The sequence below is a fragment of the Malus sylvestris genome, chromosome 2 (assembly GCF_916048215.2).
Source record: "Malus sylvestris chromosome 2, drMalSylv7.2, whole genome shotgun sequence".
NCBI lineage: Eukaryota > Viridiplantae > Streptophyta > Magnoliopsida > Rosales > Rosaceae > Malus > Malus sylvestris.
In genome coordinates this window covers 15,631,853-15,703,941 of record NC_062261.1, presented here as the reverse complement: position 1 = coordinate 15,703,941, position 72,089 = coordinate 15,631,853, and the positions used below count along the sequence as shown (strand labels likewise).

General features: G+C 38.8%; 3 protein-coding genes, 1 long non-coding RNA gene and 2 pseudogenes across 4 annotated transcripts; 4 read left to right on the top strand and 2 right to left on the bottom strand.

Annotated features, from left to right (window-relative positions):
• Positions 1 to 20,039: 20,039 nt before the first annotated feature.
• LOC126590201 (uncharacterized) lies at positions 20,040 to 20,614 on the top strand. The gene is made up of 3 exons (XR_007612078.1): positions 20,040 to 20,256; positions 20,374 to 20,448; positions 20,540 to 20,614. It is a non-coding gene; the product is annotated as an uncharacterized LOC126590201 (long non-coding RNA).
• Positions 20,615 to 26,474: 5,860 nt separating this feature from the next.
• LOC126614122 (small nucleolar RNA R71) lies at positions 26,475 to 26,581 on the top strand (annotated as a pseudogene).
• Positions 26,582 to 37,164: 10,583 nt separating this feature from the next.
• On the top strand, positions 37,165 to 40,285 carry LOC126590184 (uncharacterized). The gene is made up of 7 exons (XM_050255713.1): positions 37,165 to 37,434; positions 37,585 to 37,725; positions 38,355 to 38,453; positions 38,831 to 38,907; positions 39,071 to 39,179; positions 39,287 to 39,615; positions 39,890 to 40,285. The coding sequence occupies exons 1-7, from the start codon at positions 37,365 to 37,367 to the stop codon at positions 39,980 to 39,982; spliced, it is 918 nt and encodes a 305-aa protein (XP_050111670.1). The 5' UTR covers positions 37,165 to 37,364; the 3' UTR covers positions 39,983 to 40,285.
• Positions 40,286 to 40,870: 585 nt separating this feature from the next.
• Positions 40,871 to 51,699, bottom strand: LOC126590193 (uncharacterized). The gene is made up of 3 exons (XM_050255720.1): positions 51,355 to 51,699; positions 49,573 to 50,705; positions 40,871 to 41,193 (listed from the first exon to the last, which is right to left on the bottom strand). The coding sequence occupies exons 1-2, from the start codon at positions 51,571 to 51,573 to the stop codon at positions 50,433 to 50,435; spliced, it is 492 nt and encodes a 163-aa protein (XP_050111677.1). The 5' UTR covers positions 51,574 to 51,699; the 3' UTR covers positions 40,871 to 41,193; positions 49,573 to 50,432.
• On the bottom strand, positions 41,071 to 49,577 carry LOC126601590 (uncharacterized; annotated as a pseudogene).
• A 17,647-nt stretch (positions 51,700 to 69,346) lies between the features above and the next one.
• Positions 69,347 to 70,889, top strand: LOC126613824 (LOB domain-containing protein 37-like). Its single transcript, XM_050281427.1, has 2 exons — positions 69,347 to 69,893; positions 69,981 to 70,889. The coding sequence occupies exons 1-2, from the start codon at positions 69,710 to 69,712 to the stop codon at positions 70,547 to 70,549; spliced, it is 753 nt and encodes a 250-aa protein (XP_050137384.1). The 5' UTR covers positions 69,347 to 69,709; the 3' UTR covers positions 70,550 to 70,889.
• The last annotated feature ends 1,200 nt before the right edge of the window (positions 70,890 to 72,089 follow it).

The following is a 72,089-nucleotide window of genomic DNA, read 5'->3' as shown; positions in this document are numbered from 1 at the left end:
AACTTTATACCTAAATCACCTCTCTAGTAATGACTTCAGGTTTATCCAACCTGATTAAGAGCATTGGCATGCTCATCGTTATATGAATGGTACTAAATTACCATTTAAGAGACCTTATATTTTCCCTATTTTGGAATAACGTCATTGAGTCTTAAGGATATTCGAGATGACAATAATCATGAATGAAACCACTGATGGAAAATAGAGTATAATATTTTTGCATCAGCTCTAAAAATGAGCCTGAAGCTTTGTTTTGGGGCCAATGGGTTGCCTCCCAACTGGGAACATGCTACATGTGGCCGGCCTGGAGCTTGGTGATTAAGTAGTTTACTTGCCTTGGCACGACTTTTTGGGACACGTAGGTCAAACAATGATGCCACAACGCATCTTCTTACCTGAAGTACTGATCTTGTGCCTACAAGCTCACTTTGCCAAGCCTACTCGTTGGGGAAATTGGTTTTCTAAATCATCCCTAGCAAAGATATGGAACGACCTTTTTTCACAGTGGATTCAAGGGAATATATGTGGACTAATCCAACCAAAATGTGGACCATATAAATACTTATGGTTTTAGTTGATGAATCGACAAATTGGTCACATATTTATCCACACACATTGCTACTAACCCTCATGGCTGATTTTAAGGGTTCACCATCCCAATTATCCCTTAAAGTCTAGAAGACTAGATAATGCCAAAGAGTTTATATCGATGGTTTTCAATAAGTATTGCATTTCTTTGGGTTTATAATTGAACATTAAATTTCCATGTTCACCTTAAAATATCCTCGTATAGCAATCATAAAGCGCAATTTAATTGATTGCTCGAACCTTGGTGAACGCACCAAGTTTTCAGTTTTTGCCTTGGACTATGTAATCTTGTACGCAGCTATGTTGGTCCTCCTTGAGGCCCATTGCCACCCAACCTTTTTGACGTTACAGTTGGTTACTGGGTTCGAACCTGACGTTTTGTATTTACGTATTTGGGTGTGCATTCCATGTGCGAAGTTGTGTGATGTGAATCTTTGTTGATCATGATTCTCCATCACACTAGCTCTCATTAGAGCCTTTACATGCAATCTTTTTACCGCTTATTTGCGTATTGTCACTTCAATGAGATAGTCTTTCCGCCGTTAGGGGGAGGTAAGAACGTTAATGTTCCTATAGAACAATGTGAATTTGTGTAGACGTGGCTCACTATGTCTCATATCAATTCCCATATCGCATAAATCTGATAAGCCAGTGTGATGTATTCTAGCTTTCAAAATGTTACTCCAGACACATTTGTTAAAGTGTCGAGATCATATATCAGCTGCAAATATGTCTACAAGGATAAACATACTTAACGAACATCGAGTTAACATCCTCGAAAGATGTGCCACCCCTAAATGATGATTTGGCCACCCATGTTGAATGGTTTGGTATACCGGCGGATAGTCAATCAATATGTTCTTGGCCTGAAGCACGACAAATCACTTGGTTCATAGGATTCACTTCCCTAGAAGAAGAAGATCACGACACACAATAAATCCATACTCGATCGCTATCTCAAATCATTTCCATCTCATAAGATTAATCTGGATTAGTCCCGAGACTTGAAATTATTGGTCCAGTATACTAGTTTGGATGAGATAATGGAATTGGAATGATATTTTCATCGGTGATGTTTTCGCTTATATGGTAGCTACCGAAATAAATGAAAAGAGACGATATCGAACCATGTTCCGTTGATTAGTGACAACGTAGAATTGATTGGACGACCAAAAACAATCAAATTAAAATTCCTTACCAAAGTGTGTTTGGATCTGTCATTCATACACTGCCCAAGGTAACCTTGTTGTGTTACAAGTGGGAAATGAAGCATAATGAGATGAATGAAATAATGCAAAGTAATGCATGCCAAATGGCGCAAGATTTCTCTTAAACGCCCTGTGCTTGACTGCAGCATTATGAAATGTGGTTAGTGTTTCTCCATGGGAATATTGATACAGAGATTTACATGTAACTTCCTGAAAAATTACAAATACTGATTCCAAACCACGGAACATTCTCTCAACTCTTTTAAGGCGTTCACTTATGGATTGAAGCAATCCAGCAGATGTGGTATACCCGTCTAAGTGATTATTTGATTAGTTAGGGATATGAATTATGCCCTTGCGTGTTAAACTATGAAGTTATTTCGAATTGCTAAAGTTGCAGTTTATGTCGTTGATATACATCTCACTAAGACTCTGAAAGAGCTTGAGAAAACTACGTCGCACCTGAAGACGAAATTTGAGATGATGAATCTTGGGAAAACTCATTTATACCTTAACCTAAAGTTCAAGTGTTGTTTTGACGGTACTTTGGTCTACTAGTTAAACTATACCCCGAATGTGTTACCTTTGAGTATACTTATGATCTTCTATACGCTATATGCAAATGACACCTTTGAAGAGGTTATGGAATCAGAAGTTCCATAACTAAGTTCAACTTTGCCCTTTGTTGTACTTAGCTCATTGCATTAGAAATGACATCTCATTCACTATTGATCTATTTGTAAAGATGCAGCACTGCGCCTACACGCAGCCAATGAATTAATATTAAAGATGTTACCTTTGTTACCCTAAAAGGTACTACGAATTTGGGTTAATCCCAACGCATTCCGAGCAGATTTGAGCCCACTGGTCCTCGAAAATGATGTTTGCCTTGCTTGTTATGCTGACGTTGGTTACTTATCAAACTTGTACCAAGCATATCCCCAAAATGGTTATGTCTTTACTGTTAGGGATATCGCAATATCTTAGAGGTCCACGATATGACATTACTTGCAAAATCTTCGAATCGTTCTGAGACTCACCTTACTTCACTACACCACATATGAGACATGGTTGAAAGCTCTTGTTGAGCATATTCGAAGTACTTGTTGTTTTCATCCATCGTTGAGTCCCAACGACGATCCATGAAGACTATGCCGCATGTATCCACCGGACCAAGACATGATATATCAACGAAGTCAACACCAAGACATATTGCGTCTACATCACAACAGCAAAGCATTAAGAAACTGAAGTTAAGCAAGCCATCCCAGACAATCTTTCTAACCTCTACACGGCGTCATTGCCGAAGTCAACCTTTCAGAAGTTTGTCCAATGAACTGGTATGCCTAACTATTCATACGCAATGCTTGTAGTTTTCATTTGGAAATTATGTTAAACTTAAGCGAAATATCCAGAAGTATACTCACTTGATCTTAATGTACTTTTTTTCCCTACGATTAAGAGCATTTTTCCCATTGCGTTTTTGCTACCTAACTAGGTTTTGACGAGGCACCCATCCTGGGCTGATCAAACCCTTGTAAGCTTTCCTACTTATGTATATAAGACGTATAGTTTTAACTTAATGCAACTTCTCACTTTTCTCCTTAGTCTATGAGTTTTTATCCCACCTTAGGTTTTACCATAGCGAGGTTTGGTGAGTTTTACCTTTTATGCATTCTTCTGTTGATTTGAGACTCGCATTCGCTCATTGTGCCGACGACTTCATCAACTGTACTTATTTCATCGCTGAAGATTTGACGCGCCATTTGTTTGAGTATTTACACACTCAAGGGGGAGTGTTGCAATCCTATTAGATTAGGAATGTGATTGTGTACATCCTTTCATATATGAGATATCTTTATGGGATTCTACCATATCTCTTAGACAAAATATTATCCTATTAGAGTTGTAATCCTATTAGGGCAAGGAATTTATCTTCCCTACTATTATAAATAAAGGTATAATGGGGTGGAATAACACATCTCTTATTTTTCTCTCTATGCCGCTTATATTATTCATTAAATTATGCCTACAACAATTTCATACTTTCTACTCAATAATATTCATTACTTTGACACTTAGTATTAGGATCTAGTGGTATTCCTCTTCATTTGTAAGTGTAAGAGGTCTTATGACACACCCTGACCTGGAAAGGTCGAAGCATGCTGGCTATCACTGTGAGGTGACGTAACCATAAGGGTAAATGATGCAAAAAGTGAATAAAATTAAAACTAATTATACTAAATAACAAAAGGGAAAGAGTGCACAATCGTGGGATGAACCCACTACAATTATTCAGAACGTAATAGACAGTGAGACTATAGAAGAGTAGTCAAGTAACTAAAGTACACTTATTACACAACAATGATAAGTTCGTACGTCTAATCAGAAGAGAATGTCAGAACTGCCGAGATTCCTTGATTGCCATAAAGAGTATAGCTATCTAGGTCCTGGAGGGGCGAAAAAAAAATAAAGTTGAGTGGGTCAGTAAAACAATGCTTAAAGGAAAACCTTTGCCTTGAATATACTCACCCATCGCTGTAAAACAAGTATAGTTTATGTAAAACATACTATATAGGTATATAAACAACAAATCAATAGCATTATAACCACAATTATGCCAAGTCATGATATATTAAATGCCACAATAATATAATATGTGATAATCAAGTATAGCTAAGTGCTCATCCATCGAGGCTGACACACGAGTTCGAACAGATAATTTCTGACACGAACAAAACTGGGTGTAATCAATATGCTCTAGTACTACGATCATGTGAAAACTGGTGCAGAAGCACGTCACATACAAGTCAGATTGCCTAATGCAATCTGCTCGACAGGACTGGCACCTAACTTGGATCCAAGGCGAGCGAATAATGCGATGTGAACATACATGTGAAGGACTGGCCCTAGCCCTGGGGCGAGTACTAACACTGGTGCAGCAAGATGAGCATGTAAAGATATGTATGAATGTCATGACAGTAATATCCCAACTATATAGCAGCATTTATCACATTTAATATCACAATTCTCAATTATTTGGCAATATATACGCAAAGTGATGTATTTATGTAATTCTGGAAACTATAAATATGTATAGATATAAAAATAAACTGCCCACTCACAAGTACGTCATTGGGTCGTAGCCCCCAAGCCTAGCTTGGCTTCGAACGTCCTCGGGATACGTTTCCCCTATATGTGAATGAACTAAAATAAAATTAATTAAAACACATATACAAAAACCTAAATAAAACCCCCATAGTTTGCTTAAACCTAGGGTTTAAATATACCATCGTGACCTACTCAACGTCATGAACATCCCCAAATTTTCAGAATAATTTTTTGACGGCTCACGCGCCCCCAGACGAGCCCTTACGCGCAAGCCAGTGAGGTCAGTGGACCTGACGCTATCATGAATATTCTGTTAAAGGCTAACAGAGTTTAACAGCGTTACCTGACGCCGTCAAGAATATTCCGTCAACTCTGACAGAATATTCCATCTCCTTCTTCAATGAGCCTCGTCGTCGCTATCGTCCGCCGCCGTCTGCAACTGGGTTTTTCACCGGATTTCTAGGAAAATTTCAAACGCACTATTCTCCTTCAATTCTCAACCATTTTCGACGTACTTTATATGGATTTGAAGCTGGTGAAGAGTAGAATCACGTTATACCTGTTTGGAGTCCAAAAAATGGACGGAGGTCGTCGGAAAAAACCTCAAAAGTTTAGGCCAAAAGTGAACTCTTCGAAACTCGATCATTTTACTTCTAAACTTCTCCCAAATTGTTGTAGAAGCCTTGAGAAGTTGCGTAGAAGCTTCCCAAACACCCTAACTCACTCGAAAACACGTCGAACTTAGTTTGCCTAAGTTCGGACCCCACGAGTTCGACATTGAAAACTTGTCCATTTCAGGTTTCAAGAACATGGTTATGTTTGTGAAGATGAGTGGAGTACAATGGTGTGGTTTTTGGGTTCAATCCGTGAACTTAGTAGCTCGTTTGAGGGTTTTGCAGAGAATAGAGCATACTAAAGAGAGAGAGAGAGAGAAAGTTCCTTTTTCCTTTTTCTAATTGCGTGATAGAAATTAGGGAATGAATGGGATTGGTGAGAGTGTGAAATAATGGAAGAGGGTGCACGGGATGGGCTAAGAAAAAGCTAGGGATTGGGTTTTTGGGTTTTGTACAGAAAAAGTATCGAAAACTTATCCAGAACAGTGTTTTCACACTAATAAAATTTACGTAACTCGTAACAACGGGTACAATCTAAATGTAATAGTGAGAAATAAAATGAAGTGATAAGACTACGTCCATGTCACTTGCCAATAATGGCATAACCGTCAATACACATACTCGGGGAGAAATTACATAGGAAAATTAGGGACGGGTCGTCACAATCTACCCCTTTATAAAAATTTCATCCCCGAAATTTCAACACTGACTACAAATCAAAGCCATAAAACAGACGTGGATACATATCTCGCATACGCTCTTCTGTTTCCCAAGTAGCTTCCTCCACTGAGTGGTTCCTCCATAAAACCTTCACCATCCGCACGGTCATGTTCCTAAGAACCTTATCCTTCTAATCAAGGATAGTCACTGGAACCTCATCATAGGTCAAATTTGGATTGATCTCTAGTGGCTGAGGAGGGATCACGTGCGACGGATTAGAGACGTACTTTCATAGCATCGATACGTGAAACACATTGTGCACTCTCGCCAACTCTGGTGGCAAGGCAAGTCGATAAGCAATTTCACCAACTCGTTCAACGATCTAGTACGGTTCGATGTACCTAGGGCTGAGTTTCCCTTTCTTGCCGAATCGCACCACACCTTTCCATGGCGATAATTTTAAGAATACCCAATCACCAACCTCATAAACTCTGTCGGTGGAATGTCTATCTGCGATACTATTTTGCCGATCCTGGGTCGCTTTCAAGTTAGCCTTTATCACCTCGATGTTCTGTATCGTCTCATCCACGATCTCAAAGCCCACCAAAACTCATTCACCTACCTCGGACCAACAAAGTAGAGTACGACACGGTTTCCCATACAACGCTTCAAATGGTGCCATACCAATACTAGAATGGAAGCTGTTGTTGTACGTGAACTCTATCAACGGTAAACGCTTGTGCCAAACGTCACCAAACTGTAGAACTGACTATCTCAACATATCTTCTAAAGTCTAAATACTTATCTCTGACTGCCCAGCAGTTTGAGGATGATAGGTGCTGTGGAGTAATCTTTATCCCAAAGCTTCCTAAAACGCTACCCAGAACTTCGAAGTAAATCGGGGATCCCGATCAGAAATAATACTAAATGGAACTCCGTGGTACCTAACCACTTCAGAGATGAACCGTTCGGCTAACTGACTTAACGAGTAATTCTCACAAACGGGTATGAAGTGCACTAACTTGGTAAGCAGTCAACTATCACCCAGATACCATCGTAACCATTTCTAGTACGAGGTAATTTGTACACGAAATCCATTGTAATATCTTCCCATTTCCACTGAGGTATTAGGAGTGGTTGTAGCAATCCAAACGGCTTTTTCCTTTCTGCCTTAACCTATTGGCAAATTGCACAACGACTAACATACTCTGCAATTTCTCTTTTCATACCTGGCCAATAATAAAAGTGCCAGATGGTATGGTACATCTTGGTACTCCCTGGATGCATCGCATAAGCAGAAATATACGCTTCATCCAATATGTCTCTCTTTAGTTCCTTAACATTCGGTACATACATTCGTTCACCTTGCATAAGCATGCCGTCAGGATCTCTAATCCAATGGTCATTCTTTTTCTCGTCTAACACTGCCTGTATCAATTCTTGAGATTTTGTATCGTTCCTCTGGGCTACGAGAACACGATCTAACAAAACCGGTTTGACCTGAAAACTGGCAATTAGGGCCCCTCGTCAACCCTCTTTCAAAGCTACTCCAATGGATCTTAGGTCAGTCAAAAGAGGAAGTTGACTAGCATAAAGAGCATTAAGTTAGCCATGAGACTTCCTACTAAGAGCATTAACTACCGTATTGGTACAACCTGGTGATACTCGATGGTGCAGTCATAATCACTGAGTAACTCTACCCACCTCCGTTGCCGGATATTGAGATCTGGCTGAGTGAAGATGTACTTAAGGCTCTTATGATCAGTGAAAACCTTACACTTTTCCCCATAAAGATAGTGCCTCTAAATTTTCAAACAAAAAATGATCGCTGCCAATTCGAGATCATGGGTAGGATAGTTCCTCTTATGAGGCTTTAACTACCGTGATGCATAAGCAATCACATTATCATGCTGCATTAACACACATCCAAGACCATTCAGAGACGCATCACTGTAGATCTCGAAGTTCCCACCATCATCGGGAAGTGCTAAGACAGGTGCATGAGTGAGAAGATACTTTAACTGCTGGAAACTTTGCTCACACTCATTACTCCACACAAAAGGAACGTCTTTTCTAGTCAATTTTGTCAAAGGTAGTGCTATAGTTGAAAAGTCCTTCACGAAGCGTCGATAATAACATGCAAGACTAAGAAAGCTTTGAACTTCTATAATTGTCTGAGGTTGTTCCTAATTCTCCACAGCTGTGACTTTCTGAGGATCCACAAGCACACCCTAAGTTGATACCAAGTGCCCTAAAAATGACACTTGATCCAGCCAAAACTGACATTTGTTGAACTTAGCGTATAACCGATTTGCCCTTAGCGTCTTTAGAACTAAACTCAGATGCTTGGCATGATCAGTTTCATTCTTCGAATACACCAAAATGTCATCTATGAAAACAATGACGAACCTGTCGAGGTATGGATGAAATACTCGATTCATCAAGTTCATGAAAGTTGCAGGTGCATTAGTCAATCCAAATGGCATCATTAGAAATTCGTAATGACCATATCGAGTTCTGAAAGCTATCTTCGGAACGTCATCGCTTTTGATCTTCAATTGGTAGTAACCAGACCTTAGGTCAATCTTCGAGAACACACAAACACCTTTAAGCTGGTCAAAGAGATCATCAATACGAGGTAACGGATAACGGTTTTTAATTGTCACCCGATTCAACTGTCTGTAATCGATGCATAACCTCAAAGTTCCATCTTTATTCCTTACAAACAGAACTGGAGCTCCCCACGGGGAAGTGCTTGGCTGAATTAAACCCTTATCAACCAACTCTTGCAACTGAGTTTTAAGTTCCCTCAACTCTGCAGGAGCCATACGATAAGGTGTAAGGGAAATAAGATTAGTACCTGGAAGTAGATCGATGGTGAACTCCACTTCATGATCCAAGGGTAAGCCAGGTAATTCATCGGGAAAAACATAGAGAAAGTGCCTAACTACTCCAACGTCTTCCACAGATGCAGTAGTCTCTTCTGATAGCACAACATGAGCTAAGTAACCTTGACAATGTTTACTCAACAATCGTCTCGCCCTCATAGCAATGATAACTCCGTGCTTTAGACCACTACGTTCACAAAAAAACGTGACAGTAGGCATGCCCGATCGATGAAAAGTAACAACCTTCTCATAACAGTCCAACAAGGCACGATTATAGTGTAACCAATCCATGCCTTAAATAAAGTCGAAATCAACGATATCCAAAGGAACAAGATTAGCCGACATGACTACATCTTTGACAAGGATAGGACATCCTTGATATTCCTAACTAACATAACAAATTTCACCCCTAGGCATCGAGAATTCCAACTCGTAACCAAGTGAAGTAGGATGTGGTTGAGTCATTTGAGCAACCTTATGGGAAATAACTAAATGTGTTTAGCACCAGAATCAATTAAAACTTTAGCAAAATGGCCTAGAACATTCAACGTACCCATGATCAAGTCTAGGTTAACCTGAGCATCCTGAATGGTGATGTTATTGACTCTTCCCTAAACTTGCTGCATGCCCCCACATCTCTTGTTCGCTTGAGTATGGTTACCTTGACCATGATTACCTCGGCCTTGCTGAGGTAGATTTGCATGTCTGCCTGAACCTCCACTGTTAGACGCCACGTCTAGGTTATGATACTGTCCTTCAGTATACATTTATGTTTCGCCACCCTAATACTGCGTATAGTCTCTCTGGAACTGTGGATAACCTCCCTGAATTTGTTGATAGCCTCCCTGATAATAGGGAACCTTAGGTGTGTACTGGTATGGTCTTCCCTGATTCTGGGCTATATCCCCTTGGTAGTGGAAAGCTCCACCATAGCTTATCTGCTGACGATTACCAGGTGTTGGAAACTGTTGTAGGGGGACTGTAGGTGATAGATTAGCAGGCTGATTCTTCTGATTCTGAGGACAGTTATAGGCCATATGCCCTGTATGTCCGCAAGTGAAACATCATCTGCTTCCTTTCTTACACTCGTCATAGTGACGGGTGTTACACCTGCAACAAAACTGAACACCTGAACTGCTGGAGTTTCCTTGATTCTGAAAACGAGAACCACCAGTGGGTCTGCCTCTCTGGGGTGTACAGGAGTTAGAACCCCTACTCGACGATCCAGAGCTGTTCCTACTCCTTTTAAAATTTTGAGCCCTTCTCGGGCCAAGTAATGATTGCCCCCTATTACCGTACCTCTGGGCATTCTTACCAACATCCTCATCCTCATTGTCATGAGTATTCTTTGAATCTTCAATCTGAAGCAAGACTTCGAAAAATTCCTGGTAAGTATCACAAGGAGTAGACGTTGCTATAGTACACCATTTCTTGCAAGTTTCCCTCTTAAACAAACGAAGCATCTCTCGGGGATTAGCAGCAGTCTCGGGGCAATAACGAGATAAGTCTGTGAACCTTCGATGATACTCAGTGGCTGACATTTTACCCTGCCTCAGATCTGTGAACTCATTCTTCTTACTATCCCAATACTCTGGATGAACAAATATAGTCTGAAATATCTGCTTGAAAACATCCCAATTTATATAATCCTCATCAGATAATGATTTCCTTTCATGATCCCACAAAGATTCGGCTCACAATCGAAAGAACCAGGTCGCTGTCTCAACCCATCTCTCTAGGGGAAGATTACCTTGCCTATGCATAACTCGAAAGGTATTCTCAACATGATCAAACCATATCTCTGACTTCTCTGATCCCTCATTACCAAAGAAATCATTAATCTTCAGGCTAGATACAATATCCAAAGTATTCCTTGGGGTATGACGGAGTGAAGACTGAATAACGTTAGCAATAGCCTCACCAAACTACCCGAAGTTCGGAAAAACATTCTCAGTTGAAGAACGTGGCTCTCTATGAGGTGACATGGTTCTAACATAAGAAACAAGAGTTAAAACACACTAGGAACTGCAAGACTATCTAAACCTATGCTCTGATACCAAGCTGACACACCCCGACCTGGAAAAGTCGAAGCATGCTGGCCATCACCGTGAGGTGACGTAACTATAAGGGTAAGTGATGCAAATAGTGAATAAAATTAAAACTAATTATACTAAATAACAAAAGGGAAAGAGTGCGCAATCGTGGGATGAACCCACTACAATTATTCAGAATGTAATAGACAATGAGACTACAGAAGAGTAGTTAAGTAACTAAAGTACACTTATTACACAACAGTGATAAGTTCGTACGTCTAATCAGAAGAGAATGTCAGAACTGCCAAGATTTTTCGGGTGCCACAAAGAGTACAGCTATCTAGGTCCTGGAGAGGCGAAAAAAAAACAATGTTGAGTGGGTCAGTAAAACAATGCTTAAAGGAAAACCTTTGCCTTGAATATACTCACCCCTTGCCGTAAAACAAGTATGTTTCCTTAAAACATACTATATAGGTATATAAACAATAAATCAACAACATTATAACCACAATTATGCCAAGTCATGATATATCAAATGCCACAATAATATAATCATGTGATAATCAAGTATAGCTAAGTGCTCATCCATCTAGGCTGACACATGAGTTCGAACAGATAATTTCTGACACGAAAAGGACTGGGTATAATCAATATGCTCTAGTACTACGATCATGTGAAGATTGGTGCATAAACACATCACATATAAGTTGGCATTGCCTAATATAATCTGCCCGACAAGACTGGCACCTAACTTGGATCCAAGGCTGGCAATATATACGCAAAGTGATGTATTTATGTAATTCTGGAAACTATAAATATGTATAGATATAAAAATAAATTGCCCACTCACAAGTACGTTGTTGGGTCATAGCCCCCAAGCCTAGCTTGGCCTCAAACGTCCTCAGGATACATTTCCCCTATATGTGAATTAACTAAAATAAAATTAATTAAGCACATATACAGAAACCTAAATAAAACCGCCATAGTTTGCTCAAACCTAGGGTTTAAATATACCATCATAACTTACTCGACGTCACGAACATCCCCAAATTTTCAAAATAATTTTTGCACGGCTCTCACGTGCAGGCCAGTGCCATCAGTAGACCTGACGCCGTCAGGAATATTCCGTTAAAGGCTAACAAAGTTTAACGGCGTTACTGACGCTGTCAAGAATATTCCGTCAACTCTGATAGAATATTCCGTTTCCTTCTTCGATGAGCCCTATCGTCGCCGTCGTCCACCGTCGTCTACAATTGGGTTTTTCGCCGGATTTCTGGGAAAATTTCAAACACACTATTCTCCTTCAATTCTCAACCATTTTCGACGTACTTTATATGGATTTGAAGCTAGTGAAGAGTAAAATCGCGTTAAACCTGTTTGGAGTCCAAAAAGTGGACGGAGGTCGTCGGAAAAAGCCTCGAAAGTTCCAGCCAAAAGTGAACACTTCAAAACTCGATCGTTTTACTTCCAAACTTCTCCCAAATTGTTGTAGGAGCCTCGAGGAGTTGTGTAGAAGCTTCCCCAAGCTTCAAAACACCCTAACTCGCTCGAAAACACGTCAAACTCAGTTTGCCCGAGTTCAGACCTCACGAGTTTGATGTTGAAAACTAGTCCATTTCAGGTTTCAAGAACATGGTTGTGTTCGAGAAGATGAGAGGAGTACAATGGTGTGGTTTTTGGGTTTGATCTGTGAGCTTAGCAGCTCATTTGAAGGTTTTGCAGATAAGAGAGCATATGGAAGAGAAAGAAAGAAAAGAGAGAGATAGAGATTTCCTTTTTCCTTTTTCTGATTGGGTGACAGAAATGAGGGAATGGATGAGATTGGTGAAAGTGTGAAATAATGGAGATGGGTGCACGGGATGGGCTAAGAAAAAGCTAGGGATAGGGTTTTTGGGTTTTGTACAAAAAAGGTATCGAAAACGTATCCGGAACAGTGTTTTCACACTGATAAAATTTATGTACACTCGTAACAACGGGTACAATCTAAATGTAATAGTGAGAAATAAAATGAAGCGATAAGAATACATCCACGTAACTTGCCAATAAGGGCATAACCGTTAATACACATACTCGGGAAGAAATTACATAGGAAAATTAGGGACGGGTCGTCACATCTTAGGTTCGATTTTGCTAAAGGTGAATTTGAACCACATTATTGTTAGTCCATTAAGGTTTATCCCACTCTTCCACCCCTTTAGTGTAGATAATATCATTTGTTAAAAAAAATATTCATTACTTTATATTCATTTCAATGATTAATAATATTGGTGTGCGAGGGTTTTAATAAGAACTACTTGAATCGTTTTAGCAAAATTTTTATTTTATTTTATTTTTTAAATAATGTTAGTAGATTTGAACTCATTTCCCAAGTGAAACATTATCAACTGACCAAACCAAATCAATTGATGCTCTAAAATTGCACAGGTCATGAGTGACAATTTGGGGCTATGACGATTATTGAGATTAGTCCTTAATTAGTAATCTTACCCCTTTGACTAGATTAATTGACTAATCATTTGTATTATTCCAAAATTTTCATCCAATGATTGGCTTTTAGGGCAATCGAAATTATGTAATCTAGGTACCATATCAAAGCCCTAAATACCAACTCCAAGGGCAACACCTAAACCCAAATATTTGAGTTTAAACGAACTCCAATGGACAGACCTAAACCCAAAAAATTTCAGGGCAATCGAAATGATGTAATCTAGGTACCATAACAGAGCCCTTAAGACCAACTCTAATGGAGAGATCTAAACTCAAAAAAATTGATTTTGGACCCAAATTTGCATTTGTATTTGGGCGACCCAAATTTTTTAGGGCCCCACCTATTATTAAAAAACAACATGAGATGATGTATTGAGGTGGCCAACAATTTGGCCCCAACTAGTAAGGGGACCCAGCCGCAAAACGATAACATTTTAAGGGCTTTAATGGCGTTCGATTTCTGGGCTGTTGGTGATCAACGATCTCGATTAAAATCTTTTTTTTGTTCATATTTGTTTTTTTTTTTTCAAAGAGTAAATGCTAGAGAGACCATCTATTTAAATCATATTTGGTAAACCATATGACATGGTTGTTGATGGTTGGATTATTACCCAAGTGTTGATTAACGTGCTTATTTTCTATTGGTGACACATTACATACTTTGCAATATGGTAAAAAAAGTTGGTCTACCTAGCATTACTTCTTTTCAAATCCAATGGTATGAAAAAAATCCAATCGTCGAAACTTAGTTCCAAATGTCAAAAGAATAAAATAAATTTTAGAACATACTTACTTTAAAAAAGGGAAATGTTATTAGCACTCCAAAATCACATTCTACACTCCTCATAAGTGTATTTTTCTTTCTAATTTTAGAAAGTTTAGAGTGCCAAATGAGATTTTTGAAGTGTCAATAACAATTCCCTTAAAAAATTATTTATGTTTATGAACTATCCAAGGTGATTTGTTCAGTTTTGAAAATTTTGTCGGAATTTAATTTTTTATACGTTAAAACATTTGTAAAATTATATTAAGATAACATAACTCAAAGTTACAAAAAAAGAGGGGGTTTAATCATTCCACAACAATTAATAATGTTTGTACCATACTTGACTAATCCCGAAACTACTGAGCACCGGTCAACGTTATACCGTCAAGGACCCAGAAGAGTTTCCCTCCAACCAGAAGGCCAATTACAGCGCGACACGTGTCGACATCAGAAGCCAATCATAGCGCGACACGTGTCAACATCAGAAGCTAATCACAACACGACACGTGTCAATGTCAGAATGAAACTAGAAACTCTCTTCTATAAATAGAGATCATTCTCTCACAATATTTCCGAATATCATTTGTACTAAATCATTCACTAGTACTCACTAAAGGAGAGCTTGAACCTATGTACTTGTGTAAACCCTTCACAATTAATGAGAACTCCTCTACTCCGTAGACGTAGCCAATCTGGGTAAACCACGTACATCTAGTGTTTGCCTCCCTGTCTCTATCCATTTACATACTTATCCATACTAGTGATCGGAGCAATCTAGCGAAGGTCACAAACTTAACACTTTCTATTGTACCAAAGTCCCCACTGATTTTGTGCATCAACATTTGGCGCCGTTTGTGGGAACGACACTTATTCCCACTCTCTTCAGCTTTGCTAAGCTGGTTTCCACCATTCGTACACTTTTTTTTTACCAGGCATCCCTCTCCAAAATGGGGAGCGAAGGAAACCACAACACACAGAATGACACCCCTCTGGCACCTAGTGCGAAGCAACGAAAGAATGAAAGAAAGAAGGTTGCTCTTCAAGCTAAATTCGATGAGCTAGAAGCTCAGAACAACAAGATAGCAATGAAGAATGAGGTCCTTCAGGAGCAGTATGAAAAGCTCTTTGAGACGCTCCAAGAAACTAGGCATACTCAAACACGCGAGCTCGTTGCCCCTATGGACATCAACCATTATCTGGGTGCCCCCCAACACAGAGGGTCACCTCCTTTCGACATGGGTATCCCTGATGAGGAGCGAGCTAATCGTCAAAACATTGATCAACATGAGACTTCTCTCAACCCAGATGCTTCGACCCGAAGTAGAAGAAGTGGAGAAAGACACCTTCTTGCAGAAGGGTTGTAAGGATCAAAAGTCGTTTATCGTGACTGTCGAGACTTCCTAAACCAACATTGAGAGAATCCCCTCCACATATGCTCGAAGATCAATGACCCAAGGGTTTTTGAAAGACTCGGTCCCTTCCCACAACCCAGGCCAGCTGCCAATCTAGGGAAGGAACGACAGGTCCCAGATGAACATGAAGGTATGGGGGACTCTGAGGTATTTCGACAGATTTGCCCTAGAAGTCAGTACAGCGAGTCCAAGAAAAAACCACACGCCCTTGCTTAAACTTTCCTACTTCTAATAGGCGATGGAGACTTACGAAAGAAAATTCCAGTGGTATATGACTCCACTTAGGACCTCCTTGTCCTACAACTCCTTGAGGAAGTAAACAAGTTGAAGGTCGAAAGTCAGGCCGAGATACCTGACTGGAACCAACCCAGGCCTGGCCCTCTCACAAGAAAGATCCTCGACACCCCCTTCAAGCGAAGACAAAACAAAAGCTTGGTTTACAACTCTATACTAGAAGGGAAGACCCAATTGAACACCTTAACCTCTTTGAGTCCACCATGGCATATCGGATGCACACCGACGAAGAGCGATGTCTTCTCTTCCCCTCCATCCTCTTTAGCGGAGCTCTAAACTGGTATTGCCGTCTTCCACCTGAGACAGCAGACTCATTTAAGGAATTGAGGAAACTGTTTGTCTCACAACATATCTTCCAGACCGATCACTTGCATTCTGCAGATGACTTGTACACTATTCGCCAGAAGCCGGACGAGTCACTACGAGAGTATGCCGGTCGCTTCAGCCATGAGTATTCTCGCTGCGTTGAGGCAGATAACAAGACCGCCCTTAAGGCCTTCACAGCAGGCCTACATGATTGTTTCTTCAAGTACATGATCAATGCCAACACTTGGAAGACTTACTCTGAGGTGATGGCACAGGCTTACAACCATGCTTCCGTCGAAGCAAAGACATACCAAAGGAATCCCCATGATAGGGATTTTACTACTCATGTGAATGCGATAAAAACTCCTATAATACTTGCAAGAATCACAAGATTGTTGTAGTATAAACGGATCTTGCAAGGTCGTTCTCCACAAGGATTATTAAATAATTCGAAACTAACCAAATTTCAATTAATTATTGTAAAATAGAAATTGAGGTGATTGATTTTATAACCTACTTAAAATAAAAACTAAATTAATTAATTAAAGTAAACAATCTGCAATATTGAAAACTAGAAGGAAAAGAAAACAGTTTTGGGAGAAATCAAAGCGCTAGGGTTCCACCATCACCTAGCAATCCTATGAACTTTTACCAATTACTTATGATCTACACATGTCACTTTGAAGGTTAGATTTTCCTAATTTATATTCTACTTGGAATCTCCAATATAGAACATATATCTAACATGCAACCCGTCCAGACGTTCGGATCAAATCTGAACATGAAAGACTCATTATGCTTTATGAAAATCCTTTGAAAAACCATGCAATCCTTAAGACGTGGTATTCATCCTAAGTGAAATTACAATTATTAATCACAAGAAGCCAGCGTCAATTTCAGGAAACCTTCCGACCAAAATTGCATCAAATTACTTTTCTAAATATCCTAATGGTGATCAAGCATTAAGACAATTAGATAGTTTTTATCCTGGTGATTAACAATTCAAAGTATGCATGCAATCAATCATAAGCAATTAAATAAAAATCACATATTCATGCTAAGTCTCAAGGCTTCGCCCTAGCAATAGAAATTAGTTACGCATATTCATAATTAAAACCATAGAAAATATATTTAAGAAAAGGATTGAAAACACCTTCAAGTAGAAAATCTTCAAAACCCTAGCAATTCTCTCTGTGTCCAAAATTGCATAAAAGAAAGCCTACCGAAAAAAAATGTGGTAGACGGCTTAGCAATATATTTTCTAAACCACCACACAAACCCTAATCCCCATAAAAAAAAGAAAAAAAAAAGAAACATAACCCTAAATTAAAATGGTAAAATTCGTCCAAAATCTGAATAGCCACGTTTTAGACCCATAAGCTGTTCCAAAACTGGCCCAATATAGCTGGATTTAATATTTGGAATATTCTGAACACCTCTCCATAAGGCCATGAACCTATCCGAGGTCATCTTGAGCTCCAAAAACGTCATTTTCCAGCACTGCGCATCCCTCCTTTATTTTATCGCCAGAAAATAACTGCTGGGTGGAAGAATCCCAAATTTTGATACGATAAAGCTAAGTGACTCATGAACGTCCTCCAACTGAAATTACTCCAAAATTCGTCCATTTGATCCTGTTTTGCTCCAGAGGAAGTTGAAAGTCCTATATTGAAAATACAATTCAAAGTATCAAAATTCTTTCAAAATATTAACCAAAATATACTAAGATTAGGGTAAAATATATAGTATAAAATCTACTCATCAAAATACTCCCAAACTTAGCTTTTTGCTTGTCCTCAAGCAAAACAAAACTAGAAAACAAAAATAAAAACTTAACAAACTAAACAACTAGCTAAAATTAGCTAACAAAAAGTTTCACCTTCAAAGTTGCAGTCCATAGCAAATTTTAAAAACTAGAACATATTTTCAAAAGTTCCAACCAATCCCACCACAGAGTCTAAGCCATTTAGAATCAATTAGAAAAGAATTCACAAACTTCCCTTGGTGTAAAGTGAACCAACATAGTTAAGGAGACTCGACTAAAACTCTTACCTCTCGTCCTTCTTTATTTCACACATACTAACTTTAAATATAACTATTTTTCATTTTCTTTTTCTCTTCAATTTTTTCTCTTTCTTTTTTTTTTCATATATAAATTTTTTTTTTTAGTAACAGTAGTGGTCGTGCAATGTCGGTTCACTTAAGCTTTCGATTCAACCCATGTAGCGAGCTTTAGGTCAATGACTCCCAAACCACTAGGGTTTTAGGGCACTAGGTGTAGAACACCCCTAAGGACTTATTAACCCGAGCTGAAAAGGCTACGAAACTAACTAACCACCCTGCCCCATGCCAAAACTCTACCGTTTGACGCGAGAATCACTGCTAATTAGGCAGAACTGGCCCGGTTACTAGGCAAAGCCTCGAGTGAGACAATTATTACTTTATAACACAATAATAATTGACTTTACTTAAAACAAAAATTAAAAATAAACTTAGACTAAAAGCAAGTGTTTCAATCTCACTCCCCACAAACCATGTTGGTGTGATGTGCAAAGTTGAAAGTATAATTCATGAATTAGTGTCTAAACAACGATAAATAGAAAAGACTTTACTGTGGGATTAACCTTCACCATGTCCATTTGTTCTAACGTTTAAAATAATCTATGAATATTAACTTCAAAAGAATGAAAATTTTTAACTGACATAAAAATTAAAATCCTAAAATGTTATTTCCCACCCCCAAACTTATTTCACACTTTGTCCTCAAGGTGTGGAAAAATAAAAGAAAATAAAGCAACAACTTTACAAAGAAAGTTAAATAATAAAACGGACACTAACTAAACCTATGAATAATTAACCAAATAGGACAAAGAAATGACAAAAATGACATGACAAGGAACAAAAGAAATAACATAAAAAAATGAGAAAGGAATGCACCTGGTAGAAGTGGAATCCATTGTGGCCTGACAAACTGTGGGCCTGGGAAGGATGACACACGAAGATAACTCAAAATCATTTGGAATGAAGCCCAGCCCGCCAAACAAAGGTCCAGGAAGAATGCAAGAACATTGGATTCCCTTGAAATGAATGGGATGCAGCTGGCATCCTCGAGCACCGAGCCGAACGGCTCTTCTCCCCCTTTAATTCAAACCGAGTCTATTGAACAGACATGGGAAAACTCCAGCTGTGTACACGTGGCGCACATCACTGCATTGAGCTCCTTAGGATTCCAAAAGAACGGTCAGATCACTCTCACTTGTCTGAAGGCTTTGTAAACCGCAGGTCTCTCGCATTTCAATAGAGACCGAAATAAGTCTTTCATTTCTCTCAGCCCCCACATCTCTTTACAATGAAAAATAGACCTCCAAAATGGAAAGAGTTTGCCTTCTCTCTCACAGCAAATCTGAGAATGCTTTCCATTGTCTTCTCAGTTTGGCACCCCTCTTCATACAAACATTCCATTTTTTTTTTCTATTTTTGTATTTTTCAGCCCTTTCTCGTTTCTAACCTCCTCATTCACAGCAGCTTCATCTTACCCTCGAAACGCTGCATCTGTAGACTTCCATAACCCAGCAACAACCATACCTCTGTGAATACCTAGCCTTCGTGGGAAATCTGAAAAACTGCAATGCAAAAGGTAAATCATTCTCAAATCTTTTGATTTCCTGTTCAGATTTATTTATTTGAGGAAAATGTACAAAATCTAACATATGCATGTGGTGTTATCTGTGTGAGGACCCTCAATAATGTCAAATCCTAGACAAACAACACAAGGAAAATGCCCTGAGTCGCCATCTCTTCTCAACCAAACCATGTGTCTTCCAAGCCTCATGCCATCACGGATTCGAGTTCTAAACATGTAGATCGAGACCATTTCGCACATGCAACGGTAATCATCTCCCACTTAGTTCAAGATACATGTCTCTCAGCTTGCGAAAAATCTCTGCAAGTTATATTTTCGTGATGAGTCTCTGTAGAAGCTTACACGGATGTTTTTCTGTATTAGGTGCCTGAGATGCACAAAGAGACTGAAGAGACAGACTCGAATAGCTCCCAAACTCATGGATCTGCAAATTTTTAGGTAGAAACCGCAACTCTTTTGATTGATTGACTATGATCTGATACTTGAATAATAACCACTATTGTGACTGAAAAATGACACTCAAATCCAGCGTACAACCGAGAGACAACAACCTTGAGCTTTCGGTCCGGTGGTCCCTGAAGGCAGTAGAAATGACAAATGTCTCAGCCTCTGTAAATGAAGAAGGTAAAAATCTCATTCTTCTGCTTCTGCTCGACTCAACATTTACATATTCAACTACATTTTATTTATGATGCCATGTTTACCGTGTATGTACTCCCAAAATGACACCATACGAATTGAAAACATACAATCACTTGAATAACTTAGATCTCTAAACTAGTAACAACTGCGGACTAAAACACATGGGCTCCCAGAAAAGAATGAAGTACGCCCTAGATCTGACTTGAGAACATACATGTAGACCATATGAACAAGAACAGTTTAGAGGACATACTGAAGAACCCATCCCAGACTTGAATAATGAAATACTATTCAAGTCCAATGCATGAGTAATAAAACTGAGGAAAAATAATCTTGGTGCTAACTTATGAATCTGGTTAGTTCTGTATAGATGTTCGTTCTATGTCCTGCATGTATTCATATTGGTGCTCTTTGTGTAGGGGTATACAGATCCATAATAGAGCCGATGGAAAAAAAAGTAAACACACAAGCTCAACGGACAAAAACAGCAAAGGCCTCAGGACCCAGATCTGAACATCTGGGAGGTAAAATTCGAATCCCTGCAAGTTTAATTGTTGTAGATCTGGTAATAATAGCTGTACTCAGTTTTGTGGTGTATGGATCTGTGATTTAACTGTGCTTCCTCCATGCATCACAAAACTGAGCTGCAGAAATTTAACTGCTCAAAATTATGTTTATGTGTTGGATCTGCAACAATCACCCCCAAACTTGCATCTGTGAATGACTTTTTATGTTGACTGCTTTAAATTTCCAGCATATTGTAGATGTGGTTGATGTTTGAAGGTAGACTTGCTGCTGGGTGCAGGATTCCAGCATAGGACGCGCTTTATTTTCCACGTTCGCAACCTGCAATTAACCAATATGTGTTAAAAAAATAAAATCAACCTGCAATCTTCCATTTTTGAATTTTTGGTTTTTTTTTTATTATATATATATTTTTTTTCTTGTGTTTTTTGTTAGTGAAAATCAAATGGAATCTAAAATTAGGAAAGAGTTTAGAAAAATTGGGTTGCCTCCTAATAAGCGCTTTATTTTAAGTCTGTAGCTAGACGTTGCGGAAGTCCGGTGGCTAGATCACTGGTTCCTTCAGAGTCAAAGACTCGTATGCAGTATCAAAGGGTGACTCCACGTATGGTTTCAGCCTGTGACCATTCACCTTGAATGCGTTGCCTTGGGCCTCATTAGTTATTTCAACTACCCCATGAAAAAAGACTTTAGTAACCAGATATGGCCCAGTCCAGCGAGATTTCAATTTCCCTGGAAACAACTTTAGCCGTGAATTGAATAGCAACACTTTTTGCCCTGGCTGAAATTCTTTCTGTAAAATTTGACTATCATGAAACACCTTAGTTCTTTCCTTGTAGATGCGAGAACTTTCATAAGCACCCTGACGCTTTTCCTCCAACTCATTGAGCTGCAATTCACGTTGTTCCCCAGCTGAGTCATATGAAAAATTTAACTCTTTAATTGCCCAGTAAGCCTTATGCTCAAGCTCCATAGGTAGATGACAAGCTTTCCCATAAACGAGTCGAAATGGTGACATCCCAATAGGAGTCTTATAAGCTGTCCTGTAGGCCCACAATGCATTATTTAATTTTAAACTCCAATCTTTACGTGTTGAACCAACTGTTTTCTCCAAAATGCGTTTTAATTCTCTGTTTGAAACTTCCACTTGACCAAATGTCTGTGGATGATAAGGTGTAGCCACACGATGATTAATCCCATATTTTGCCAACAAATTAGCAAATGGTTTATTAATAAAATGCTTCCCCCCATCACTAAGAATAACGCGTGTAATTCCAAAATGCGGAAATATAACCCCTTGGAGGAACTTCAGGACCACTGATCCCTGATTAGTTGGTGTTGCAATAGCCTCAACCTACTTAGAAACATATTCCACAGCAACTAAAATATAGTGGTTACCATGAGAAGATGGAAATGGTCCCATGAAATCAATACCCCAAACATCAAATAATTGAACAATTAAAATACTTTGTTGAGGCATCTCGTTCCTTTTGGACTGGTTGCCGACTCTTTGACACCTATCACAAGCCTTGCACCAATTATGTGCATCTTTAAAAAGTGTAGGCCAAAATAACCCACTCTGCAAAATTTTCTCTGTTGTCCTTTTCTGCCCAAAATGTCCCCCACATGCAAAATGATGAGCAAACTTTATAACACTTTCATGTTCTGCCTCAGGAATACACCTGCGAATAATCTGGTCTGGGCAATACTTATATAGGTATGGCTCATCCCAGAAATAATGCTTTACATCAGATAAAAACTTCTTTTTCTGCTGAAACGTTAAATTTGGATGCACTACACCTTTAACCAAGTAATTAACAATATCAGCAAACCAAGGTGTTCTAATTTGTACTGCAAATAGTTGTTCATCTGGAAAACTCTCACTTAATGGTAGGGAATCCTCTTCGGAAGCCGTGGGAATAATTAATCTAGATAAATGGTCAGCCACCACATTTTCACTACCCTTTTTATCTCTGATTTCTAAGTCAAACTCTTGCAATAAAAGAATCCAACGAATCAATCGAGGCTTAACATCTTTTTTAGACAACAAATATTTCAAAGCTGCATGATCTGTAAAGACAATCACTTTAGCCCCAACTAAATATGAACAAAATTTTTCCAATGCAAAAACTACTGCCAACAATTCTTTCTCTATGGTTGCATAGTTGAGTTGTGCATCATTGAGGGTTCGACTAGCATAATAAATAATTTGGGGAAGCTTATCTTTCCGCTGTCCAAGAACTGCTCCCACTGCATAATCTGATGCGTCACACATCAATTCAAAAGGTAAGCTCCAATTAGGGGTTGCAATAATGGATGTTGTAGTGAGTAGTATCTTTAACTTCTTGAAGACCTCCAAACAAGCCTCATCAAAAACAAAAGGAGCATCCTTAGCCAATAAATTACACAATGGTCGGCTAATCTTGAAGAAATCCTTGATGAACCGTCTATAAAACCCGGCATGGCCAAGAAAAGATCGTACACTCTTAACAGTTGTTGGGGGTGGCAACTTTTCAATTGCATCAATTTTAGCCTTATCAACCTCAATACCCCTGTTAGAAATCAAGTGGCCTAGGACAATTCCCTGCTTAACCATGAAATGACACTTTTTCCAATTTAAAACCATGTTGGTCTTAATGCACCTTTCAAGAACTAGAGATAAATTCTGCAAACATTGGTCAAAAGAATCCCCAAAAACAGCAAAGTCATCCATAAATACCTCAACTACATGTTCAACTAACCCGGCAAATATGCTCATCATGCAACGCTGAAACGTGGCAGGCGCATTACACAAACCAAAAGGCATTCTTCTATATGCGAAAGTCCCAAAAGGACAAGTAAAGGTTGTCTTTTCTTGATCCTCAGGGGCAACTGGAATCTAGTTATACCCTGAATAGCCATCCAAGAAATAATAGAATGCACGTCCAGCCAACCTTTCCAACATTTGATCAGTTAATGGCAATGGAAAATGATATTTTCTAGTACCCACATTGATCTTTCTATAATCAACACACATACGCCACCCAGTAGTCAAACGAGTAGGCACAAGTTCATTATTATCATTCTTCACAACTGTAATACCATAACGCTTTGGCACCACTTGAGTTGGACTAATCTACTTACTATCTGAAATTGGGTAGATCATCCCAGCATCTAAAAGCTTCATAACTTCATTACGAACAACTTCTTTCATAATTGGATTCAATCGACGTTGAGCGTCAATGGCAAGCTTTACTTCATCCTCCATCAAAATTTTGTGCATACAAATTGTATGGCTGATCCCTTTAATGTCAGCCATAGTCCAACCAATTGCATCTTGATAGCTCCTTAAAATGCGTAACAATTTATCTTCTTCTGTTGATGATAAATCAGCAGCAATAATAACTGGCAGCGAAGAATCTGCACCCAAATAAGCATATTTCAAGTGTTCGGGAAGCATTTTTAATTCCAATTTAGGTGGTTGCACCTTAGAAGGCTGCAGCAGATTTTTGGGTTCCCCTAAACTCTCAAAAATGTGCCTCCAACGTGGGGGTTGAAAAGGAACACTTTCCAAAGCTGAAACATACTCAAAAACCTCTTCATCTTCTGTATTTTTATTCTCAAACCCATGCAACACATTTAACAATGGATCAGATGTCAAACGTGGCATAATTTCAGCATGTAATAAGCTGTCAAGCACGTCAACACGCATACAATCTTGCACATCACCTGGCCTTTTAGTAGCTTCAAACAAACTGAACATAATAGATTGATCTTGCACTCTAAGTGTAAGTGTTCCAGCCTCTACATCAATTAATGTTCTAGCAGTTGCCATGAAGGGACGTCCCAAAATAATCGGTGTTTGCATATCTTCATCTATATCCAAAATCACAAAATCTGCAGGAAGATAGAGATTATCCACTTTAATAATTAGGTCTTCAATAATTCCCCTAGGATAAGCAACTGAATGGTCCGCTAATTGTAGAATAACTGATGTAGGCTTGATTTCGCCTTGTCCTAGTCTTTGAAAAACAGAAAAATGCATTAAATTAATACTAGCACCCAAATCAATTAAAGCACGTTTAAAATTAGAATTTCCAATTGTGCATGAAATTGTAAAACTCCCTAGATCTTGTTTCTTTGGGGGCAACTTGTGTAGTAGAACAACGCTGCATTGTTCTGTAAGAATTACTTTTTCAAAATCAACAAGCTTCTTTTTCTTTGTGCAAACATCCATAAAAAACTTGGCATAAGACGGAATGTTCTTGATGGCATCAATTAACGGAAGATTAATCTGAACCTTAGACAAAGTCTTTATAAAATCTGTCAGCTGTTAGTCTTTAACTTTAGGCTTCAACCTTTCGGGATAAGGCATAGGTGGCTCATACACACGATCCGCAACAATATCTGCACCATTTTCGGAACTGTTCAAGGGCTGGTTAGAATCTTTCAAATTGGCAGATTTTTCAATAATTCCCGAATCTGTTTTTTGCTGTGAAGCCACCTGCGAATTTCGAACACAAATTTCACTTCTATTATCAAAACTTTTTCCAGAGCGTAAAATTCTTATTGCCATGCAATATGCACCTCCCCTTGGATTTGGTTCGATTTGGCTAGGAAATGTACCTGGTGCCCTTTCTGAAACCTGCAAAGCAATTTGCCCCATCTGTTTTTCCATGTTTTTCATTGCTGCCTATAGATTTTGGATTTCTTGAGTGGTTGTATTCGCTAATTTTTCAATTGCAACCTCCCAAGCAGCCTTAGGTGCAGCAGGTTGTTGTACCTGTAATTGAAATTGAGGCCTAGAGTGCTGATCTTTGTCCCACTTTAAATTAGGATGATCTCTCCAACCTGGGTTGTAAAAATTTGAATACGGGTCATATCTGGGACGCTGGAAATTGTTAAATGCATTAACCTGCTCTGCTGTAAAATCTGAACAAACATCTTTATGTGGGCAGCTCATAAAATCATGAGTTATCATGTTACAAATGCTGCATGCAGCTTGTAAAGGCTGCTGTACAGCAACCTGTGAACCTGGTATTCTCTGCAATAACATGTCAAATTTTGCATCAAACATTTTCTCCATGTTTTCAATTTGTGCTGTAACATATGAAAAACCATTAGACATCTCAAAAACAGACCTAGATTGTGGCTGCTCAACTGCCCACTGCTGTGTATCTGCTGCCATTTTTTCAAATAACAAACAAGACTCTTGTGCATTTTTATCTTTGTACGAACCTCTACATAAAGCGTTGACAAGAGTTTTTGTAGTCATATTCAACCATCTGAAAAACATATGCATCTGATCAGTAGTGTTGATACCCGAATGTGGACATTTTCTAATCAACTCTTTGAACAGCTTCCACGCCTCATGAAACTCTTCATTTGGTTTTTGATAAAATCTGAGTTTTCATGTCAAGAGTTTTTTAAGCTGGATAATACTTGGTTAAAAATCTTTCACTGAGTTGGGCCCAAGTACTTATACTTCCAGTTGGGAGTGTGAGGAGCCATCTCCTTGCTTGATCTTTTAGAGTGTATGGAAATAAACGGAACTTAATAGATTCAGCTGAAAATCCTCTCACCAAAATATTTTTGCATCCCATTAAAAATTCTGCAATATGCATGTTTGGATCGTCAGATGATAACTCATGAAATGTAGGTAGAATATTCAACATGTGCTGCTTTATTTCAAATGTAGACCCTTCCTCAACTGCTAGATAAGTAATGCAACTTGGTATGTTGGTGGTATGAGCTATTAAAGAATCACACAAAGGCTGACCAGCCTTTGGGATTACAAATGCCATTTTTTCTTTGTTGTGCAGGTCCCCAGAAAATAAAGATTGCAGAAAAGTCTCCTACAGTGATGGAACCCACTTTAAATTTGGCTCCCTGCGTCTCCTCCTTAAATTCTGCTCGAGTTCTAGATCCAATGGAATCAACTTCTGCACTGTTGAACGGGTGCTGACCATGCACAGATTATCTTTGTAATCTGCACTGTACTGTTGTAATCTGTGAAAAATAAAATAAAAACAAAAAGTAAATATATTTTTTTATATGTATAAACAACAATAACTAATTGAAAATCTGATTAGTAGGGATTATTTTAAATAATCCCCGGCAACGGCGCCATTTTCTTGATAGGAATTTTACTACTCATGTGAATGCGATAAAAACTCCTATAATACTTGTAAGAATCACAAGGTTGTTGTAGTATAAACGGATCTTGCAAGGTTATTCTCCACAGGGATTATTAAATAATTTGAAACTAACCAAATTTCAATTAATTATTGTAAAATAGAAATTGATGTGATTGATTTTATAACCTACTTAAAATAAAAACGAAATTAATTAATTAAAGTAAACAATCTGCAATATTGAAAACTAGAAGGAAAAGAAAACTGTTTTGGGAGAAATCAAATTAAGAAAGCGCTAGGGTTCCACCATCACCTAGCAATCCTATGAATTTTTACCAATTACTTATGATCTACACATGTCACTTTGAAGGTTAGATTTTCCTAATTTATATTCTACTTGGAACCTCCAACATAGAACATATATCTAACATGCAACCCGTCCGGATGTTCGGATCAAATCTGAACATGAAAGACTCATTATGCTTTATGAAAATCCTTTGAAAAACCATGCAATCCTTAAGACGTGGTATTCATCCTAAGTGAAATTACAATTATTAATCACAAGAAGCCAGAGTCAATTTCAGGGAATCTTCCGACCAAAATTGCATCAAATTACTTTTCTAAAGATCCTAATGGTGATCAGGCATTAAGACAATTAGATAGTTTTTATCCCGGTGATTAACAATTCAAAGTATGCATGCAATCAATCATAAGCAATTAAATAAAAATCACGTATTCATGCTAAGGCTCAAGGCTTCGCCTTAGCAATAGAAATTAGTTACGCATATTCATAATTAAAATCATAGAAAATATATTTAAGAAAATGATTGAAAGCACCTTCAAGTAGAAAATCTTCAAAACCCTAGCAATTCTCTCTGTCTCCAAAATTGCATAAAAGAAAGCCTACTGAAAAAAAATGTGGTAGACGGCTCAGCAATATATTTTCTAAACCACCACACAAACCCTAATCCCCATAAAAAAAAAAAAAAAAAACATAACCCTAAATTAAAATGGTAAAATTCGTCCAAAATCTGAACAGCCACGTTTTAGACTCATAAACTGCTCCACAACTGGCCAAATATAGCTGGATTTAATATTTGGAATATTCTGAACACTTCTTCAGAAGGCCACAAACCCATCTGAGGTCATCTTGGGCTCCAAAAACGCAATTTAAGCCTAAAAACGTCATTTTCCAGCATTGCGCATCGCTCCTTTATTTTATCGCCAGAAAATAACCGCTTGGTGGAAAAATCCCAAATTTTGATACGATCAAGCTAAGTGACTCACGAACGTCCTCCAACTAGAATTACTCCAAAATTCGTCCATTTGATCCTGTATTGCTCCAGAGGAAGTCGAAAGTCCTATATTGAAAATACAATTCAAAGTATCAAAATTCTTTCAAAATATTAACAAAAATATACTAAGATTAGGGTAAAATATATAATATAAAATCTAATATCATTTGGCAACTTGCCACTCATGCCACCAACCAGGTGAAGAAGGAACTCATCTTCATGCCACCAACCAAGTGATGAAATGTACAACCCGTACGCTCATTCATGCCACCAACCAGGTGATGAAATGTACAACCCGTACTTTAATATCATTTGGCAACTTGCCATTCATGCCACCAACCAGGTGAAGAAGGAACTCATCTTCGTGCCACCAACTAGGTGATGAAATGTACAACTCGTACTCTCCTTCATGCCACCAACCAAGTGATGAAATGTATAACCCGTACTCTAATATCATTTGGCAACTTGCCACTTATGCCACCAACCAGGTGAAGAAGGAACTCATCTTCATGTCACCAACCAGGTGATGAAATGTACAACCCATACTCTCCTTCATGCCACCAACCAGGTGATGAAATGTACAACATGTACTATAATATCATTTGGCAACTTGCCATTCATGCTACCAACCAAGTGAAGAAGGAACTCATCTTCATGCCACCAACCAGGTGATGAAATGTACAACTCGTACTCTAATATCATTTGGCAACTTGCCACTCATATCACCAACCAGGTGATGAAATATACAACCCGTACTCTCCTTCATGCCACCAACCAGGTGATGAAATGTACAACCAGTACTCTAATATCATTTGGTAACTTGCCACTCATGCCACCAACCAGATGAAGAATGAACTCATCTTTATGCCACCAACCAGGTGATGAAATGTACAACCTGTACTCTCATTCATGCCACCAACCAGGTGATGAAATGTACAACCTGTACTCTAATATCATTTGGCAACTTGCCATTCATGCCACTAATCAGGTGAAGAAGGAACTTATCCTCGTGCCATCAACCAGGTGATGAAATGTGATGAAATGTAATGAAGGAACTCATCTTCGTACCACCAACCAAATGATGAAAGCAACTCACCATTCATTCCACCTACCAAAAGACGAGTGGTACAACTTGTACATGTGAACTCCTAGCATTCACAAATAATCAAAAACCCTCAAACTTGACAACTCAACTAGGGCAGCACTTATGCCCAACAAGAGTTATAGTCACCAACAAAGTCTTATTGCAAGCCAACAACAACTTCAATGCATGGCGTACAAATATCAAGCTATTCAGCCCTCTTGCATCTGCTTCAGACATTTCCCTTCTGTAACAATGCAAACACTACAACTCGTAGAAAGCTTCACACTCTTGATCAAGACAGTGTGAAGTAAAACCAATTTATGGTGCCAACAAGAACTTCATCAAAGGAGTTCAACCACAATTCTCAAAAGTGTCACACACTCTTGATCAAGACAGTGTGAAGCAAAACCAATTTATGGTGGCAACAAAAGCTTCATCAAAGGAGTTCAACCACAATTCTCAAAAGCTTCATACACTCTTAATCAAGACAATGTGAAGCAAAACCAATTTATGGTGCCAACAAGAGCTTCATCAATGGAGGGCAACCACAATTCTCAAAAGCTTCACGCACTCTTGATCAAGACAGTGTGAATAAAAATCAATTTATGGTGCCAACAAAAGCTTCATCAAAGGAGTTCAACCACAATTCTCAAAAGCTTCATACACTCTTGATCAAGACAGTGTGAAGCAAAACCAATTTATATTGCCAACAAGATCTTCATCAATAGAGGGCAACCACAATTCTCAAAAGCTTCACACACTCTTGATCAAGACAGTGTGAAGCAAAACCAATTTATGGTGCCAACAAAAGCTTCATCAAAGGAGTTCAACTACAATTCTCAAAAGCTTCACACACTCTTGATCAAGACAGTGTGAAGTAAAACCAATTTATGGTGCCAACAAGAGCTTCATCAATGAAGGGCAACCACAATTCTCAAAAGCTTCACACACTCTTAATCAAGACAATGTGAAGTAAAACCAATTTATGGTGCCAACAAAAGCTTCATCAATGGAGGGCAACTACAATTCTCAAACCTTCAAAGCAAATTCAAAACTGTTCGAAGCAAATTCAATTTATATGGTTCATCCAAATCTTTGACTACTACAAAGTGTGACTTGCATCACAATCTCTTGCTCAACGGTGTAGAAGCAAAATTTGTAAATGTTGTCTCTCCCACATTTTCAAATTTCTAGTTTCTCAAAAAGAAAAAGAAAAAAAAAAGAAATTCAACAAAGCTTCATCAATGGAAATTCAACAAAGCTTCATCAATGGAGGACAACTACAAATTTTCAAAAGCTTCACACTATCTTGATCAAGATAGTGTGAAGCAAAATCAATTCATGGTACCCAACAAAAGCTTCAACTCCAAAGTTTCACCAACAAAAGCTTCATCAATGGAGGACACTATAAATTCTCAAAAGCTTCACACTATCTTGATTAAGATAATGTGAAGCAAAATCAATTCATGTTACCCAACACAAGCTTCAACTCCAAAGCTTCACCAACAAAAACTTCATCAATGGAGGACAACTACAAATTCTCAAAAGCTTCACACTATTTTGATCAAGATAGTGTGAAGCAAAATCAATTCATGGTACTCAACAAAAGCTTCAACTTCAAAGTTTCACCTACAAAGCTTCAACTCCAAAGCTTCACCTACAAAAGCTTCACCCACAATAGCTTCACCCACAATAGCTTCACCTACAAAAGCTTCACCCACAAAAGCTTCACCCGCCACAAAAGCTTCACCCGCCACAAAAGCTTCACCCGCCACAAAAGCTTCACCTACAAAAGCTTCACCTACAAAAGCTTCACCTACAAAAGCTCCACCCATAAAAGCTTCACCAACAAAAGCTTCACCCACAAAAGCTTCCCCACCATAAAAGCTTCACCCACAAAAGCTTCCCCCACCACAAAAGCTTCACCCATAAAAACTTCACCAACAAAAGCTTCACCCACAAAAGCTTCCCCCACCACAAAAGCTTCACCCATAAAAGCTTCACCAACAAAAGCTTCACCAACCACAAAAGCTTCACCATAAAAGCTTCACCAACAAAAGCTTCACCTACAAACCTTCAACACAAAAGCTTCACACTATCTTGATCAAGATAGTATGAAGCAAAATCAATTCATGGTACCCAACAAAGCTTCAACCTCAAAGCTTCACCTACAAAGCTTCAACACCAAAGCTTTAAAATATATATATATATATATATATATATATATATATTTTTTTTTTTTTTCGAAAATTCAAAAATTCAGAAATTTGCAAATTCGAAAGTTCAAAAAAAAAAATGAAAAACAAAATTGCCTAGGCCTCCTCTTCTTTGGGTCTAACAACTTTCATAACAAATATATATGAAGAATGAGTTTTGGGCTACCACTTAGAAAGGAAATGCCTCATTCGTCAACTCCCTCAAACGGAGACTGGGGGACTCCTACCATATGCTACTGAACCTTGATACTCGGAAGTCTTACGACCACTCAGTGACTTGGATTTTTCAAGTCTCCAAACGAGAAGTTTTCCTCACTAGGGAAATTAAGGGAGCACTACCTCAACCTACATGCTTCACTCACAAAGCTTCAACATACAAGATTCAACAAAAGGAAAAATTCAAAGAACTTAGTGAACAGGGCCTTTTTGTATTTAACACAATACGTTGAAATGAAGCAAAGCTTGTTTATTGATATCTCTGATAAGTTACAAATATGTACATATACATGAATCAAAATAAACAAACAAGAGGGAGCCTTCACAAAGGTTGCTCAGGAGAAGTCTTAGCAGTCGGCAGAGCCCCAAAAAGAGGAGGCACCAGAGGGTGATTATTCAGAGCCTCAGTACTAGGCAGAACCCCAGAATGATGAGACACCGAAGGTTGATCATTTGGAACTTTATTACGCGGTACAACCTTAGAAGACGAAGGCAATAAATGCCTTTGGAACAAACCCATAAACCTCTAATGATCAAGTAAAATCTGACCATCAGATTCCTGCAGCTGGTCGAGCTTCCTCTTTATGTTTGTAACATAGTCATGTGCGAGCCTGCGCAACTGTTTATTCTCATACTTAAGCCCTCTGATCTTTTATTTGAGACTTATCACTTCAATCGCAAATGATTCAACTTGGCGGGTTCGAACAAATAGGCGTTGGGCCATATTAGACATAGAACCTGACACTGAACACTCAAAGCAAGAGAATCCTTAACAGCCAACTCATCAGACTTTTTGGAAAGTAGTCTGTTATCTTTGGGAGTGAGAAAATTCCTGGCCACCACCGCAGGAGTCATATCATTCTTTATCACAGAGTCCCCAATGGTAAGAGGACCAGTAGGGGATAAGAAGGATGGACGCCATATATTGTCTTGAGAAGGCATGACTGCCTCTTCACCAAAGTTCAAGTCAAAACGACAGTCGAATGGGCCAAACATTCTCATAAATAATGAATGAGAAATGAGAAGCAATAAATCTCTGAAGTAAGGGGAAAATTCCTACAAGCAATAACTCTCTGAATGTACTTCTTGCACACAATTGGTGCCCTTATAAAAGAAAGGGCAACAGGGCCGTTGGTTCAAAAATCGAAGAGGCATTACTCTCCGGATTCTGAAGAGGCATCACTTTCCACACGCAACATCAGCTCATCGGGTACCACAGATAACTTTGCCAAAGATCTCTGACAAAGTTTAGACACATAAATTTTGAAGGTCCAGCTACCTTATTATTACCCACAAGGGTAAAGGAACAACACCATTGCTTGATAACTAGAAAGTCCCAATGTTTGTCAACCTCCGTGCTCCGTGGCAAGGCAGACTGGCAAAAATGCCCAACCTTTATTCATATTTGAGAAAACATTCCCAACAAGATTGCTTGCTCAACAATCGAAGAGGCACTGCCCCCTGAATCTCGAGAGCCAGACTCTCAACAGGATTACTTTCTCAAAAATCGAAGAGACACTGCTATCCAAATCTCAAGAGTTAGACTTCCAACAAGATTGCTTTCTCAAAAATTGAAGAGGCACCGCTCTCCGAATCTCAAGAGCCAGACTCCCAACAGGATTACGTGCTCAAAAATCGAAGAGGCACCGCTCTCCGAATCTCGAGAGCCAGACTCCCAACAGGATTACTTTCTCAAAAATCAAAGAGACACTACTTTTCGAATCTCGAGAGCCAGACTCCCAGCAGGATTGCTTTCTCAAAAATCGAAGAGGCACCGTTCTCTGAATCTCGATAGCTAGATCCCCGACAGGATTACTTGTTCGAAAACCAAAGAGGCATCGCTCTCCGAACTTCGAGAGCCAGATTTCCTTGGATTAAGCTTGTCTGCAATCTTCACACGCAACATCAACTTTCCAGATACCACAGACCACTTTTTCAAAGTGCTCTGACAAAGTTAAAACACGTGAAGTTTGCAGCTCCCACTACATTGCTATGACCAAGAAAGGTAAAGGAATAACACTACTACTTGTTATTAGGGTGACTCCTATATATGTCGGCATCCATCCTCCACAGCTAGGCAAACCTGCAAATAAAAGAAATGCTCAACTTTTCTTCATATTCGAGAGGGCACTCTCAGCAGAGTCTCTCGAAATACTCAGCTTATTTTCCTCCCAATAATACATCTGCAAACAAGCCACACCAGAGCAAGAGTATCTCATATCATTAGGGTTAAAAGAAAGAGTATCCCATATCATGTTTTTTCCTTATCTTTTCCTTTGGCCTTATTCTTACCTGCAAGACAAGGAGAAAGAGAGCAATCAGTCAGCACTTAGAATCAAGCTTCCAGTTAGGAACTGACTGCCTGGAACCCCTTGCCTAATTACTTACCTGGCATTACTCTCGAGTACTCGTCTTCAACATCTTATGCTTCCAGAGAAGATACCACATCTGCTTGAGGAACAGATAGGGCAAGTGAGAATGATACAAGGAAGCATGTGGAGACAAGCGTAACAGAACACGTGCCGATACATCCACTACTTTGTCAACAGCAAAAGTATCCCATATCATCAGGGTCGAACGTACTCTAGATTTGATGGACTTGTTTTGACCCTCAAATTCTTGAGTCGGCCTTATACTCTGAAGGAAACTAGAAAACCTTCCAGCCCAGTTCAAGAATAAGCCTGTGAAAAGTTACTTCTTTAAAAGCAAAAGTATCTCATATCATATCTTCTCCATTTGCTTCTCCTTATCCTTGGTGCTATTTACGACACAAGGAGAAGGAGAACAATCAACCAGAAGCCGAAGTCGAACTTCCGATCCAAGTTACTTACTTGGAAGTCTGATTGCTTACCTTGTCTGTTACCTCATTCGACAAATCTCCTAGCTCGACGACTTGTGAAACTTCTACTATAGGGTTTGGATCGTACTTGACCAAGCCTGAAACTACAAGTAAGCTTCAAGTGAAATTGATACATTACCTTGTGCATCTTCATCAGTTAAAGATACCACCCTTGGATGGAGGAAAAGTACTTCCAGAGAAGATGTCACATCTACATATGAGACATATAAGGCAAGTAAAAATGATACCACACTTCGGTACTTAGAAGTTTCATGATTACTCAATAGCTTGGATCTTGCAAGTCCCCAACCGAGGAGCTTCCCTCACTCGGGAATTTAGGGGAGCACTGTTTGTACCATACTTGACCAATCCCGAAACTATTGAGCACCGGTTAACGTTATACCGTCCAGGACCCAGAAGAGTTTCCCTCCAACCAGGAGGCCAATTACAGAGCGACACGTGTCGACCTCAGAAGCCAATCATAACGCGACACGTGTCAACATCAGAAGCCAATCACAACACGACACGTGTCAATGTCAGAATGAAACTAGAAACTCTCTTTTATAAATAGAGATCATTCTCTCACAATATTTCCGAATGTCATTTGTACTAAATCATTCACTAGTACTCAATAAGGGAGAGATTGAACCTATGTACTTGTGTAAACCCTTCACAATTAATGAGAACTCCTCTACTCCGTGGACGTAGCCAATCTGGGTGAACCACGTACATCTAGTGTTTGTTTCCCTGTCTCTATCCATTTACATACTTATCCACACTAGTGACCGGAGCAATCTAGCGAAGGTCACAAACTTAACACTTTCTGTTGTACCAAAGTCCTCATTGATTTTGTGCATCAACAAATAATATGTTTTAGGTCTTGAAATTCAAGTCTTAAGGGTTGTGTGACTATTTGGACCCAAAATGATAGTTTATGTTGGGCCCATAATTAATTTCAGCCCAATGAATGTGGCCTCGGGAATCTTCAAATATTCTCAAGAAGGGCCTAGCCCAATGGAATTCAACCTAGTCCTATCAGGAAAAGGTTCATGGATAAGGGGGACGGACGAGTGCTAGTATAACAAGGAATAATTAGAAACCAGTTATGCTTCTAATAAGGAAAAATGCCAAGAATCAAGGGTTGAGTCTAGGTGATAATAGAGTTAGATTCAGAATCCTACATGGACCAGGATTGGCCGAAGCTTATTCGGATTTGATTAAGGAATTGGAGTCTGAATGAAACTCCACTTCGGTCATGAGAAATTGCTATTGTAAATAGAGAGGGGAGTGCATCGTTCAAAGCCCTTCCAAATCATCACACAAAATTGCACTACGCAAACTCTTACTTTACGTGAAACCTCTCAAGCATCTTGAGATTTTTATTTTACTATTTTTTTTTGCCAACACATCTTCAATTTGGATAAACAGCAATGTGTTGGCAACCTAAATAAACAACATTGTTTTGGCAACAGACAACATCTTCAGTTTGGATAAATAGCACTGGAGCCGTAGAATCAACCAACCGATAAGCACATTCAGTTTGGATAAAGAGCACTACTTCGTGACCGACTGGTTATCTATCCAAGTCTCGATCAGCAAGAGTTTCCTGAATCCTTGTTGGAAGATGTCATCTTATTAGCCTTCTTGGCGAGGTAAGATGTTACTAGGTTACGACATTCGACACACCCAAATCCGAGCTTATTTTATGATTGGATATTCACAAATGCATTTCAAAGTTCGGCATTCAGACAGTCAAACCACATTTACAATCAAGACACATATCTCTTTCGAGTACCTATGTCCCTAAATCTAGTAACGATTCGGCGCACTTATACTCTCACGAATATAATTACAGTCGTCGAACCCGGTGCCAACAATTTGTGAACTTCACAGAACTAGTAACCTTGTCTTCATGCTCTAGAACCCGAAGGTCTAAATATTTGAATTTGGATCCGAGGGTTTAGAGTGGAAACAGCCATAACAAAGACAGTTTTCATCTAGTGATTGGCCTTCAATTTTAGACCACCCACTTGAGCAGAAAATGCACCCGACCAATAAAGATTCAGGCGACCAAAAAACACAAAACAAAAAAGATTCGGATTTCGGTCGTCAGCCTAGTTGTGGACTTGTAGTTGGTTCTTTTCACACGTGAGCCCTTCTGTGGCTATACATGGAAGAATCTGTGGCCCGGAATGGGATTCCACCACAACTGCTAAAAGGGAAATTTTAATAATTATTATTTTCAGAAAAATACGAAATAGGATGATCAGAGAGACTGAGAGGACATTCAATATTATTTTAATTAATTATTAAAAGACACCAGCAAAAGCGGGAAACTTCGAACCAGGAAAAGCCCCACCACGTACAACTCTCTCTCTCCCTCTCTCTAGGGTTTGAACACAGAGCCGCCGTGTGAAAGCAGCCATGGACGACGTTAGGGCAAGCTCTGCTTGGGTCGCAAGCCATTCTTCTCATGTCGTCGTCGACTCTTCAGGTCTCTCCACACCTTTGTCTCTGAGCAACTGAGCAAAATGCCGCATTTTGATTATTCTGCTCATTCAAATTTTTAATTTGTTTCTCTAGCTTTCCCTTTTGCTTACTTTAATTGGGTTTTTTAATTATTTATTTTGTTAATTTTTTAAAGGGATTGAGAAAGTGGCGGAGAGGATAGATACAATTCCGAAGGTGAAATGGGATTTCGAAGGAATACACTATTTCGACAATGGGCCTCTCACCGTTCAGTATCTCTTTGTGTTGGACGCTTTGAATTTCTGCTTTTGGCCTGGTATTTATATCCATTTCTTTTCGTTCTTTTTTAATTTGTTGGATATGTCAATGTAATTCCTTGTCATTTTTTAGCTCGGATTTTATTGTTGTTAGTCATGCAGAGCACTTGATTAGTTTAATAGTACTACTGTAAGCTAACTAAGGGGAAGGGGGAGGGTTTGAACCTGGGCTGCAATGCCTTTGTTTCGGGGTTTATGTGTCTGGTCAAGATATATACCTGTGTGTTTATACTTTTGCACTTTCCATTTTTCCTTTACTGAGCCAAATTGCGGCAATTCGGTCAGATAGAGTGTTGTTTATAAATGTGCTGCCTAAAGTTATCAAGATTTAAAATTTTCCATGTATAGGCATTGTGTGTTTGGTGCAGTGTGGTTTTTCAGTATGCGGTTGAAGAAACAGATCGGTCATGCTATAGATTGAATAATTTTATATATCACTGTCAGCAAATGCTAGATTCAGTGACAGCAAAATCGAACTATAAGAGCGGCAAAAGTATAATCATCAAAATTTAGTACAAAAGTCTGAGCAAGTTATAGATTCATTTTCCTTATACCTTTTTTTACAAATTTCTATAGTTTGATCCACTAAAACTTTTGTGCTAAATTGTTTCTTTGTTTTTGTTGACAGATAAGGACTTAAATTATGACAATTTGGCTGCTGGTCTAAAGGAAGCAATACAAAATGACAAATCTGTGTTTGATGCTGATCGTTTGCAGAAATACACCGGTACTTCTATTCTTGAACACATATCTCTATGTTCATACTAATGTTATGTCACATACAATGCCATTTACGCGGTAATTGGGATATATATCAAGCATACTTCTTTGTCCCAGTTGGTAGAAGAAAAATGAATAAAGGTCGTACCCAGTGCACAAGGCTCCCGCTTTACGCAGGGTCTGGGAGAGGTGAATGTCGGCTAGCCTTACCCCCATTTATGAAGAGGCTGCTCCCAAGTCTCGAACCCGAGACCTACCGCGTAGAACCTTAAATTTATGAATGAGAAACTGAGCTATTGTAAACAAGTTTGCCATCATAATTTCTGACTTCGGTGATGCTTTTTCACCAGACAGTAATTTGTTTAAAATGTTTCATGTCATAAGGTTCTGAACTGCGGGAGCTGTTGAAATGGCCTAGGCCATTACCTTTGGAGGATGAGAGAGTTCGTTTGCTGCATGAGGTGAGATTTACCTTTACATTTACAAAAGCTTTTATTCTTGCATTTTATCTTCTTTCTGTTAATAAATGCTCTTCAGGTTTCCTTTTGTTTGATTTTTTGTAACTGGTTCTGTAACTAAGATGTACCCTATCTATCCAAAATATTGCTAACTTTTGTGGCCTAGGTTGGGTTTGAGCTTGAGAGAAGCTTTGACGGCAAAGCATCCAACCTTGTGGAGTCCTGTGGAAAGTCAGCGGTTAAGCTTGTAGCTCTTGTTACTCGTCACTTTCCTGGTATATTTTAGGGTTTAAAATATAGCTGTATGGTTTGTACTGCATGGTTTGTAGTTGTTATTCCCCAGGAAACAGGCATATTGACTGTAATTAATTAAACTTTTTAGGTTTCAGAGACCACTCAGTATACAAAGGCCACCAAGTATTTTTGTATAAAAGAGCTCAGATATTTGCAGCAGATTTATGGGGAGCATTTGGCGGCCAAGGATATGGAGAATTTTATGACATTGGCTCAATCACTATTATGGCGGACTACATTGTTCCAGCCGTGCTTAGACAGCTGGGTGTGCTGAAGTATAGTGCAACCCTTGCCAGCACAATTGAGGCTAATACCCAAATAGTTGCAGGCAGTGAGGAGGAAGTCGAACTGCGAGCATGCTCCATATATGCTGTGGAGAAAATGAAAGAGTTGATCAGTATGAAATCAGGGAAGAAGGTATGGTTTATTTTCAATCCTGGTCATAGTGTGTAATTTGTTGTACTTGAATTTTTAAATTCTTTCCGTGGCTGCATTTATGTAATGAAAATTCAGATTTTTTTCTTTTACCTAAGTGTCCTGCACCAGTTCTATTCTCACCCAAGTGAACTGTTGTCGGACCATGTCATACCTCTGCACTAGAAACTGCGTTGAACATATCCTGAAACAGTTTTCTTTTTTTAATCATTTCAATCCAGTCTCTTTGATTTTACTTGTGGGGTTTCTTTTTCAGGTGCTGAGTATTGAGTTAGACCTTTGGCTTTGGTCTTTTGGCATTCAGTGTCCTGCACTGCAACACCATCGCACCCTCTCAATATATTATTGAGTGCACTATATCTCATTGTACTCCTTTGCTATATATGTCCTTGGAAGATAGGAAAATTTTGGGCTTTGAAGTTTCTAGTTAAAGTCTTTGGATGAGTATGAAACAGGTTCTGGCATCCTATTTCCTTTCGCAAATTTTGCGGCTTTTATAATTTTGCATAGTGCAACTAGTTTAATTGTTGAACAAATGAAGATCAATAGGAAGGTTATGGTAACTAAATGATTTAGTATGTAGTTTCCAACTGATACTTTCTTTACCATGTGTCAATTTTTGTTTTGATTTTATTGAACAAACGATTTTATATGGCTCTTGAAATGTGGCAGCAGGTGTTTAGTATTTCCTTGTGATCATGGAATTGCATTGCACGAGAAGAGATGTGCTCTTCGAATTGGTGCATGATTTTTGCTTATTATTGTCTTATGAGTTCACTAAATCTCACTTCAAGTCAGAGTCGAGTTTTAAACACTACTTCTGCAGGTGTCTGTTCCTCAAATTGGTATACATGCAGTAAAAACTACCATCCATGTATAAAATTATATCATGGCTCTGATCTACCCTGTGAGGATTAGTTCTATCTTGACAGTCCATGTGTATTCCAATCATAAATGGGTATAAATACTTACAGACGTATTACTAAACTTATTATACATTGGCAATTTAGCAGTTTAGAAGATGCATGGCGAAAATCAACCCTAACATTATGGCCAATATTGACGTGTAAGTAACTCAGCTGATCAGAGAAGCAGCATGGTTGAATCAGAGTGATGACGAAAGCATATTCTATGTGTTAATGCCTAGTTCAGATTTTCCAGCTCCCGTCTAAATATTTACGTGCTGCTGCTATAATAGTTTTTTGTTTCAAACCTGCAGTGATACTGATAGGCTAAATAGGGTTGAACTTTTGGCTGCATGATTTTTTTCGTGATCCTTTTGCCCTAGTACAATACTTGCACTGCTTACATAGAATGTAGATGGTTTACTTTGACAATTCAGTTCTACTTTCTATTATGCCAAAACATGCGTGACTTGGTAGCAATGAAAAATATACGCTGAAATGTCTTTTATTTACTGAGCACTCTTGATGATAGTTATGTTGCAGAGCTAGGGTTCCTTGTCGTTGGCAAATTTCCATCATAAGTACATTTTAGGACATCTGGCTTCCTCACTATCCAGGGACCAACAGGAACCTTTTTTTCTTTTGGGCGAATATCCTGTGCATTTAGAGAAAATTTAAACATATCAATAGTCTTTTATGACAAACCGTTTCTGTTTATAAATAATTTATTGTGAGCTTTGTCATAGGAAAGCACATAGCCTCCTTATGCTTCTAGCCTTGCGTTAGTTACCTTGGTGTACACAAGAAAAAGTTTGATCAATTATGACTTCTGTCGATAGCTTAGACTTTTTTGAGCATTAGGAGTCCTCTTATCAATATGGATTGAGGGATCATCCGAGTTAAAGTAGAATATAACTGTACTGTGTAATTGAGTTCTTATATTTTGTGAATACTTAGGATTTGACTAGAAGAGCTCTTCTTGAACCATGAATATACAACAACAACAACAAAGCCTTTTCCCACTAAGTGGGGTCGGTTATATGAATCCTAGAACTCCATTGCGCTCGGTTTTGTGTCATGTCCTCCGTTAGATCCAAATACTCAAGTCTTTTCCTAGGGTCTCTTCCAAAGTTTTCCTAGGTCTTCCTCTACCCCTTCGACCCTGAACCTCTGTCCCGTAGTCACATTTTCGAACCGGAGCGTCAGTAGGCCTTCTTTGCACATGTACAGACCACCGGAACCGATTTTCTCTCATATTTCCTTCAATTTTGGCTACTCCTACTTTACCTCGGATATCCTCATTCCCGATCTTATCCTTTCTCGTGTGCCCATACATCCCACGAAGCATCCTCATCTCTGCTACACCCATTTTGTGTACGTGTTGATGCTTCACCGCCCAACATTCTGTGCCATACAACATCGCGGCCTTATTGCCGTCCTATAAAATTTTCCCTTGAGCTTCAATGGCCTACGACGGTCACACAACACGCTGGATGCACTCTTACACTTCATCCATCCAGCTTGTATTCTATGGTTGAGATCTCCATCTAAGTCTCCGTTCTCTTGCAAGATAGATCCTAGGTAGCAAAAACGGTCACTTTTTGTGATCTTCGCTAGATTGCTCCGGTCATTAGTGTGGATACGTATATAAATGGATAGAGATAGGAAAGCAAACACAAGATGTACGTGGTTCACCCAGATTGGCTACGTCCACGGAATAGAGGAGTTCTCATTAATTGTGAAGGGTTTACACAAGTACATAGGTTCAAGCTCTCCTTTAGTGAGTACAAGTGAATGATTTAGTACAAATGACATTAGGAAATATTGTGGGAGAATGATCTCGTAACCACGAAACTTCTAAGTACCGGAGTGTGGTATCGTCTTGACTTGCCTTATCTGTCTCATAAGTAGATGTGGCATCTTCTCTGGAAGTACTCTTCCTCCATCCAGGGATGGTATCTGTAACTGGTGGAGATGCACAAGGTAATGTATCAATTTCACTTGAAGCTTACTTGTAGTTTCAGGCTTGGTCAAGCGCGATACAAACCATGTAGTAGGAGTCCCCCAAGTCGCCGAGCTAGGGAATCTGCTGAAAGAGGTGACAGACAAGGTAAGCAATCAGAGCTCCGGCTGATTGTTCACATTCTCCCTATCTTGCAGGCAGCATGAAGGATAAAGAGAAGAAAAATGAGAAGAGATGATATGGGATACTTTTGCTTTTGAAGAAGTAACTTTCCACATGCTTATTCTTGAACCGGGCTGGAGGGTTTTCTGGTTTCCTCCAGAGTATAAGGCTGACTGAAGAATTTGAGGGTCAAAACAAGTCCATCAAATCTAGAGTACGTTCGACCCTGCTGATATGGGATACTTTTGCTTTTGACAGAGTAGTGGATGTATCGGCACGTGTGCTGTTACGCTTGTCTCCACATGCTTCCTTGTATCCTTCTCACTTGCCTTATCTGTTCCTCAGGCAGATGCGGTATCTTCCCTGGAAGCATAAGATGTTGAAGATGAGTACTCGAGAGCAATGCCAGGTAAGTAATCAGGTAAGGGGTTCCAGGCAGTCAGTTCCTGGCTGGAAGCTTGATTCCAAGTGCTGACTGATTGCTCTCTTTCTCCTTGTCTTGCAGGTAAGAACAAGGCCAAAGGAAAATACAGAGAAAAAGCATGATATGGGATACTCTTGCTTTTAACCCTGATGATATGAGATATTCTTGCTCTAGTATAGCTTGTTTACAAAGGTGTTATCGGGAGGAAAGAAAGCTGAATATTTCGAAAGGCTTCGTTGGGAGTGCCCTCTCAGATAAGAGGAAGGGTTGAGCATTTTTGCAGGTCTGCCTGTCTGTTGGGGATGGAGGTCGACATATATAGGAGTCTCCCTAACATCAAGTAATAATGCTATTTCTTTACCCTGCTTGGTCATAGCACGGTAGTGGGAGCTGCCAGCTTCACATGTTTTAACTCTGTCAGAGCACTTTGAAAAAGTGGTCTGTGGTATCTGGAAAGCTGATGTTACGTGTGAAGATTACAGACAAGCTTTATCCAAGGAGATCCAGCTTTTGAAGTTGGGAAAGTGGTGCCTCTTCGATGTTTGAACAAGCAATCTTGTCGGGGATCTGGCTCTCGAGATTCGGAGAACGATGCCTCTTCGATTTTTGAGAAAGCAATCTTGCTGGAGGTCTGGCTCTCGAGATTCGGATAGCGGTGTCTCTTCGATTTTTGAGAAAGTAATCATGTTGGGAGTCTGGCTCTCGAGATTCAGAGGGCGGTGCCTTTTCGATTTTGGAGCAAGCAATCTTGTTGGGAGTGTTTTCTCGAATGTGAGTAAAGGTTGGGCATGTTTGCTAATCTACCTTGCCACGAAGCACAGAGGTTGACACAGGGACTTTCCAATTATCCAGCAGTGGTACTGTTCCTTTACCCTCTCTTCGATTTTTGAGAAAGTAATCATGTTGGGAGTCTGGCTCTTGAGATTCGGAGGGTGGTGCCTCTTCGATTTTGGAGCAAGCAATCTTGTTGGGAGTGTTTTCTCGAATGTGAGTAAAGGTTGGGCATGTTTGCTAGTCTACCTTGCCACGAAGCACAGAGGTTGACACACAGGGACTTTCCAATTATCCAGCAGTGGTACGGTTCCTTTACCCTCTCTTCGATTTTTGAGAAAGTAATCATGTTGGGAGTCTGGCTCTCGAGATTCGGAGGGCGGTGCCTCTTCGATTTTGGAGCAAGCAATCTTGTTGGGAGTGTTTTCTCGAATGTGAGTAAAGGTTGGGCATGTTTGCTAGTCTACCTTGCCACGAAGCACAGAGGTTGACACACCGGGACTTTCCAATTATCCAGCAGTGGTACTATTCCTTTACCCTTGTGGGTAATAATATGGTAGCTAGACCTTCAAAATTTATGTGTCTAAACTTTGTTAGTTTTGTTTCTTTGCTATTCTTTTACCCTTCTTGGTCAGAGCGATGTAGTGGAAGCTGCAAGCTTCACGTGTCTCAACTTTGTCAGAGAACTTTGGCAAATTTATCTGTGGTACCCATGAGCTACTGTTGCGTGTGGGAAGTGGGTGATTGAACAGTACGATTCATGTGCTTTCTACTTCGCCAGAAATCTTCGACAAAGTGCGCATAATTTCCGCAAAGCTGAGTGTGCGTGTGACAGGTGCTGACAAGGCTGGAAAAGTAGGTGCCTCTTCGATTTCTGAGATCGGCCCTCGTGGTCTCTGAGCAGCCCAGCTTTTGAGAAAGCAAGCCTCTTCGATTTCTGAGATCGACCTTCGTGGTCTTTGAGCAGCCCAGCTTTTGAGAAAGCAAACGCCTCTTCGATTTCTGAGATCGACCCTCGTGGTCTCTGAGCAGCCCAGCTTTTGAGAAAGCAAACGCCTCTTCGATTTCTGAGCAGACGCCTCTTCGATTTCTGAAGCTTCGTCGAGTGCAGATTTTTATAGGGGCTGACATTAAGTTCCAAAGCACACTTGAATATCCACCAGTAGAAGCTCCATTCTTGTACTTATAAGATCTTGATTTGTCCGACCTCTTATCTCTTCAACACCTTTGAAAATGTCTGGCCCCTCCGACCGTCGTTTTGACTTGAACCTTGTTGAAGAGGCAGCCCCGCATTCTCCAGACAACATATGGCGCCCATCCTTCGTCTTCCCTACTGGTCCTCTTACCGTTGGGGATTCCGTGATGAAGAATGATATGACCGCTGCGGTAGTGGCCAGGAACCTTCTCACTCCCAAAGATAACAGACTACTTTCCAAACGGTCTGATGAGTTGGCTGTTAAGGATTCTCTGGCTTTCAGTGTTCAGTGTGCAGGTTCTGTGTCTAATATGGCCCAACGCCTATTTGCTCGAACCCGCCAAGTTGAATCATTGGCGGCTGAAGTGATGAGTCTCAAACAGGAGATTAGAGGGCTCAAGCATGAGAATAAACAGTTGCACCGGCTCGCACATGACTATGCTACAAACATGAAGAGGAAGCTTGACCAGATGAAGGAATCTGATGGTCAGGTTTTACTTGATCATTAGAGATTTGTGGGTTTGTTCCAAAGGCATTTATTGCCTTCGTCTTCTGGGGCTGTACCGTGTAATGAAGCTCCAAATGATCAACCTCTGATGCCTCCTCCTTCTAGGGTTCTGTCCAGTACTGAAGCTCCGAATGATCCCCCTCCGGTGCCTTCTCTTTTTGGGGCTCTACCGATTGCTGAGACTTCTCCTAAGCAACCTTTATGAAGGCTCCCTCTTGTTTGTTTATTTTGACACAAGTATATGTACATATTTGTAACTTATCGGGGATATCAATAAATAAGCTTTCCTTCATTTCAACGTATTGTGTTAAATACATCAAAGCCTTCTTCGCTAAGTTCTTTGAATTTTCTTTTGTTGAAGCTTGTATGTTGAAGCTTTGTGAGTGGAGCATGTAGGTTGAGGTAGTGTTCCCTTAATTTCCCGAGTGAGAAAAACTTCTCGGTTTGAGACTTGGAAAATCCAAGTCACTGAGTGGGATCGGCTATATGAATCTTAGAACGCCATTGTGTTCTGTCCTGTGTCATGTCTTCCGTTAGATCCAAGTACTCTAAGTCTTTTCTTAGGGTCTCTTCCAAAGTTTTCCTAGGTCTTCCTCTACCCCTTCGGCCCTGAACCTCTGTCCCATAGTCGCATCTTCTAATCGGAGCGTCAGTAGGCCTTCTTTACACATGTCCAAACCACTGTAACCGATTTTCTCTCATCTTTCCTTCAATTTCGGCTACTCCTACTTTACCCCGGATATCCTCATTCCTAATCTTATCCTTTCTCGTGTGCCCACACATCCAACGAAGCATCCTCATCTCTGCTACACCCATTTTGTGTACGTGTTGATGCTTCACCGCCCAACATTCTGTGCCATACAGCATTGCCGGCCTTATTGCCGTTCTATAAAATTTTCCCTTGAGCTTCAGTGGCATACGGCGGTCACACAACACGCCGGATGCACTCTTCCACTTCATCCATCCAGCTTGTATTCTATGGTTGAGATCTCCATCTAATTCTCCGTTCTTTTGCAAGATAGATCCTAGGTAACGAAAACGGTCGCTCTTTGGTATTTCTTGATCTCTGATCCTCACCCCTAACTCGTTTTGGCTTCCATTTTCACTGAACTTGCACTCCATATATTCTGTCTTTGATCGGCTTAGGCGAAGACCTTTAGATTCCAACACTTCTCTCCAAAGGTTAAGCTTTGCATTTACCCCTTCCTGAGTTTCATCTATCAACACTATATCGTCTGCGAAAAGCATACACCAAGGAATATCATCTTGAATATGTCCTGTTAACTCATCCATTACCAACGCAAAAAGGTAAGGACTTAAGGATGAACCTTGATGTAATCCTACAGTTATGGGAAAGCTTTCGGTTTGTCCTTCATGAGTTCTTACGGCAGTCTTTGCTCCTTCATACATATCCTGTATAGCTTGGATATATGCTACTCGTATTCCTTTCATCTCTAAAATCCTCCAAAGAATGTCTCTTGGGACCCTATCATACGCTTTTTCCAAATCTATAAAGACCATGTGTAAATCCTTTTTCCCATCTCTATATCTTTCCATCAATTTTCGTAAGAGATAGATTGCCTCCATGGTTGAGCGCCCTGGCATGAACCCGAATTGGTTGTTCGAAACTCGTGTCTCTTGCCTCAATTTATGCTCAATGACTCTCTCTCAGAGCTTCATTGTATGACTCATTAGCTTAATACCCCTATAGTTCATGCAATTTTGTACATCGCCCTTATTCTTGTAGATAGGCACCAAAGTGTTCGTTCGCCACTCATTTGGCATCTTCTTCGTTTTCAAAATCCTATTGAAAAGGTCAGTGAGCCATGTTATACCTGTCTCTCCCAAAACTTTCCACACTTCGATTGGTATATCGTCTGGGCCTACTGCTTTTCTATGCTTCATCTTCTTCAAAGCTACAACCACTTCTTCCTTCCGGATTCTACGATAAAAAGAGTAGTTTCTACACTCTTCTGAGTTACTCAACTCCCCTAAAGAAGCACTCATTTCATGTCCTTCATTGAAAAGATTATGAAAATAACATTTCCATCTGTCTTTAACCGCGTTCTCTGTAGCAAGAACCTTTCCATCCTCATCCTTGATGCACCTCACTTGGTTTAGGTCCCTTGTCTTCTTTTCCCTTGCTCTAGCTAATTTATAGATATCCAACTCTCCTTCTTTGGTATCTAGTCGCTTATACATATCGTCATAAACCGCTAACTTAGCTTCTCTCACAGCTTTCTTCGCCTCTTGCTTCGCTTTTCTATACCTTTCACCATTTTCATCGGTCATATCCTTGTATAAGGCTTTACAACATTCCTTCTTAGCCTTCACCTTTGTTTGTACCTCCTCATTCCACCACCAAGATTCCTTTTGGTGTGGAGCAAAGCCCTTGGACTCTCCTAATACCTCTTTTGCTACTTTTCGGATACAACTAGCCATGGAATCCCATATTTGGTTAGCTTCCCCCTCTCTATCCCACACACACTGGGTGATTACTTTCTCTTTGAAAATTGCTTGTTTTTCTTCTTTTAGATTCCACCATCTAGTCCTTGGGCACTTCCAAGTCTTGTTCTTTTTTCTCACTCTTTTGATATGTACATCCATCACCAACAAGCAATGTTGATTAGCCACGCTCTCTCCTGGTATAACTTTGCAATCCTTACAAGTTATACGATCCCCTTTCCTCATTAGAAGAAAATCTATTTGTGTTTTTGACGACCCACTCTTGTAGGTGATCACATGTTCTTCTCTCTTCTTAAAGAAGGTGTTGGCTAAGAAGAGATCATATGCCATTGCAAAATCCAAGATAGCTTCCCCATCCTCGTTTCTCTCCCCAAAACCATGGCCACCATGAAAACCTCCATAGTTGCCTGTCTCCCTGCCCAAGTGTCCATTTAAATCTCCTCCTATAAATAACTTCTCCGTATGAGCAATTCCTTGCACCAAGTCTCCAAGGTCTTCCCAAAATTTCTCCTTCGAACTCGTATCCAACCCTACTTGAGGTGCGTACGCACTAATCACATTGATAAGTTCTTGTCCTATTACAATCTTGATTGCCATGATTCTATCTCCTACCCTCTTGACATCTACAACATCTTGTGTCAAGGTCTTGTCCACGATGATGCCAACACCGTTTCTCGTTCTATTTGTGCCCGAATCCATAGTTTAAACCCTGAGTTTTCTAGATCCTTTGCCTTACGACCAACCCACTTAGTTTCTTGTAGGCACATAATATTTATCCTTCTCCTCACCATAACTTCTACTACTTCCATAGATTTTCCCGTCAAGGTTCCTATATTCCACGTTCCTAAACGCATTTTGCTCTCTTGAACTCTACCCTTCTGTCCTAGCTTCTTCTCCCTTCCCCGTCTAATAGGATCAAAGTACTTCTTTTGTGTGTCCCGTGTAAAGTTGATAGGAGCATATGCTCCCAAACAACTTTGAGTGGAGTCGTTCGAAAAGAAGTTTCTATAGCCCCCTTGCTCATTTAACACTGCATCCGGGTGCCGATGGAGATACAGCGACCCTTGCTCACTTATCACTGTGCTCGGGCCACACAGCGCGCCACTTACGGGTGACGCCCTAGCTTTAGCGCGATTTCGTTCTGGATTCATTTTCATAAGGATTCGACGTAATCATGGAGTGCCGGCTGTCGACTACCTGACGCCCTCCCCCTCCTCCTTTATCCGGGCTTGGGACCGGCAATGTAAGATAAACTTACACGGCGGAGTTTCTTGAACCATGAATATATTGTGAAAAAAAAAAAAATTTGGAGAGAACTCTTATTTATATTTGTATGTAATATCATCTAGATACGTAGCTATTGCAACAGCAGTGGGAGATTTACATTTTTGCATGAATAGAATATAAGCTATTGCATTAAGCATCTAGATACATAGCTATGGTAATGTAGCAGCCCGTTAGTTGGAAACATTTTTGCAGATGATATAGTTGTAGTATTAGTTAGGGTAATATAAATCTGTAGGAGGCTTTGCCAGAAATGGTTACCTGGTCAAAGATAGATGTTGGGATTGCTATAGTTGCAACAGCATTGGGAGAGTCAACTATTCCTGAAATTCTTCCCTCACACGGGCAGCATGACAACAGAAGATAGCTCTGATATATGACATATGCCATATCCGTATGGAAGACTACAATAATATATTTAGGTAGGCATGTCTTTCGGTGTCTCGGTGTATGCTTGTGATTGTGCGTTTGTGGGGAATCGTCTATGTGATAAGGAGAGAGGTCGAAAACCTGATCTTTGGAGTATCCAAATTTAGAGAGGTAGTCAATTGCATTGAGTACTGCTCACTTGTAAGCCACAGTTGCATCTAGGTAATGCTGCTTCCCACTCTCGTCAACACTGATGCCCTCAAACACCAACCATTCTGAGAATCTTGGCTCAATCAGGCCTGTCTCAAAGATTGGGTTCACGTGAAGAGGAGTTGGCCCCATTGGTGTGAGGTATTCTTTCATTCCGCCTCTTATAATTTCACACCTGATAACATAATCGTATAGGGTAAACTCTGAATTGTATTATATATCATGCAATGTATTTATTTATCAGTATGTGTGTGTGTGTCTGCATGTTGTGTTGTAGAAAGTTTAGCTTTTATGACCAGCTCCAGCTTTTCCTCACAAAGCCCCTGGTTTGGATATAGTAACGTTAAGAGATGAGATGTGAAATTTGTACTTGAGCTCCAGGAAACCGCTCATCTCAATTGCCCCCCAGAGTGAGATTTCACCATCACCCTGGGATTTGCTCCTTCAACAAATACTGGAAGGTATATCCCTTCAAGAGTACGTTAGAGGCAAGACTCGTAGCACTAGGGATGAGTACCTTTATGAATCGTTTAGTGGCATTATTAGCACGAGAAAAGAAAACAGGTTGAGATTTCACCTGGTATGTGAGGCGAGTAGGCGTATATCCCTTCGAAATACCAATTAGCTTTGGTTGCAGAAGGAAAATGGTCAGTCAGGAAACACCCTCCATTTTCTCTGTCAAATGTTGCTGTGAAACCCCATTCATCTCCTGGGAGAGGACCCAGGTTGCATATCTCAACTACCAGAAGATCACCTGGCTGTGCTGGAATTCCATCCGTACCTAAAATTCTTATCGGCCCACTGAGGTAATGAGCCTGCACCAAGTTTGAAAATTCTTATCTGTTACGTTAAATTATCATTCTACATGTTCTTGTTCATACACCTGATAGGATTATACATGAGTGGCGTCTGTTGATCAGGATAATTTGTAGACTCAAGATCTTAACTCGATCCTATAACATGTTATTGGACTTTCTATCGGTTTAAAACTATTTCAAGCGTTAGTTTATAACTTTATATACATGCTCTTGATGAACTAGTGGAAAAACAGGGAGCATAGTTAAGTATGTTCTATACAATTACGTCAACTCAGTAGCATCTTTTGGAGGAAGAGGAAGGACGACTTATACCCATACAATTGCTGGATGACAATGGAGTGACACCTTTCAAGTTTTCAACGTAGGATAAATACAACAGAACAATTTGCTTAATTTTTACTTTGCTGACCAATCCAGCATTTAAATTTTTTCCCCCAGAAACATGTAAATATGCAATCATACTATGTTTGAGGATCTTTGTTTGAAAAGTAGAACTGCGTGATACTTTGCACATACAATTCATGTCATTTTTTCGCTCTTCCGAAATTTATGGAACTCGGTTTTAACGATTGCTCTTCCAAACTACATGGAACTCAGTAGAAGTGGAAAATATACAAAACAGACGTGAAGGTGAAGGTGAACTTACAATGGAGTGATCGAAATATTTGATGTCCTCTGCAGTGTACTCTTTGGTAATACCACCCCCACTGAAATCCACCATCTCGACCCGAAAAATCTCTCCGGCTGCCACTTCTGCCACTGGTGGTATGTTCGGGTGCCATCGGTTGTGAAGAGGAAGCTTCTGTTCCCATGGCTTCTTCTTCACGTCCATAGGCACAACCAGTCTCGGTCCATAAAATGCCATTACTCGGCGAGTCTTTGAGTTTCGATGTTTTGATCTCTACTGAATGCAATTGGGAAAGTCAAGGTAAAATTAGATACAAGATTCTCTGTTGTGGATAAAATCATTTGAAACATTCAAAATTCATATTAAGATGGAAATTTGACAGCCATGAAAGGAATTAGTAACCACTTATTAGTCATTACTTTTCTTCTTTTTTTCTTCGCCTTCAAGTGGATGGACCACTTTGAACTGATTGAGATTTTGTCACAGTTGCTTTTGAAAATTTGGATTGCTTGAGAATAAGAACATTTTGCTTATAGTACTATGGAAAAAGTTTAGCCACCAATTAAAGAATAATCCCCTCTACTCTACTTGCTCAATTTTTTTTGGTCTTTGATTTAACATCTAAAAGAATTTGAAATCTTGTACTGTAGATTCCTATCCGATAAGTTTTCGGAGTCCTACTATGTATTAGTGGATTATATTAACCCATGAATTCTTGAGTGCATGTTTAACTGTTAAATTCGGCAATGTATGTCAAATGTTAGTGCGCTCTTGAATTTTTGGGTTTGGACGGGAATTGGCCAACTCAAGTTGCCTTCTCCTTCTTAGAGGACCCTACAAATCGGAATCTTAAGGATATTGCTGCTATTTTGTGTATGATGAATTGAACTTTGGGTTGCTCGTATAGAGAAATTGTTGCTCTCTTTGATTTTTCTGGCTGGTCCCAACAGCTGTTTTGTAGGGTTTTTGTAATAATTTGATTGGGAATTTGGATTATGATGTGTAGACTACTGAGAATTGGAATTACTGACATGATTAATTAGACTAAGAATCTTATCTTAGTATTCGACATGTTACATCATTCTATTTATTACATCATATTATCTTAATTTTTGTTTAGATTTTTTATGGTGCATGCCACTTATCCTAATGAGTGATGGATGATAAAATGACATATTTATTGTGTCAATTATGTCATAATACGTGAAATATTAGATAAGACTTAATAGTAATTTGTGTTATACGTAGTATTACGATTTAGTGATATTTTCTCTTTCACTTTGTGAGTGAGGTTTTAGTTTTGATTATCGTGGATGATAATTATGATCAAAGTATTGTGGTCGACTCGTCTTGTATCCAGTTTGCCCAAATCTTCACCCCCTTAGTGTGAATATATCCTTAAGATTAAAATAATATATATTAAACTACATTCAAGTTTGCACCCGCCTAATAAGAGTGGGATATGGCATACTAAACTCAAGGACTTAAACGCGTTTAATTTGGCATTAAAGCCGAACGTGATAATGAATCTCTCGTATGCTTATCTTATTCTTCATGCTCTGCTGAGATCAACAATAGTAAACTACATTTCAAACATTATCTCATAGATTAGGTATGTGTACGGACTTGAATTTTTTGTTGTCAAATGCCTTATCCTTCTACCCATAGATAAGTAATCAATTCACCAAATTAGAGTTTCTCTTTGTTTTGTTGTGACTGACCAACAGGACCACAGTCCAACTTCTTCACTCTTTTGTGGCTGAACCGATTGTATATTATAGCATAGTCGTGTTAGAAACAACTTCCGGAACGAAGGGGACTAAACAAGAATAAGAGAGATCCATTGATGAAGATCCGTCCCCTTCTCTTTTCTCGGAATAAAAAGAGGATACGGACGAAATTGATGAAACGAAAGGGATCGAGTGAATGGGGAGGAACAAACAAATGATCAATTTCACTTTGAAGAAACATGGTACAAAAAAAGACCCATTTATGAAACTTATTATCTATTTATGTTAATCGAGGTGATACAGATGTATGATTTTTCTTCTTAATCTCATATGTTGATTTTATGTTACTTGACTACAAGGTAATTTTGTAGATTTTTCTTCATAACATTAATCCGAATATGTTCTAATCGAGTACGATGATATCACCAATCTTCACCTTTCTTTTCATTGGACTTGTAAGTACTAGATTAGATGCTCCTACACATATTTTCCATATTTTTCAATGCGTGTGATCTCCAAGACCATACATATTGAATTTCTAGTTTCTTAACAAGGCTTGAAGGACAAATAATAAGAATTAGGGGGTTAAGATTAAATTCAATACTGCTAAGGTCACCATGACAACTTTGGTTATCCACTATTGTAAATGAGAAAAAGTGAGGTCAAAGAGGGGGGAATACCAAATGAATGGAAATTTTAAAATTAGTTTGTCTCGAGCAAGAATTTGTAGCTCAAATTGTTAAGAGCATTTACGTATTTGAGATCTTATGTTCAATTCACCCCCTCGCTTTTGCATGGTTAATACAATAAGAAAAAAGGTGAATTGGCTCCTCTAATCCTAATCCTAGTAGTATCACAGTTGTAAACTTTACACTCAAACATTTATCCAAAATCCATCCATAAACAACCCAATGCATTAAGTTTTCAAATAAAACTGATGACAAATATAAGATTTTCAAATGACTGTAGTACTAAGTGACAAGTCCAATTTGAGTTAAGAGTTTAATTTCTAAATTAACATGCAGATTCTTTTTAGGATAGCCAAAGGCCAAAGGTCAAGCCCATGAAAAGGAGGGAATTTTCTTTTCATGCAAGTTATAGCAGTATTTTAAGCTAATCATCAACTTTACATTGTAAAACAGATACGCAAAATAATATGTTAGTGTAAAATTTTTTGTGTCTGGTAGTCAACCCAAGTGAATAGCCTGACCCACACACAAAAGAGTCTAGCCATTGCATTAAAGTTTGTACCTACATAGATATATAGACAAAGTGATACATAAATACAAAATAGCACCATCGTAATTCTTTAGACCAACTTCAACTTTTGAATCCAAACCCAAATATTTAGGTCCACTACAGAATTTAGGTATGTGAACATCGAATGTCACCCAACCTCAAAACCTAAACTTTAAGACTTAAAATTTATTAATTGTTGTGGAATGGTTTTAACCCTAGTTTTTTTAGGTAAGGATTCTTTTTTGTAACTTTGAGTTATGTTATCTTAATTTTTTTTTTTTTTTTACTAATGTTTTAACCTAAAAAAATTAAATTTCGATAAAAATTTCAAAATTGAATAAACCACACCAACCAACCACTCAACCAATCAAACTTCAATATATACATCAACCAAACTTCAATGTGCAAATCAACGAACCAAACTTCAATGTACAAATCAACCAACCAAACTGCACTGCACACACCAACCAACGAATAAATAATTATATAAATAAAGTATGGATTAATTTTTTTAAAGCTGATCGGTTCTAAAAAAATTATTTTATTATTTTGACCGTTGGATAAATTTAAGCCTTTGGATCGCTTTTTACCGTTGAATTTGAAAAAAACAAATATAAACCATTAGACCAAAATCTAAAGATTGCCAACAAAAAAGACGCCAACGAACTAGAAATCGATCCCTAAAACGTTACCGTACTGCAGCTGGGCCGTGTGACAGCTGGAACCCAACTATCGGCCACTTAATCAAATTCTCCACCCGTTGCTTGTTTTTAGAAAGCCGGGGCACAAAAAAAATTGAGTTAGCCAAATACAAACCCAAATTTAGGTTTTAGTTTGGGTCCAAAAGCAATAAATTTGAGTTTGAGTCTTGCCTTTGGAGTTGGTTTTACGTGTTAAAAATAATAGAATTTTAACGAAAAAATATATTTTTACATTAAAATGTTAATTCTAGTATTATTTGCTTTACCTTTTATTTTGTTTTTATCGTTAAAACTCAAAATTTTCAAATAATTTTCATTAATTTTTCTTAAAAATAACCCATCCGCTAACCTGCACTTCCTCTTAGTTCTGTTTTTGTTTTGTTTTGTTTGCAATGTTGCAGGAGTAATGTTTCGAAAGTCCGGCTCGAAAGTGACACCCCTCGGGAGGGAAGGAGTTAAGTTAATCAATTGCTTCTATCTTTGTATAAATAAAGGGTGGAAATCTACACGCCATTTCCACATTTTTTTTCTTTTTAATTTTTTTTTCTTTTGATATTTTTCAACTCATTTGATTGACGACAGAAAATTAAGAAAACTGATGATTGAATGTTGCAATAGACATAAGCTACTCGTCCAAACTACACACCCTTTCCACATATCTCGGACGAATAATATATTATTATGTATAAATTTTTCTTTACGTGATAAATGACAATACATTTTAATCTAAAACATCATTTAATAATAAATCGTTTTATGTAAATTGATTTCGGAATTCGACAGCAAAATCTTAATAGATTTGCTTTTATTTATATGGGATAATCTCGTGTTTGTAAATGTTGTGGTTTGCTTGGAAATTGTCGGCACCTGCAAGTTGGGGGCTGACATGCCTCGCGCTAGGGATAAGAACGCCACGTCTCATCAGACTACTCTCTTCTTTTCGGTAACATTTTCTTTCACTCTTACCAGTTACCAATAATGATTGGATGGATTTGCATGTCAAATCACAGTTCAAGTCGTTGTCAAATCTTTCGTTCCGATTAATTTTTAGACATTTGAAAATTACATATCTTAATATAATTACGTATTTTAAGCATAAGTAGACGTTTATTTATATAATATATGAAAATTATAATTAAAACTAAAAAAAACTGTCTAGGCGCCACTTACACGCCTAAGCTCTAGGCCTTTCACAACCGCCTAACTAACACCCAACATCTTTTATAACCTTGTCCCCATCATTGATACCCTTGATGTGAGAGAAATTGCCCGATGAGGCCGATTGACTAAGATAGTTCTTATCTCGAGTGAGATCAGTCTGAAGTAGGGGTGGGCACTTGGAACCGAAAACCGAAACCAAAACACGAATCGAATCAAACCGCACCAAACGGTTTGGTTTTGCGATTTTGAAACGGTTTCGGTTTCAAAACCGAACCGCGGCACACAAAACGGTTTGGTTTCGGTTTTGGGTTTTCAAAACCGCACCGAAACCGAAACCGCACCATATAATAAATAAATGTTATATAACTTATATTTTAAACTTTTCAACTAGGTTATAACTTATAGGTTTGTATTATGGCAAACTTAACCTTTCAATTAGGTTGTAAAGTATTGTCATTGGTGATCAAGTTCAATTTTAGTAGATGTGATGCATAAGGATTTAAAGTTTAAACCCTTTGATGCATTGGATGTTGTCTCAATTTTAGTAGTTGTCATTTGTTGCAGTTTTGGTACAAGTTTGGTACAAGTTAGCTGCACTTTTGGTGCAGATTTTTGGTTCTGTTTTGTGCAGTTTTTTGGTGCTGTTTTGGTGCAGTTTTTTATGCTGTTTTGGTGCTGTTTTTTTATGCAGTTTTGCTGCATTATTTTTGGGTGCAATTTTGTGCAGTTTTGGTGCAGTTTTGCTGCTGTTTTTTATGCAGTTTTGCTGCAATTTTACTGTATATTCATTAATTAATATACGAGGAAAATAAGACCGTCTTATGCATAAATAGGTGTATATTTTAAATTGTACATTTTTTTTCTCAAAAACCAAACCGAAACCGTTTGAAACCACACCGCACCGAACCGAACGGTTTGGTTTCATTTCGGTTTTGGCTTCAAAACCGCACCGCACCGCACCGCAAAATGTTTCGGTTTCGGTTGTGGTTTCATTCGAAACCGCACCAAACCGCACCGCGCCCACCCCTAGTCTGAAGTAGTGTGAGACTAAATGTAAGAGGTTTAATATTGTCATGAGAGGTATTTGATCGATAATGTTGTCAAGCTCCATACTTTTTATTTTTGTTAAGGGTGTGTTATCCACACACCCCTTTTTACTTCTCACACACCCTTTGTTAATTTCTGTCCGTTGATCTTCTTCAATTCATCCGATCCGACGGCCGAAAATAAAAAAGGTGTGAGAGAAGTAAAAAGAGGTGTGTGGATATCACACCCCTTTTGTTAATTGTGCAATGCACTTCAACATGATCACTTGATTATGGTAGTTTTCACACTAAGTGAAACTAACGTGAGACTATGTGAGGCAAAAATTTAAAAGATCTCATGTGTTTGTAAGCGATGTTCAACAAGACAAGTGACGTGAGCACCATTTTTTTTATACTTCTCCTATGATGCAATGCACTTAGGTAAAGTGTCATGATTAAAACCGTTCTTACACCGGGTGAGATCAATATGGGATTGAGTGGTCTAAAGGGTACTGATCATTTGGGGTCGTCTATGTAGAAACTCTCATGGAAAAAGAAAAACTAATAAAAAAGACTTGAAAACTTTGAGTTTTAACGATAAAGACAAAATAAAGAGTAAAGTGAATAGTATCAGGATTGACATACAATGTGATTTTTCGTTAAAATAAACAGTACCGAAAATTTTTCATTAAAGTTCTTCGTGGAAAATGCATGGCTTGCGCAGGTGCCCTCTGCCTGCAGGAGTACTGGTACCAACTAGTGCCCCTTTTCTAGGCTAATCTCATACCATTATCGAAGCAATTGATCATTGATCATTTATTAATTACCAGCTCAGTTAAGTAGATTTTTCAAAAACATTGCGGATCCTTTATGCAGAAAATTGTTTCATAAAAAGATACGTATCTCGATCGAGGACAATAATAAATTGATCATTTTGTTGGTAGCTAGAACTGGATTTTGTGCCATAAATATACTGAACAAATTGTGGTCTGTGCTGATGTGATACCCCAAAGGACCAAAGCCATGGGGGGGGGGGGACCAAGATCCTCTCCTAAGTTAAGGATGAAGATCCTCCTCATCAAGGGATATGGGCCGTTGGATAAAAATTCAACGGCTACAAACATGAGGATCCCTTTAAAGTTATAATAATTGTAACCGTTGGATTTTCATCCAACGGCCCACACCCTTTGATGAGGAGGATCCTCATCCTTAGCTCAGGAGATGATCCTGGTCCCATAGGGGGAATCAAGTCTTTTTCTTTGTCAAGAGAACATTTATTAAACAAAGTCCAAACAGACGAAAAACAGCTTAGAAAGTTATCGTCCATTTGATTGGATATCGTAAAAGCATTATGAATTATTTATGTATTTACTACAGTTGATTAACTAAATGATCTTATTTTAAATTTATTTTTATAAAGATAATCGTTATAGAGTGATTTAGAATAATCACGAAGTATCTTGAGGAGGAACTCCTCCTCATCCATATTTGAGGATCCAAGCTTTCTTTTAGCTAAATTTGGCTAATTACAGAAAAATTAATTCTACTTAAAAGCTGGGTTATGGATGGAGGGTGTGTTATGACTCAAGTTAATGTCAAAATTTCAGAAACATGAGTGTGCAACCAACTCACGGTATAATCGGAGAAGTGGAATTCTTACATTATTCAATTTCAAACTGATGAAACTAAATATTATTAGTTCGAATTAGATGCTTTCTTCTTCCAAATGAAATGAACCTTTTTTTCTTCTTAATATTTTAAGGAGAGAACTATTATATATGTTTCTACATGTTATAATTTGATGCCCTTACCTTTTTAGAGGCTGCGGCGATGATGTGGAAACCTTGACGAAGAAGGCACTGCGTTTTGAAGAGAACAGAGTCAATTAAATAACAGCATATATACAAATTTGAAAGTTTGTCTTGGTATATATCTTATTCGTAATTGTAACAAATTATGGATCAAGATTCAAGTATAATTGTTCCAACATAAATATAGAAGTTGTGAGTCTTAAGTTAGGTCTTTTAAGATAAAACGTCGCACTTAAAACATGATGGATGGAAAAAAACGCAGTGTGACGTGTAGGAGGATATATAAACATGCCAGCTGCTATCATGCATGCATGCATCTTACCAAAGTTTTTTATTTTGGAAACTTCTTTGGATTGAAGTGCCTGCAATTTTAAGCATTTTAATTTCTCCCTTCCCGATATAGAAGAATTAAGAATTTCCTAATATTAATTTTTTTTAATTAGTTTTTTTTTTTTTTTTAAACAACTATCTCTTGTGAGATTTGAACTTAAGAAAGACTTCAATAAAGTAGAGACTGGATACTTAATTAGACCAACTAATAATGCTAGATTTTCTAGATAGTTGATCATGTTGTAGGCATAATTTATTGAACAATTATGGAGGCTAGAGAGAGAGGGGGGTGTGGCATATATAGAGAGAAAGCGAGAAATGTGTAATTGTGGGTGTGTTATTCCACCCCATTGTGCCTTTATTTATAGTACTAGGATAGGTAAAAACATTTCCCAAAAAGGATTATAACATTTAATAGGTAATCAACTCCTAATAGGAATATAAGAGATATTCCAAGATATACTAGGATTTACACAATCACATTCCTAATCTAATAGGATTGCAACACTCCTCCTTGAGTGTGTAAATACTCAAGTATATGGCGCATCAAGTCTTCAGTGATGAAGCAAGTATAGTTGATGAAGTCGTCGGCACAATGAGTGAATGAGAGTCTCAAATCAATGGAAGAATGCATAAAAAGTAAAATTCACAAAATCTCGCTATGGTAAAACCCAAGGTGGGAGAAAAACCCATAGACTAAGGAGAAAAGTGAGAAGTTGCATTAAGTCAAAACTATACGTCTTTTGGACGCAAGTAGAAGAGCTCACGAGGGTATGATCAGTCCAGGATGGATGCCTCGTTAAAACCTAGTTAGGTAGCAAAAACTCAGTGGGAAAAATGCTCCTAATCGTAGGAAAAAAAAGTACATTAAGATCAAGTGAGTGTACTTCTGGATACTTCCCTTGAATTTGACATAACTTCCAAATGAGAACTACAAGTATTTGCATATGAATAGTTAGGCATACCAATTCCTCGAACAAGCTTCTGAAAGGTTGACTTCGGCAGTGACGTCGTGTAGAGGTCAGCAAGATTGTCTAGGATCGGCTTGCATGACTTCAATCTCCTGATGCTTTGTTAATGTAGATGTAGATGCAATATGTCTTGGCATTGACTTCGTTGGTGTATCATGGCTTGGTCGGGTTGATACATGCGGCATAATCTTCATGGATCGTCGTTGGGACTCAACGATGGATGAAAACATAACAAGTACTTCGAATATGCTCAACAAGAACTCCTAACCATATCTTACTTGTGGCATAGTGAAGTGAGGTGACTTTTGGAACGATTCGAAGATTTCGCAACTAAGGTTATATCATAGATCTCCAAGATATTGCGATATCTCTAACGGTAAAGACATAACCATTTGGGGATTTTGCCTTGTACGGGTTTGATAAGTAACTAGCGTCAGCATAACAAACAAGGCAAGCATTATTCCGAGTATCAGGGGGGTTGGATCTGCTCGAGATTCGTCGGGATTTGCCTATGTAGTACCTTCAGGGTACGTCTTTAATACCAATTCAGTGGTTGCGTGTAAGCGCGGTGCTGCATCTTTACTAAGACCAACAGCGAAGGAGATGTCCTGTCTAAATACAATGAGTTAAGTACAACGAAGCGCAAAGTTGAACTTAGATATGGAATTTCGGATTCCATAACCTCTTCAAGGGTCTCATTTGTATATAACGTATGGACGATCAAAGGTATACTTAAAAGTGACACATTTGGGGTGTAGTTTGATTGGTAGACCAAGGTACCATCAGAACGACGCTTTGAACTTCAGGTCAAGGCATAAACAAGTTTTCCTAAAATCATTCATCTCAAATTCCATCTTCAGGTGCGAGGCAGTTTTCTCAAGCTCTTTCGAAGTCTTAGTGAGATTCGTGTCAACGACATAAACTGTAACTCTAGAAATTTGGAATAAGACTTCATAGTTTAACACATAAGGGCATAATTCATATCCCTGACTGATCAAATAATCACGTAAACGGGTATACCACATCTGTCTGATTTTTCAATCCATAAGTGAACGCTTCAAAACGAGTTAAGAGGGTATTCCGTGGCTTGGAACTATTTGAACCAATTCATGTAATTCTTCGGGAACTTACATGTAAATCTCCGTATCTATATCCCCATGGAGAAAACACTAACCACATTTCATAATGCTACTATTAATCACATGACGTTTGAGAGAAACCTTGTGCCATAAGGCATGCATCATATCGCACTGTTTCATTCATCTCTCCCACTTGTAACACAACAGGGTTACCTTGGGCAGTGTAGGAACAACAGGTCCAAAACACACTTTCGTAAGGAATTTGACCTGGATTGTAACTTTAATTGTCTAATCAGTTCTACGTTGTCACTTAATCAACGGAACACGGTTCGATATTGTCGCTTTTCATTTATGTCGATAGCTATCATATAAGTGAAAACATCATCGATGATAATCTCATTTCAATTCCATTTCGCTCATCCAAACTAGTATACTGGACCAAGAACTTTAAGTCTCATGAGAAATCCAGATTAATCTCATGAGATGGAAATGATTTGAGATAGCGACCGAGTGTAGATTCATTTTGTGTCATGCCTTCCTCTTATAGGGAAATGAATCCTATGAACCAAATGATTTGTTGTGCTCCACGCCAAGACAGATTGATTGGCTATCCGTCAGTGTATCGGATCATCCAACAAGGGCGACACACCCTCCAGGGATGTTGACTCGACATCTGTTAAGTACGTCTATCCTTGCAAGCATGTTTGCAGCAGGTATATGACCTCGTCACTTTAGATATATCAGAGGAATGCGTCTGGAGCAACATTCTGAAATCTAGAATTCATCGCACTTGCTTATCACACTTGTGCAGTATGAGGATCGAGATGAAACATAGTGGACAATGTCTATGCAAATTTGCGTCGTTCTCCAAGAACGTTGACGTTTTTATCTCCCCCTAACGACGGGAAGACTGTCTTATTAGAATGATAACTTGCAAATGAGCGGTAAAGAGATCACATGCAAGGGCTCTAAGAGAGCTGGTGTGAAGGAGAATCATAATCGACAAAGATTCTCATCCTTCTTTGAGGACCCATCGTGGTACGTTGCGGCGGCGCAACTTGGCACATGGAATGCACACCCAAATGCGTAAATACAAAAATCGTCAGGTTCGTACCCAGTAACCAACTGTAACTTCATATAGGTTGGGTGGCAATGGGCCTTAAGGTGGACCAATATAACTGCGTACAAGGATTGCATGGCCCTAGGCAGAAACCAAAAACTTGGTACGTTTACCAAAATTCAGGCAATCATTTAAATTACGCTTTATGATCACTAGGCGAGGCTATTTTGGGTGAATCATAGGAATTCGATGTTTAATTATAAACCCAAAATACATGCAATACTTTATCGAAAATTGTCGATATAAACCCTCCAGCATTATCTAGTCTCCCAGACCTTAAGGGATAAGTAAGGTGGTGAGCCCTTAATTAGCCATGAGGTTTAGCAGTAATGTTTGTGGACAAACATGTGACCAGTTTGTCGATTCATTAACCAAAACCATAAGTATTTATATGGTTCGCATTTTGGTTGGATTAGTCCACATATATTCCCTTGAATCCACTGTGAAAAAGGAGTCGTGTTGTATCTTTGCAAGGAATGATATAGAAATTAATTTCCCAAATGAGCATGCTTGGCAAAGTGTGCGTATAAGCACAAGGTCTTTACTTTGGGTAAGGAGATGCGTTGTAACATCATTGTTAGACCTAAGTGTCCCAAAAGGTCATGCCAAAACAAGTAAAATGCTCAATCACCCAGCTCCAGGCTGGCCACATATGGCTTGTGCCCCAGTTGGGGGACAACCCATTAGCCCCAAATTAAAGCTTCAGGCTCATTTTTGGAGGTGGTTTAAAGATATTTCACTCTATATTCTTCAATGGTTTCATTTATGATCATTGTCATCTCGAATATCCTTAAAAACTCAACGTCAGGAAGAATTTAAGGTCCCTTAAATGGTGATGCAATACCATTCATACAACAAGGAGCGTGTCGTTGCTCTTAATCAAGTTGGATAGACCTGAAGTTGTTGTTAGAGATATGATTTAGGTGTAAAGTTAGTGTGTGTAGTACGTATTCATCCAGACAACTAACTTTCCCACATTCCTACTTAATCACGTGTTTAATTGAATCAATCACATGTATTAAGAAACATGATTCAATTAACTCATATTCAAGGACAATATCAATAAGATTATCCATAAGTAAAACTTACACCAAACGTGAATCCAAGAACATGGAAAAATGTTCACAAAGTAAATGGTTTATTTAAGGGATTCGACCAACAAGGCCATCCATGTCAAAATTCTGCTCTTCCAACGGTGTTTGGTAGAGCAAAATTAATCTCCCGTATTGACTACTAGAATGGTACTCCTTAGCAACATTGGTAGGGGCACGAACAGGTACATAACCAATGGTTTATTCCATCGAGACGGAAATAGATTATGCAAGGTTAAGGTTTGGGAATATTTTCCCTTATTCTTGAAGTTTTAGGTCTTAGGTACCAAAGATCATGCTTCGGGCATAATGTCATATCCTAGAGGCCCTGATTCTACCATATGTTGTAAAAACAAACTCGAAATTGGATTGTGAGATAATATGTCATTCGGTGTATCCCTGCCGAAGAAGTGCATCACCATTCGGTAGGCTTTGACCGAACTAGGTTGAGCTATTCGGTATACTCCAGCCGAACTGGGTTCATACCATTCTCTCACATTTGTGGTAGTAATCAGATTTGAGAATTTGGTAAACATCAGCTATCTACACTGCTGCTTCATGGGGGAGTTAGAAACAATGATTGACGAGAAAAGTATTCTCCAGTCAAAATTCGATCGGATTTATAAACTTCAGAATTATACTCATTCATGGACGTAATCATGGTGTGCTTTAGACAATGTCCTTCATGATTAGACAATCCGTAGAAGCGTGCCAAAGAGCCATGGAATCCTTGATCGGGAGGTATTTCCATTTGTAATGCTTTGAGCATAAGTCTTCGAATAAAGATCATGGCAGAGGCTTATTCAGCTCTTCCATGCCATTGTTGGCTTCAATGTTTTCTCAGCTTCTTGATAGTCAAGTAGAGATTCACGTCTTGTACCCCACATAAAATGGTTTTTAATAGAAAACGTCCAAATCAGGAAAATCAAACTTGTGACGGTTCAACAATCCATTGAATTGGATGGAACAAGATTGTGATTAGTGCTATGAGAATGAATCATCCATAAGCATCAAGGTTAGAACATTTGAGTTCTAAGACATGGTTTTCATGAAAAACATCAGGTTTTCATAAGTGTATTATTTTATGAAAACTTTGGGTTTCAAAGGCACTAAATTTGAAACTACGGGTTTAATTTAGTTTATGAACTTTAGTTCATAAAAGAGAGGTTTTTGTAAGAAACATATAATGCAATATACAACTAAGTGTAGTGGATTTGAGTTTCTTCGAGAACTCAAGTGTGAGTTCTTCGGGACTACGAAAATGAGTTAACGGTTCAAAGAAGAGAAATAAATTATTGAATCGTTAATGTCCAAAAGTGATCTTCAGATCAATAATTTTGGATACATTATCAGATTAGTGGACTGCAGATCACTTTTAATTAATTCAATAAATTGGGACCAAACGGGGTCAATTGTAGAAGTAAAAATAATAATAACATTTAGGTTAAAATTACTGGGAATGCTTAAAATAACATTAGGGTTCGAAAATATATAGCCCAAAATTGTTTGTCGTTAATAGGGCAAGGCCCTAAGGGTATTTGGGCCTCGGGTGTGGGTTGCAGGCCACAAGTCGGGGTGTGAAACAAAAACCCAGTAGTCCAAGATGCTGGTTTGGGTCTTAAAAGGCGTGGGGGAACTCGGGCCCAACATGGGGCTGGCCTGGGTGTGGTGCGGGAAGCCTAGCCAAAGGCTAGGGTCATTTTGGGCCGTGGGGAACTAAGACCAACCATCTGGCTAACGTCTGGGCACTCATGCTGTGGGCTGGGGTGCGTGGGGGGCAAAGGCCCAACAAGCAAAGCTTGTTGCAGGCCGGGTCGAGCTAACAGAGCAGAGCCCAGCAGTATAGCTGCTGGCATTGTGGGGCGAGTGCTAGGGCAGAGCCTTAATAGGCCTTCCTGTTTGGACTCATGGCTTCGGGCCATGTTCAAAACCGAACCCAGGCCGATGCCTGGCTGCATGCTCAAAGACAGCAAACTTGCGGGGCTGCTATGAAAAGGTCCAAGATGGCTGAATGATGTCATCCTAGCCAACTCGGCCATGCGATGTAGTGCCGCTGCTCAGCCGCGATGAAATCTCAATTTTTTTTTTCGAAATTTAGGGTTGAAACCCTAAGTGCTTCTAATTTATTTCAATTCGGAAGAAAATATAAACATAGAGGGTTCATGCATCATGGGGAATGTTTTCATGCTTCATGGTCGTTTCAAATATCTTACTTTATTTTAAGCGTACCTGATTGGCAGAAAACAACAAAAGCCTTTGAACTTGTAGAAGATCATTCTCATAAAGCCGAAATTGCATCTCCAATGCGTTGTATCACGTTCAATACAGAAAAAATTAAATTGAATCAATAGCATGTAGATCAATTCAATAAAATAAGAATTAATCATAAAAATAATGATTAAAACGTAATACTCCCCTGATTGAAAATCAAAACTCTCTTTAGCGCAGCGTCAAGAGAGTGCTGATAACATGTTGTAGGCATAATTTACTAAACAATTATGGAGGCCAAAGAGAGAGAGGGGTGCGGCATAGATAGAGAGAAAGAGAGAGATGTGTAATTGTGGGTGTGTGTTATTTCACCCCATTGTGCCTTTATTTATAGTAGTAGGATAGGTAAAAACCTTTCCCTTTAGGATTATAACATTTAATAGGTAATCAACTCCTAATAGGAATATAAGAGATATTCCAAGATATACTAGGATTTACACAATCACATTCCTAATCTAATAAGACTGCAACATATCCTTCAATATATTTGACATATTGGTTTTCCTTGTATCAAGATTGATATTACATAGATTTAACCCTTAATTAACCCATTCCTCCAAACATCCACTCGAGTCAAAGTTCATGTGTTGAAGAGTACTATATTTAATCTCATAAAATTTATATTAATGTCCTCTGAGATCATCATAAAGAATTCCCACCTAGAATCTAGGTTGAATTTGCTTCACTCAAGTATCATATCCCTAGGTTTTTTTTTTTTATTGATAATGATATTCTATAATCCAATCTTAATTCCAAAAAGGGGTGGGCACTTGAAACCATAGGTTTCGATTCTTGGAATAATTCGAATCTTATCATAACTTAACAGGATCTTTGGTAATTTTAATTCAACAAGGACTTGGCCGAGCCATATCTAAAGTCTAATCCCTTAACAACCCTCTTCTATTAAGACTCGGTCAAATCATGTTTTTTTTTTGGGCTGAAACCCAACTCGCTTGAGAAATCAAACATTGGGCCGAGAGTCATAGCCTTCCAACTCAAGTTATCTTTCCGCGATCCAAATCCTATATTTCAGGTCCAAACAACTACTTAGAGTATCTCCAATGGGAGTCCCTATTTAGGGACTCCTACCACCATCTTTGAGTACTCATTTAAGGACTTAAAGGGAATCTTTGTGTTCCTAAAGGAATATTGCCACCAATTGGAGAGTCCTTATAGTAGAATCCCTAAATTTGAGGTTTTTACAATTTTATGTGATAATTTGATTAGGTGCACATTTTTTGTTTATATTAACATTACGTTCTTGTAAAATATTTTTGTGAACATTTTTACCAAAAAAAATTCAAATTTTGACCCTAATTTTTTTCTTCACAAAAATGTAACTAGAATGAGTAAATTGAGTACGAGTGAACTGAGTATATGAGATGAAGTTATGGTAAGTTTTGGTTAGATAATTTGGTATTTATAGGAATGATGAGAGAACAAAATGAAAGAGTAACCCAAATTGAAAATATTAATATTTCAACGGGGGCTTTATGAAAAGAGAAAACAAAATAATTTGAAAACCAACATGAGAAAGCAACCTAAATTGAAACGGTTATTTAATTGAAACCGTTGATCTTTCAATGGTAAAAAAATTTGAAAAGCAAGAATCAATCTGGACCCTCCATTTTAAACGGTTAAAAAGAAAAGAAAAAAAGACAAGGCCATGTGACTGGAATCCATGCCTGCTTTTCCACTTAAATTGTCCTATTGTGTCCACCATTTCAGCCCCTATATGTGGGTACATACACCAAGTATTCGGCGAGTCCTTATACTTTAGGGACTCACTTTCCGATCCATTAGAGATTCATTTTGTCTTTATATTTGTTTTATACTCATTTTATACGGTGATTATTCCTATATAGAGACTCAAGATGTTCTTAAAAACTCATTTAAATGTTTCTTATTACTTGAAACCTCAAAAAGAATAAAGTGACTTTAAAATTCATGGAAGATAGAAAAGATTTTAAAGCTTGAGAGAATCTAAATCATATGCACCTCCCTCCCTCCATGTTACTCCATGTTTCGTAGCGTGACACCAAAATACGAACCCTGATTACTGACTTGCCCCCATACCACCCCCACCCAGGCAATGTCTTACATGCTTAATTTTAATTGCAGCTTTCAAAAACTCGTCGAAACCCTAAACAATGCCGATATTGCTTATTCGTGTATCTCTGCTTCCTGATCTCGCACAAAGCAAGGCCCTGAATGATTAATCCCCTTTTAAAATACCATATCCCTTTCGACCTCCCCCACTACCAAATGCCATCTATTATTATTTTATAAATAGGCAATAATTAATCATCTTCTCTAATTAACTAATTAGATAATATGCTTAAATATTATCCCTACATGTGCACCCCATACCATACAATTACAATGGAATCAGTCATGGACCAATCCATTTCATTCTCTTGATAATAATGAAACTAATCACAATTAATTATTATGATTTGACAAATGTTGGGCTTTCTAATTACAAATCACAATTCATACGATTCAAAGTTTTAGTTTTAACATGTTATTTATTGGTGTATATTAAATTATGAATCGCGGATAATGATTGAAAAATGCAATTTGCAATTATTGGTACAATTTGCAAGTAATGACTCAAAAAAATGCTTTGCAAGTAAAGAGTCGAGCAATGTTCTTTTCTTGTACGTCAACAATGACGAAATGATCGAAATGGATGGATAACCGTGACTTGTCACCAGTTATCGTCCTTTGACGAGAAAAAAATAACGATGACAAAATGATCTCCGCACACACATTTTCTCTTTTTACGCATCTCTATTATTTATATTTCTTAATTCTTTTTTAATTTATATAATCCAAATTTAAGAATAAAGAAAAGTAAAGAAAGAGCGTTTGGAAATTATTTTTCCCTCATTTAAATTGTTAAACGAAGAATCTAATCCAATTACATCATACATTTTTTATTATTGGTTTTGTTTATTTTGTGAGTGACGCAACCCTTTGTTGCAAGTGGAAGATTAGAAAAAAGAAAAGCCAAAGGGAAAAGGGCAAATCAAAGGGTCCAAAAAAAGAAATGAGAAGGAAAGCAACTAGTAGCTTTTTTAATTTATAAATTATATGATGCGACGTTGTTAGTTAAATTTATTTTTTAAAATATTTAAATAAAAATAAAACTATCAATCGATATAATTTTACAAAATACGATTTAAATATGGAAACTTTAATGAAAAGCACTCGGTACTGTTTATTTTAACGAAAAACCACATTTTTACACTAAAAAATCAATTCTGGTACTATTCACTTTATCATTTATTTTATCTTTATCATTAAAACTCAAAATTTTCAAACCGTTTTAATTAATTTTCCTTTTAAATATACGGTGTGTGAGTCTCTAACATCACCCATTACCCAATATCCAATCCCATCACAATATAATCCACATTCCACTCTCTTGTGTTCCCACAATCAAAAGCAAAGAATCCAACGGTGGAGGAACATCCTGCGCGGAAACACGGAGCCGCTCTCGCCCAACTCCTTGGAATTTCCTCATCTCTCTCTCTCTCTCTCTTCACACCCGTACCCAAACACCCCCACTTCTCAACACACCATCTCTCTCTCTTTCTCTCTCTCTCTCTCTCCTCCACTTATATAACACCCTCCCCAGCCCTCCTTCGCCAGCTTAGCTTAATTTCCCCTGCTCTCTCTCTCCCCCGCTCCCTCTTGCTCTCTCTCTCTCTCTCTCTCTCTCTCAAACCTTCTCTCAGTTTCTCTCTGTACTTTCCTTGGACTGAAAGGTATCTCATGTGATTTTGAGTGATTCACCACCACAAGCAGACATCTCCGAACGACAAGAACAAGGATTCTTATCATGAGTTGCAACGGCTGTCGAGTTCTCCGAAAGGGCTGCAGCGAGTCATGCATGCTCCGCCCCTGCCTCCAGTGGATCGAAACCCCCGAAGCCCAAGGCCACGCCACCGTCTTCGTCGCCAAGTTCTTCGGCCGCGCCGGCCTCATGTCCTTCATCTCCGCCGTCCCCGATTCCCAACGACCCGGTTCGTTATTTTTCCGATTATACCCTTCGTTTTCACGACTCCGTTTCCCCATGTTTTCGTTTCTGATTTTTGTTCGTTTGTTTTCAGTTCTGTTTCAGTCCTTGTTGTTTGAAGCCTGCGGCCGTACGGTCAATCCGGTCAACGGAGCGGTTGGGCTGCTCTGGACCGGCAACTGGCACGTCTGCCAGGCCGCCGTCGAAACCGTCCTCCTCGGCGGCACGCTCCGGCCGATTCCCGAGCTCCTCGGCGGAGCGTCCGCTCCCGACGAGGCCTCCGAGGCCGACGTCGGCGGCGTCATCAACTGTACGGACATGTGGAGGCTCCGAGATCCGAGTCACAACTCCGGTTCCTCCTCCCGGTTCCCCAGCTCCCGGTCCGCCAGGGCCTCCTCGCCGAAACGCAAGCGGTCCACAGCCGATGACGAGTCGTCCACCAAGTTACTCCAGCTCCAGCACCACGCGGATCTGGATCTCCGGCTGACCCCAACCATGTCTTTCAAACCCAAGCCCAAACCCGAGACCCGACGACCCGGAACCCCGTCCATGAACTCGGAGGAGTCCGGCGTCACAACGTGCTTCGAGAGCGGCTTCGCGGATCACCATCGGTCCTCTTACTCCGTGGGACCGGAGAGAAAGCTTCTCAACTTGTTCCCCTGAGGAGCCTTCCCTTCCGCCATTTTTTTGTTGGTGAATATGACGTTCACGCCTGCGGATATATACTCTCTGCTGTAATATCCCTAGATTTATCTGTTTGGGTTTTTTTCCCGGAATCTATGTCCGGCGAGTTTTGCTGATCTCCGGCACAGGATTTCTCTCTTCTTTTTTTGTTCTTACTGTTTATAGAGATAAAGAAAGGGAGAGAAAAATGAGAGTTTGTCGGTGGTCCTTAATCTGCTTCTTAATTACGTTTTAGTGTTTTTAGCTAATCTATATCTCAGAGTTCTGTGTCTGTGTGACAGTAATAAATATTCATATAATTATATCCTTTTCTGTCCAATTTCGGTTTCTACTTTCAGAAATCTGAGATGAGAGAGTTTATTATTTGACTTTGTGGCAGGCACTGGCAGGCTACGAATGAACGAATGCAGGGAATTATACCTTTTTTTGAGTAGGATCATCTCCCTTCTTATTTCCATCTCATTCCCTCCTCCCTTTTTACACATTGTTTTTATTTTATTGTCTCTATAAAAAAAAATCGATATAAAATGTTGTCGTAATTTAACCGTGACCGTTTAAATAGGAGGGGAGCAAAAATGATTAAATCCTCCTCCCCTTTTTGTAGGTCTTTCTTTTGATTTGGTCCTCTCTTTATTACATTTTGGTGAATAATCATTTTTAGCTTATGCATGTTTATGTAATGTGAGCGTAAAATACTTGCTTTGAATTGGGAAAGTCATTAATCGAGAAGTGAAAAATGAATGGATTTAACTAGTGCATTTAGGTATTGAATTACGTACTGTGAGGTAGAATCCACATTTTTTTTTCAATTCCATGTGTCTAAATAAACAATAATGTAACGAAAATGTTGTAGATGATTGACGTTTTGGGTTTAATTGTTTGAAACACGCAGAAACTCTTAACTTGGAATTAGAAATTAGAAATTAGAATGATCAATTAAGTTGTACCCAATAGTCTATACTGAAAAACTTGGTTAAGGAATTGCAGTTGATTGATCAAGTGCAAGTATGTATTACATGAATGCTTGCGTAGTTGGAGAGAAACTCCTAAAATATTCTCAGGTCCTTTTCGATCATTCAACTCTCAAACCCTAGGTCAATTAATTTTCTTCTTCTACGTACACCGGTCATCATTCATCGAAGGGGAAAAAAAAATGAACAATCAAGCATATAACTCATCATTCATCTCAGTACATGGAATGAGACCTTTCATTCCGACGCAACATCGATCACCGCCACGATTTTTAGAATTGCAAGTCAACGTACTTATGATAGAATATAGACATTACTTACCTGTTAAACAGTCTAACTTATTACGTTGGGTCAAACTACGAAGCTGCTGATTTAATCACTGGTAAAATTCTTATTTTAACCTATGATCATCATGCTAGATCCGCAGTAAAAAAATACATGATATTTGTAGTAAAACCTGAATAGTGAAGGGTAAAAAAATCATGGAATAGGATTCTCTCATCTCATTTTTCCATACCCTTTCATCCTCTTTTTTCGCATTCTTTATT

Excerpts from the sequence above, each read along its gene's own strand:
- LOC126590184 (XM_050255713.1), top strand. The coding sequence starts at position 37,365 with ATGGACGACGTTAGGGCAAGCTCTGCTTGGGTCGCAAGCCATTCTTCT. Across the intron at positions 38,454-38,830 it reads TCGTTTGCAGAAATACACCG|GTTCTGAACTGCGGGAGCTG; the intron begins GTACTTCTATTC and ends TCATGTCATAAG. Across the intron at positions 39,616-39,889 it reads GTATGAAATCAGGGAAGAAG|GTGCTGAGTATTGAGTTAGA; the intron begins GTATGGTTTATT and ends TTTCTTTTTCAG.
- LOC126590193 (XM_050255720.1), bottom strand. The coding sequence starts at position 51,573 with ATGGCATTTTATGGACCGAGACTGGTTGTGCCTATGGACGTGAAGAAG. Across the intron at positions 50,706-51,354 it reads AATATTTCGATCACTCCATT|GCTCATTACCTCAGTGGGCC; the intron begins GTAAGTTCACCT and ends AACTTGGTGCAG.
- LOC126613824 (XM_050281427.1), top strand. The coding sequence starts at position 69,710 with ATGAGTTGCAACGGCTGTCGAGTTCTCCGAAAGGGCTGCAGCGAGTCA. Across the intron at positions 69,894-69,980 it reads CCCCGATTCCCAACGACCCG|TTCTGTTTCAGTCCTTGTTG; the intron begins GTTCGTTATTTT and ends GTTTGTTTTCAG.